Genomic DNA, 54,684 nt, shown 5'->3' on the forward strand with positions numbered 1-54,684 from the left:
AATAAAACGTCATTAGATGACGTGTGCTGGAAGTAACATCTGAGTCGTGTTTGAAGTAACATTGAATAAAGCGTCATTAGATGACGTGTGTTGGAAGTAACATCTGAGTCGTGTTTGAAGGAAGTAACATCTGAGTCTTGTTTGAATAAGTCCTGAAGAATAGGACATTGAGTTTGTTTTGATTTTGTTGAAGTTATTTTCGGAGTCAGTTACGTTTGCTCGTTGTAAGACCTTTGGTCTATTTAAGTTGTTTCTTCTTCAATGAATAAAGTACACTTTTAGATTACACTTGTTCTTGAAGTATCTGATCGTTCTAAAGTTAACAAGTGGCATCAGAGCTTGATACGAGCCTGGTGAGACACAAAACAAAATGAGTGAGAGAGATTCATTGCTGAGTATTCTAAAGTTCGACGGTGATTACGAGTATTGGGCGATGCTGATGGAGAACCTGCTGCGGTCAAGGGAATGGTGGGATCTGATCGAAACAGGGATCACGAGACCAGAACGGAGTGTGATCCTGACCGGAGTACAGAGAACGGAGCTCGCAGAGCTTACTCTCAAGGGTGAAAAATTATCTATTTGCATCGATAGATAAAACGATCCTCAAGACAATCATGAAGAAGGAGACATCTAAGGATCTATGGGAGTCTATGAAGAGCAAATACCAAGGAAACAAGAGGGTTCAAAGCGCTCAACTGCAGCGGTTGAGAAGGAACTTTGAAGTGCTTGAGATTAAGGAAGGAGAAACCATCAGTGAATACTTCTCAAGAGTAATGGTGGTGGTGAACGACATGAGAAATCTTGGAGAAGAGATGAGTGACTCCAAGGTTGTAGAGAAGATCTTGAGGACTCTAGTTGAGAAGTTCACATACGTTGTGTGCGCTATAGAAGAGTCCAACGACATCAAGGATCTCTCGGTGGATGGACTACAGAGCTCTCTGATGGTACATGAGCAGAAACTGATCAGACATGGAGGTGATGAACAGGCTCTGAAGATAGAGGGTCGATGGAGACCAGAAGGAGGAAGAGGCAGAGGAGGATCACCATCCCGTGGAAGAGGTGGATACCAAGGGATAGGAAGAGGAAGCTCTAGTTTCAATAAAGAGAGAGTAGAGTGTTACAAATGCCACAAGATGGGGCAATTCAAGTTTGAATGTCCAGAATGGGAGAAGAGTGCAAACTTTGTGGAGCTAGAGGAGGACATATTACTTATGGCACACGTTGAAGAGATCAAGAAAGAAGATGAAGAAGTTTGGTTTCTTGACTCTGGTTGCAGCAACCACATGTGTGGTGAAAGAGATTGGTTCGTAGATCTTGATAAGTCTTTCAGCCAAAACGTGAAGCTTGGAGATGATAGAAGAATGATGGTCAAAGGAAGGGGAAGCATCAGGTTGCAGATCAATGGGTCAGTTCAGCTGATCACATCGGTGTACTTCGTGCCTGGCTTGAAGAGTAACCTACTGAGCGTTGGTCAGCTACAAGAAAAGGGGCTAAGGCTAGTCATTGATGATGGTTTGTGTGAGATATGGCACAAACAGCAAAAGAGAATGATCATGCAGACAAGAATGAGTAAAAACAGAATGTTTGCGGTTCTTGCGGTTGTCAAGAAGCAGAAGGAAGCCAATGGAGACAGATACCTGCAAGTAACAGACGAAAAAGAAGGTGATCTATGGCACATGAGACTTGGACACTTGAATCACAGAGGTATCAAGGCTCTGGAAGAGAAGAAGATGGTCACGGGGCTTTCAAACCTTGATCATACGGAGGTTGAAATCTGTGAAGTCTGTATGAAAGGGAAACAAATCAAAGAGATCATTCCAAAGAAGGGGATATGGAAGTCAAGTCGAGGTCTTGAGCTAGTTCATAGTGATATCTGCGGTCAAATCACACTGATCTCGACCAGCTAAAAGAGGTACATCATCAACTTTATTGATGACTTTAGTAGAAAGTGCTGGACTTACTTGCTTTCAGAAAAGTCGGAGGCTCTACAAACATTCAAAAAGTTCAAGGTTCTAGTGGAAATGGAGCTTGGTCAGTCACTTGTGTGCCTCAGAACTGACCGTGGAGGAGAGTACAACTCAACTGCCTTCCAAGAGTACTGCAAGAAGAACGGTATAAAGAGACAACTCATGGCTGCCTACACTCCACAACAGAATGGGATAGCAGAGCGCAAGAATCGAACCATCATGAACACATGACAAGATGTATGCTCATGGGAATGTCAGTCCCAAGGAAGTTCTGGCCTGAAGCAGCTCAGTATGCGGTGTACATTCTGAACAGAAGTCCAGCTACAGCACTTGGTGATGTTACTCCAGAAGAAAGGTGGAGCAATCACAAGCCCTCAGTCGCTCACATCAGAACGTTTGGATGCATTGCCTTTGCTCTAGTGTCGTACGAGAAGAGAACCAAGCTTGATGAGAAAAGCGTGAAGTGTGTACTAATGGGAGTGAGCAAAGAATCAAAAGCTTATCGGCTCTACAATCCAGACACTGAGAAGATTGTCATCAGCAAGGATGTGAAGTTTGATGAAACTAAAGGATGGGACTGGGAAGAAAGCAAACAAGACAGTGGACTATTTTGGGAAGAAATAGTAGAAGAGAAGGAAGTAGATGGAACCATGGAGAATGAACACGAAACAGAAGAAGAGAATGGGCCAAGAGATGAAGCTACTGATACATTTCCAGCAGTAGAAGAAGTTGCAGGAAATGGGGAAGGAGTTAATGAAGGAGCACCTACACGTGGACCTGTTGGAAGATCAAAGAGAGCACCAGTATGGATGAAAGACTATGTAGCTGGACACACCAGCTTCTTTATTGAAGAAGAAGACGAGATCATTGTGTTCTTCACTGCATCTCATGATCCAGAGAGCTTTGAAGAAGCTGCAAGAGAAGAAAGATGGAGAGAAGCAATGATAGCCGAGATCAAGTCTATAGAAGAAAATGAGACATGGGAGTTAGTTGAGCTTCCAGCAGGTGCAAAGGTCATAGGTGTGAAATGGGTGTTCAAGACGAAGCTAAATGAAAGTGGAGAGGTTGACAAGTACAAAGCAAGGCTTGTTGCCAAGGGCTATCATCAGAGGCAAGGAGTAGACTTTCAGGAGGTCTTTGCACCAGTTGCAAGATGTGACACCATAAGAGCTATATTAGCTCTAGCGGCGCAAAGAAGCTGGAAGGTGCTTCAACTAGATGTCAAGAGCTCATTCCTCAATGGTGAGCTGAATGAAGATGTCTACATTGCTCAGTCTAAAGGGTTTGAAGAAAGAGAGGCTACTAGGAAGGTTTACAAGCTCAACAAAGCTCTGTATGGACTGAAACAGGCTCCAAGAGCTTGGTATAATCGGATTGAGGGATACTTCATGAGGGAAGGATTTGAGAAGTGTTACTTTGAACACACACTCTTTGTGAAGAAGAAAGAAGGAGGTATTTTGATTATCAGTCTCTATGTTGATGATCTTATATATACAGGCAACTCAGACTCAATGCTGGAGGGTTTCAAGAAGTCTATGATGGAGGAGTTCGCTATGACTGATCTTGGGAGGATGAGGTTCTTCTTAGGAGTGGAAGTTGTTCAAGATAACAGAGGAATCTTCATCAATCAGCACAAGTATGCAGAAGAGATTCTGAAGAGGTTTGGTATGGAGGAATGTAATCCAGTCAGGAACCCAATGGTGCCGGGACAGAAGCTGACAAAAGAAGGAACTGGAGCAGAGGTGAGTTCGACTGGGTTCAAGCAACTGGTGGGAAGTTTGAGGTATCTTACGGTCACAAGACCAGATATCATGTTTCCTGTTAACTTGGGAAATTTAGGGAAGGATATGTTGAATAAAGCGTCATTAGATGACGTGTGCTGGAAGTAACATCTGAGTCGTGTTTGAAGGAAGTAACATTGAATAAAGCTTCATTAGATGACGTGTGCTGGAAGTAACATCTGAGTCGTGTTTGAAGGAAGTAACATCTTAGTCTTGTTTGAATAAGTCCTCCTGAAGAATAGGACATTGAGTTTGTTTTGATTTTGTTGAAGTTATTTTCGGAGTCAGTTACGTTTGCTCGTTGTAAGACCTTTGGTCTATTTAAGTTGTTTCTTATTCAATGAATAAAGTACACTTTTAGATTACACTTGTTCTTGAAGTATCTGATCGTTCTAAAGTTAACAGTGGAGGCTTTAGAGAGTCTCATGCCTCATAAAGACATGGCGGTTTCGTCCGGTCACTGGCCACCATCACCGAGATCTCAAGGCGGAAAAGTCTCGCTGAAGGTTAGAGGGGATAATCGAAGTGGTCGAAAATCAGCTTCGGGCTCACTAAGAACATGAAATAAGGGACTAATGAAATTCAATAAACACGTGATCGTGTCGTTTATGTGTGTGCATATAATATCGAGTATGGTTATACATATCTAAAAGTGATAGTAGTATGAACAAAACGAATTGTAAAACATAAGAGTTTGAGTCGCTATTTCAATTATAGTTAGTCTACAATACACGCGTTAAATGGCAAACACATTTTATTATAAAATTTATCTAGTTTCATTTCCCCAGTTAAAATCCACTTCGAGCACCTCCATTGGAGGAGTTGCCTTATCTAACACATAGAAGATAACAAATAATCATAATTAATTATGTGGATATCAAACATTAGAAAATTCGTTCCAAACATATGTACTTTAAGATAATTTTCGGTAGAGTTCTCAAACATTTATTGCTCCCTATGTATTTAGAGCAACTTTAACGGTAGGTTTTTAGAGAAGTTATAGATATTAAACTCATAAAACAAAGAGAAAAATAAGAAAGAAAATACATTTCCGGAAGAGAGAGAGAGAGAGAAGTGGTCCTTGCAGGAGAAACGATGTTGACAGGTTTATAAACTGACCGGACAAATGTCAATTAGCTAAACACTAAAAAAATTAAAGAAAAATGAAACACATTAATCCAGCTAAAATAATTTTATTTTTATTTTTTTAGAAACCCACACAGTTTATTGCCGATAATGTTGCTCTTGTACACCCAAGCGAGAACTTCTCCAATAAAGTTTCTCTTACATCCTATATGGTTGTGTGTTTAAAGCATTTCCAACACATTTTCTTATATTTTCATTTTCAAAGTTTTTTACACTCCAACAGATTTTCATTTCTTTAAATTCTTAAAAAGTGAACAGTGCACTATAAAATTCACTTCTTCAAAAGATAATTTACTTTTCATTTAATACGTATAATTATATATGTTTCATAATCAAAGAAATAATTGATTTACATTATGTTATAATACTTATCGTATTTTTCCGATCAATATTTAAATAAAAATATTTTATTGACAATTTATGTTATATTTTACTATTTATTATTATAATCATCTCATTTAGTATCTTTCAAACAGTATTTTTATTTACTTATTAAATTTTAGTGATTATAGGTAATTAATTTATAATATTAAAGACTAAAATGCAAATTAGAAAAAGTTTTTGAGAACCACCATCGGAAAAACATTACTTCTAGTCTCTTATTTGAAGAGATTTTTTCCTTTAAAATGAGGGTACTCTAAAAAAAATCTACAAATTATCATGTGTGAATTAATTTGTCTCATTGTGAATGTTCTGGAATGGACATACTAATAGGAAAATGAGTAGAATCTTCAAATAGGTAACTCTTATTTTGTGTGTAGTCTTCTACCTAGCATTTAATCAATAATATATCTTTTCTTTTGTCATCATGCTAAATAGAGTCATGAAAACTCTGCAAACCAAACCGGTACTTCTTTATCCATATGGATGGTAAAAAACGGCTGCTTCTTTGCACTGCGTGCGAGATTATCCGCCCTTGAATTCATCTTTCTTAGTATATGAATGAGCTCGAAGTTGTGAAAACTCCCTTTCAGGATCTTGATATCTTCCAAACAACTTGCAAATGCTGACATTTCTTCTGGTTCTGAAACTATCTTCAATAATTGAAAACAATTCATTGCAAATAAGACTTGAAACTAATGTAAATTCCTCATGCATTTCATTGCCCATATAAGTGCTTCTACTTCTGAGCGAAGGGGTGAAATGCTATCTCCGGTATTTCTTGCTTCCATTTAACCATCAAAACCCTATAAGGTGGTATACCAACCTTGTTTCGAGTGTTTATCCTGGTCTTTACTAGATCCATCCATGAAACACCATTTACCCGTTATCGAGGGTAAGGTTGTAACCTCAACATCCTTGTTTCGAGTGGCCCTTTGTATAATTGTAGTTTGCGCCTCCGCCCAGAGTAGAGATTATGTTTCTGCCAATTTAAGAGTATCCATAGGGTCCATGTCTATATTGGTAAAGACTTTGTTATTTCTTGTCTTCCAAATATAGAATAATATCCATGCAAATTGATGATCTTCCATATGTGGAGAAATCTTCCAGAAGACACCTTTACACTTTGTTTTATAGATATAAAAATAGTAAAATAAAATAATTTTTTTTATAATTTTGAATAATATGTTTTCAAATTCAAATTTTTAATATTTTTTTTAATATTTTTCGTATTTTTATTTTTGAATTTCGAAAATGTTTTTGAAATTATTTTAAAAATTTTACTTTTAAAATTTTAATATTTATTTTAAAAAGATTTTAAATCCCACTTTAAAACCGTACCTTTTAACTCTAAACCCAAAATATAGTGTTAGTTAACCCTATGGGTATAAAGATATATTTACCCTTCAATAAAAAAAAATTTGTCATTTTTATTCAGGGGCTCTTTTGTAAAAACAAAATAAAACACATATATCTTGGGAAATTCCTCTTAGTTCTTTCTGCCTGAGGGTTTTTAGTATTTGGTGAATTTTAATTATTTTCTTTTTCTTGAAGAGGGGAAGAGGAGAAGTTGGGGCTATGTTTATTATCGGAATATCTTGAAAAAGTTAGCATATGATTTTTTTAACGTTTGATTAATTATGCTATTACAACGATGAGAAATATTACATAGACGATTATACAGCCGACAATTCTACCATCATATGAGAATGCACGTCTGACTGCATCACTCCGAGCCGCCCTATGAGATCCATGTTCGATGATACGCCTTGCACCATGCTGAAGACCTCTTGTAACTTTTTTTCACCATAATCTGCATAATTTGCGTTTTCTGGGGTTTGAACCCCAGACCTCCTGGTGTAGAAACATTAATGAACCCTTAGTAAAACCACTAGACTAAGAGGCTTCCACAGTCAGCATATAATTCTAGAATAGCTTTTTCTTTTGTTGATTTAATTTTTTTGGTTCCAGTTCATTCTACAAGGTTTTGTTGGTTTTGGGTTTAAAAGTTAATCAATATGGGTTGGTTCAGTTTTGCCATAGTTAGGTCAATCTGTTAAAGTAAATATGTAATTAAAATAAAACAAATCAGCACATACTAATTAAGTTTATCAAACAAATTTGTGGGAAAAGAAACAAATATGTGAAAAATAAAATATATCAAAATTAATTAAATATAGGGAAATAATGAATTAATATGTAGAAAATATATAAGTATGGTATAATTAAGTAAATTTTATGCTAAAATATGAGAAATTTGCGATAGTTTGTTAAATCTGTCAAATTAAGTAATATATGACTAAAATAAACAAAACTGTTATAATTTAATTTTGTCAGAATTAAATAAATCTGTAACAAAAACAAAAAAAACTTGCGAAAAACTCTTTTCAGAACTTAATTAATAAATTTGTCAAAATCAAATAAATTTTTGGCAGAAAAGAAATAATTCTATCGACAACTGACGTTGAAAAGTTAAATACTGTATTTGTTTTCATGAAATGTATTTTTTTTTATGTTTCCTAAGTTGGAAATCTGAGTAGTAATGAGTTTCTTCTAAAAAGGTTTTTCATAGTAAATGATTTAATGCTACAATATATATCAGAAATGGATCAATAAATAAAATAAAATAAAATAAAATAAAAGATGATCTAGTAGTAAAATAATGCTGTGATGCCAAACAATTTTTTACCCAGCTTTTAATGCAAATTTCTAAACAAACCGCCAGTTATAAACCTATTGCTTTAACGATTAATAGAAAATAAAAATTATGTAATATATTTATAAGAGGTATAGTCGAAATTTTAATATGCTTTTTGATATTTTAAAAAACCTTCAATGAACTTGGGGTTTAAATCTATCAAAAATATCAAAATAATTATTATATAACAAATCATGCCATCCTCAATAGTCAATTACTAAATACTAACTGAAACGGTAAAGTAAGGATTTTCTTAACAAGGCAAGTATTTAATAGTTGAGATATTTCTGTTATACATATTTATTTGTAAATACGTTACAACTGAAATTAATGTATACACGATCCTATAATGGTATACCAAAATAATTCTTAAAGTTATTTCTCTCAAAATAAAACGGCTTATAATAAAATCATGTCATGTATAAATACTACTTACTCCCCATCAATTATTATAACACAAGAAAATAAAAAATACTATGGCTTTCTCAAAGAATCATAGCTTTCTTTTCATGTTATTCCCAATTCTATTGATTCTTGTGACGATGTCATTTGCTTCTGCGGGGCTTTTACCTTTCTCTGCAAAACATGTTGTGATTATAAATAAACTTGTAACACGTGCAACATTAATTGTGCACTGTACAAACAAAGAGGAAGATAAGGGAGTGATTTCACTCGGACCCGGAGATAGCTTTGATTTTAGATTTCGTGTTAATCTTCTTAAAACAACAGTATACACTTGTAGTTTTGCTTGGCCTGGCAACACAGCAACATTTGATATTTTTAGAGCTGATAGAGATGATAATCCGAGAAGCAAAGTTGGAGTTTGCAGCGAATGTATTTGGAGCATCTATGAACCAGCACCATGTAGAGATAGACGTGATGGAGGTCAACCTAACTGTTTCCAATGGGCTTCTTGAATATTTCATCGTATCTTCTTATTTTGTGTTTTGTTGTATGACAAATATTAATAAAATAAATAAAGAAGTCTCGTGTTTTTGAATTCATTTTCCCATATTTATCACGTTGTATTTTTGCGATCAAATACATATATGATATATCTTTTTTTGAACTATTATTGCATTAAATAAAATATGAAAGGGTAGCAAAAGTGGCAATATGTTTAGGGATACCTTTCTTAATCTGGATGAGAGAGTACCATGAGTCCATGACACTAAGATGAAATCTTAGTGAAATAATAGTCTATCAAATACACATATGATATATCTTTTTTTTTTAACTATTCTTGCATTAAATAAAATATGAAAGGGTGGCAAAAGTGGCAATATAGCAACCGGTCTCTACTCTCTAGTCGGACATCTGTTAAGAAGCATTAATCAGGCAAGGGTTTAATGTTTAGGAATAATTTTCTTAATCTAGATGAGAGAGTACCATGGCACTAAAGGAGCTGGTTTCATAAGAGAGGGGTAAATGACAGAGCTAACAAAGGATCTATGGGCACGGCCATTCACAATCCAGTGCGGTGTGCTAGGAGAATTGTTGAGGGTGATTGTGTTAGGTAAATGAGGAGTTCCTCCATCTCAGGAGATCTTGCTGATTGCATTATCCACACTCCATCTCTCCAAACGTCCGCAACTGACGAAGACAGTGGGATGCCAGTTTGGCGAGGCCCATTTTGTCCTATGAAGGATGTCAGTTTTCCAAACCTGGACCAAGTCCAAGGATCATTCCAGAAGCTGACATTGTTTCCATTTCCCGGATCAATTTGAAGCCATTGTATGGCAGTTTGTCTCTCTGCAAGGATTTGTTTAAAGATCCAGGTATGGTTTTGACGGGGTTTAAGAGACCAAAAGCTTTCATCTTTGATAACATTGTCTTGAATCCAAGAAACCCAAACTGACTCTTGTGTAAACATGAGGAGCTAAAGTGGCTTATTCGTACAAGTCATGTTCCATAGCACAAGGTTTCTGAGGCCTAGACCACCATTCTACTTCGGTTGCGTGACCTTTTCCCATGCTACTCTCTCGCTTCATATTTCCCTTCTAACGTCCCTTTCCAAAGAAAAGCATTGTACATCTTGTCAATTGGATGAATGCGTTCTTTCAGTAAGACAAAAGCCGTACACCAAAAGTTTGTTATTCCTGCTATGACTGAGAGATGAGGACATGTGTTCTTAGGGGATTTTAGAATCAGATATAACCTGATCCGAACCCAAAAGATACCAAACTGACTCTGGTCCAAAAAATAAAAATATCTGAATAAAACTTATGAATATGATACTGAAAATGAAAAATCCAAAATCCCAAGCCAAATTCTAACAGGTACCTGAATGTCACGCCTACTTTAGTTCTTTGTTTTTTTTTTTCCAAACTTCAGTTCTATATACTGGTATGTAAAAGATTGAGAAAAGTCTTGTAAGCCATGTTAACACACAATAAACTTGAAAAGGATATAAAGCTTAGTCTCGCGAAGATGTCGTCAGCGATGGACAAGGCCCTCATGGCCATGCGCTTGAAGATGATGAAGATACCCCTTTTGTTATGCCGGATCTGCCGGAGTACAGATCAACGGAAAGAAACAGTAGAAGCTTAATTGGTCGGCTACTCAATCCAGATTGTCAGAAGATGGCAAGACTCATCTTAGAGATGCCTCACAAATGGCAAAAGTATGGAAGAGTCAGAGGAATAGCTCTGTCGAAGGAAAGATTTCAGTTCATCTTTGATCATGAACATGATCTAATAGATGTCTTAGAAAAAGGGGTTCATACTCACAATGAATGGCCCATAGCGATTGATAGATGGTCTGAAAATCCCTCTCCTGATTCTCTACAATACGTTCCAATTTGGGTTCGTATCCGTAATATCCCGGTGATCTACTACAATGAGCTTGCGATTGAAGCCTTAGGAGATATAGTAGAAGTTGCGTTTGATTCTTCCAAAGCGCAATGCCAGGATTATGTGAGGGTCAAGGTGATATTTGATGTATCAAGACCTCTTAGAAGGGCAAAGGAATTGTGTTTGATTACACATCGAATAAGTCTGCTTCTCAGTTGGAAACTAAAAGACCAAAAGAACAAAAGTTGATGGCGGCAGCGATTAGAGCTAACTCCGGTACAGTTTGGAGGGCTGAGTCCACAGCTCTAATTGAAGGGTACTCTTCAGAAACGAAATCTACAAATTGTTACGCTTGGATTCTGTGGTTCCTTTGGAAGAATAGAAACAAATTACTGTTTGAAGGCTCTGAGTTTAGGGCTGTGGAGATTGTTGACAAAGCTTATGTTGAACCTGCGGTTTGGTTTGAAGCGCAAAAATTAGACAGAGAAGGAGAAAATTGTAACATGGAGCCAGAACTATCTCATAGAAGAACCTGGAGCAAACCCGCTAGAAACTGAAAGAAATGTAACTATGGATTCTCGTGGTCCAAGCGGAAGAAATTGTTGGGAGCGGCTTGGATTGTTAGAGGTTACAGGGGTAAACCTCTTCTGCATAGTACAAGATCTTTTGCGAATGTGTTGGATTTACAAGAGGCAAAGATGATTGCTCTATGCTGGACCCTTGAATCCCTTGCTGCTCATCGATTAGATAATGTCATAATAGCTGGGGAAGATGCTACGTTACTCAAAGTGATTGAACGGCCAAGAGCTTGGCCATCCTTCACTTCGGAGTTTCACACTCTTAATATGATTTTGAATAGATTCAGTGGTTGGAAAAGCAAAGTGGAGTCACGAAGCTCTAACAGATGTGCCTTTTCCATAGCCAAAAGTGCCCAGCAAGTTCAGTGGGGTCAATCCTATGTAGCCATAGGTGCTCCTAGATGGTTAGCTGATGTTCTTTTGGATGACAAAGGTTAAATCTGATATGAGTATGTACCCTGTTCCTTTTACTGGTTGCGATTTTTTGGTTAGTACTTGTTGGTGGTCCTTGTTTAGTTTTTTGGATACTACTTGTCCTTAGTAACATGTTGTAGTGTGGGTAATGCTTGTATGCACTTGGTTATATTGGCTAGTATGCCTTAATAGAATGATCTTTTGAGGAAAAAAAAAGAAATCACAATTTCTAAAAGACAGTTTAATATTAAAAAATCCTAAAGCTTCAATACAAAAATCTCTTGCAAATTAACAACATATATACAGTATAAAGTCTATAAACCATAACTTAGTAAATATGATAAACTAATAAATTTTATCAATCTTGATTTAGACCAAAATAAAATATTATATAATTAAATAGAATAATAAAATAATATATTTTTTAAACTGTATGTAAATATATAATTTCAATACAAACATAAATTAATGTATATAATCATTTTTATTAACTCTAAATTTCATTTCATTCATTTGAAAAGTACAAAGTGAAATACATAAACCGGAAGGAACATGAAGAAATCCCTGGAGACAATAGCCCAAAAAGAGAGACTTGGTAGTAACCAAACCAACCAAGAAATTTTAAAACACTAGACTGATATGTAGAAAGACAATAGAACTAGAGCTTGGAGCAATGAACCGATAATTACTCACCACCTTCCCATAGAATATGGTAGCACTGAAGCCGAATTAAGAAAAAACTGCCGAGCGGTCCCAATCCCGAAAGGAACATCACCAAGCCAAACTAGAAACATCAACAGCAAGAGACAAAAGCAAGGTCAAATCTACATCAACTCCAGCAGCTACTATCCAACCGAACCTTGCAGGAACAAGGCCATCACTAAACCTAAGGTACTAGGACCAAAGAACTTGAAAATTCACTAGGGAAAAATGTCAAGGAAGACCACCAGCTCTTACACGCTAACATTCATGAACATAGCCAAGTGACCTACAGAACAAAACCTGCTCACCTCCTCGCAAGAGAAGAACTGAAGAACAAGCCAGCTGCTTCGTTTAGAAACCATATCGCTCATATCCACAGAGAATCAAGGAGAGGCCCTCCACAGCGAACACCAATCCCCTAAACTAACCAAAATAGGGAGCATACACTACAAAAAAAACTAAGTGAATTCCTACGGAAGTTTCGATGAAAAATATTTTCGTCGGATTATTCTGAGGGATTTCCTACAAAAATCCGATGAGTTGCCTAGTTTGATATTTGTCGGAATTTCATCGGAATATTCCTACGAAATTTTGATGTAACTATTTTTGTCGGAAAGCCCGATGAAAAACCGACGGAATAACGAGGGAAATATATAGCTGTTATGCGACCATTTTAATCAGGTCACATTTTTGACATTTTTTGGTAATTCGTTGGAAATTATCGATGAATTTCTGACGAAAATTTTTGACCGTTGCTAATATTTTGAATTATTGGAATTCCGACAAATTTTCGATGGACACTCCAAAAAATTTCGACGAAACTTTTTGACCGTTTTATAGCCGTTTTATTTGCCAAATTTTCCGACGGATTTCCGACGACATTTAATATAACCGTCGGGAAGTCGTAAAATATCCGTCGGAAGTGTCGGCAGCTTTCTTTTATAAATACGAGCTCCTCTCATTCTCCTCATTCACTCTTCATTCTCTCTTCATTCACTACAAAACTGAAAAAAAGAAATCATGTCTTCTCCAAATTATTTTTGTTCGTGGATGGATAAACCTCATATGGATCCAAACATCAACTTACTTACGGAAGAATACGCAAAAGGTATTAGCGAATTCATAACATTAGTTAAGATGTCACTGCTCTTCCTGTAAAAAATAATAGGAGTTTAAAGGAATGTGATGTTTGGACTAATTTATATTTTAATGGGTTTACACGGAATTACAAGGTTTGGTATCTTAATGGAGAAACTTCTAGTTATGAATATGGTAGTACTAGCGAACCTCAGACTGTGGACAGGTTAGAAGAACCAAGAATGAATGTAGATTATGGTGTAGGTACTGAGCATATTGTAAATGATCATTATACAGGGGAATAACCCAACACATAAGCTAAGGGATTTTTTGATATGTTGGAAGCAGGAAAGCAACCTTTAAATACTTATTTATAGATATCATATCAAAATAAATATGAAATTAAATAGTCGAAGTACATATTTATGTTTCATATATTTATATTGTATACTAATTTTGACATTCGGATCGGTTTCTTCAGATATTATTTCGGGTTTTTCGGGTTACCCATTCGGGTTCGGTTAATAACACTTCGGGTTCGGATATGTTTTGTAACACCCTACAAGATCCATTCGGGTATTTTTACATTTCGGACCGGGTACGGATCGGGTTTTTTGGTTTGTGTTCGGTTCAGATTTTGGGTTACAAATTTTATGCCTATACCTAATTATAACCATTTTATTTCTTGTATTTTCCAAGTAATTCGACATCATTTATTACAGAAGTACAAAAAAGAATTTACCAACTTTTAATTGTCTTATTATATCTGTAAATTCCTTTTTAGCTCTTCTTAACTATTTCATTAAATTTATTTATCATAATAATTTGACATAATTTATTTTACATATTAACCATAATAATTCCACATGTTTGAATGAAATTGTTCTATTCCTTTCTGCTACCAGTTCGAATATGAATCGGTTCTTTTAAATATCGGGGTTTTAGGTCTTGAAATTAAACTCCATTCGGGTATTATAAATTTTGGGCTGGGGTTTGAGTCAGGTCCTCCCAGGTCAGGGTGGATTCGGTTCTGAGGTTTTAAGAACCTAAAAAATATCCAAATAATTTATTATATTTAGAAATGTCATTAAACAATTTATCAAAAATAAAAACTAATATATACGCCTACCAAACTCTAGTAATTATATTATAATAGTTGTAGCTTCCTTCCCTTCTCTTGCCTATAAATAAAACAAAGTGAAACAAGTTTTTTAAAAAACTGGATCTAGAACAAATATGACAACCAAATTCTGCTAAAATATTATTTTCGTTTACCTGGTTAGTCGTCGCTCTCTAAACTATAAATATTAAAATTCAAAAATCCTAATATATTATTAAATTATTTTATGTGATTATTGACGTTCGCTTCTCGCTTTGGAATATTAATCAGAATAGGAAGCTCGTGGAAGTTTTCAAAATCTCGCTTTCAAAACGTTTCTAAAATAAGCTCTTAAAAACACGTTGCAAGCTTACGTTCCTATTTTAGAATCTTATTTCTGTTTAAAATCCAATATCATAAAATACATATTTATGTCTAATTTTACATAATTCTTTTTTAAAATTTGAACTAAAATAGAAAGAATAAAATTAAAAAAAAAAAAATAGAAAACTAATAGTGTAAATTATATTTGCTCACATGAGATCCGGTATATATCAAAAATATAGTTTATACTAGGTGTGGGCTCGCACCTTGTGCGAGCTAATATATATTCTCACGACGAATATGCGGTCTGGTTTTGGAAACGTCAGCTTTGAAAGTCCCGTTCAAATTTTTCCGCTACTATACAAGCTCCGCTTCTCTTGTCAATTGTACAACTAGTATAATTGTACAACTATTATTATTAATATAACTAAAAACTTTGTACAACATGTTCAATTATACAACTAGTACAACTATACAACTATACAGCTAGTACAATTGTACAATTGTACAACTAGTATAACTAATAAGAGTAATTTTAAATATAAAAAGTTAAATGGATCTGAGTTGAGTTTTGGGTATAGCGGTTTGAATCCAAATTTTAGTTGATTGGTTGGTAAATAAGTTGAACTTTATATGTCTTATGAAATTTTTGTCCATTTTTATTTAAATTCAACTCAAAATAAAAAAAAAATATCTTGAGGGTCCTTCTAGAAAATAAACCTTTATTTTTAGACCTTTAGTCTTGAACGGGGATAGCTAATTATATATGCTGTTGCCATATATAGAATGTTTAGATCCCTTAGTTTTAAGAAAACATCAACCAAGTGATCTATATACTAAAACTATTCATTTACTAAAATTACGTGGTTACTAATTAATCATCTTCCTAAAAATAACTATTTGAAACGCATCTATTATCTACTATATAAGCACCAATAACCTCTTCCTCATAAGTCATAACCACACAGAACAAATTCCAAATTCAATTAAATATATAAATACAAAATAATTGATCTCCTAGTCGGGGTTTCTCTTATAAAATATTTATTTATTTAATTTATTTGGAAAATTAAAATAACAAATAATTAATAATAATATGGGGATGTCTAAAAGTATCAAAGTTATTTTCTCTCTTGCTCTTATAGTGTTCTTGGCTCTTGCAGCAACCAAGATAGATGCAAGATACATAGATTATCATTCCCTTAGAGGTGGAGATCACGGTTTCGGTTGTAGTAAATTACACCCTATCTTCTGCAAGAAGGAAGAAGCCAATCCTTACACCAGAGGTTGCGAGCCTGGCCAACATTGCCGTGACGATCTAGGCGAAAAAATCGTAAACCCTAAACCCTAAACTACTCTTGGTTAATTTTTACAAATCACATCCCCATATTAATATCAGATGATTAATTTCATTTTGTTATTTATTTATACTCTGTTATTGGTTAGGTAACTGTTTGTTACCCTATTATTTATGATCAATAAAATAATTATATTTATGTTATTTATTCTGCTATTTTAACAATCTTTTGAGCTATTTTAACAATCTTTTTGAGCTATGGTTCTGCAATAAAGTAATTTACTACTACTCCTTCCACCTCTGTTTCCGAGGAAACCTAGTTACCTTCTTCATTGTATACACCAATTATCTTGTTTTGAATGCGTTTTTGTTTCATCAAAACATTGATAAAATTTTGTGTTTCTATCTCTCGTGTATGCCACATGTTCCAACTTCCTTTTTCCCAATATAGTTCCTCATCTCGATAGGCTTCTATTAATTTTTGTGTAACCTCCAACACCTCGTCATATGATTTTTTTCATATCATTTTGCACTTCCTCCAAAGTCTTTTGTAAAATTCTTTATATTTTATTTTCCCATAAGGTTGGTTTGCCTTTCTCCAGACTGAAATCTCATGCCGATAGTTTTGAAATTTGTCTACTATTGCATCTGCGGCTCCTCCACCCTGTATTGTCCAACCTCTTGCATTGTATCCATTAGTCCCTTTACACAATCTATCTTTTATCATACTGAAATTGTCTTATATTCGTTATTACCCTATCCTCCAAAGTTGCTATAATTGAACTATGAAACAAACCGCCATCCCAAAATATTCGATGTAAGAGCAAGGAAATAAATTATGCCATTCACCTTTTCCTAAACCCCTATCCAATCAATAGTTATGATTTGGCCTCCTCTTGCTCCATGATAGTGTATTTTTCAGGCTAGGGAATTCCAACAAGCCACAATTCTCTACCTTATTGTTTAGATGAATAAAGGTGGACGCATGACGCAGGGGCCCTTTCTATTTCTCATGATTACATGTAGTCTCATTTAGATCTCCATTTACGAACCATGGTTCATTCTTGATTATACCTATCTGTGTCAACCTTTCTCAGACTTATTCTATTAGTTTTTATACTAGATCTCCTTACACAAATGATATATATATATATATATATACATATATATTTTCTTTCCATTGTTTTCCGTTTCAATGTCAATTATCCGGTAACTCGAAAAATGATATTAACTTGATAACTTGAATCATAAAATAAAGGCAAGCCTCCGCTTGTATCCTTTGGGTTTACCGTTTGAAAATGGGTGTAACCAAAATAAAACTGAAACCCTGAGAATAAAATTAAAATTCTGTTTAGTTTCCGAAAAAAAAGTTGGTTTGTGTTTAAACCAAATTTCTTTCAGAGTACTTATAGTTCAGCTGCTCTCTAAGCAAATTTCAACTTAATATTTTCATATATTAACTTTGGTGGATATTAATATTTCTGCCAAAAATTCCCGATGAAAGTATATAATCCTTTAGTCTAACCATTTTTTCTTGTGGAAAAAAAAAAATGGTTAGACTAAAGACCTTTATATAAATTTGGAGCAATGGTTAGACTAAAGTATATAATCCTTTAGTCTAACCATTTTTTCAAGGCCTTCACCGATAACCTAACGCTCGTCAGAGCAATCAACAGCAACCTCCAGAGAAAAGAAATCGTCGGCATCATCCACGATATACGCATGATTTCCTCTGAATTTGCATCTATCTCTATCTCTCATATTCCTAGATCCGAAAACTTTCGTTCGGATTCTTTAGCTAAGGCGACCCTTCGATCGTCTCTTTGTTTCAACTCAGCTTTAGTGTTGTAATTGGGCCAGACCCAGACTTCTAGTTTTCTAATGAAAGTATTAAGTGAATTAACAAAAAAAAAAAAAACCATTTTTTCGCACTATACTCAAAATTTGCAATAATCTATTCAATTTTGGATATACAATCCCATACCATGATCCACCCCACATATAATAGAAGACCGACATTCATAACAACCTTTATATAAATTTGGACACAAGGCCGGTCTAACTTTTAAAAAAGCTTGTAATGCCATATACTCAAATAAAAATTTATGCTCATATTTTTCATATAAATATTTTTATAGTACCCTAAATACAACTAAAACTATTGTATAAAATCAGAATGCCCTAAGCGGTCGGTTCCTTTGCCTATGCCTCGGGCCTGCTCGGACTTCATCCAGATTCTGGAACCATATAATTTTTACAACCATTTGTTACTTGCTGGCATCTAATAGTACTTACATCATTGTCCTCCAATTGATCACCTAAATTTGGACACTTATTCACAAAACATGAACCATAAATTTGTTTATCCCGATTCCAGAGTAAACCAAAAATCTTGAAAGTTCTGTAGTCCTTCATGCTCTAATCGACATGGCCAAAATCTCAGGGCAGTGCCCTCCTTAAATCCCCAGTTATAATCGTTAGGATTCCACTCTAGTTTGACCTTAGCACCATTAAACTTCTTCCGCGTACATGTCCCCTGTATTACCTCAAAGTAGAAACCATTATCAGTAACAAATACCATACATACATGCTTATCTGATTCGATGACCATCCTCCCAATAAGAATAACAAAAACAAACAAGAAATGTATATACTATATAGACACCAAGACCATTCCTTAATATAACCATTCTCCATAGACCTACCGAGCCAACTTTTAAAACCCCTTCGACGCTGGATATAGCCACATTACTGCAGCAGTTATCCACAAAACAATAAGAATCTTTGAAATTCCTCCTCGTGTATGTCCCTCTTTGCCCAGACTTCCTCTATGTAAAACCAGACTTCCTCTATGTAAAACCACGCACCATACCAATATTTAAAGAAGGGACTAATATAGACTGTTTCACTCTGTCCATCAAAACAATCCTCAAATTAAATACCCACATCACTACCAACCTATATGACCTATCCCGCTAGAACCATCCCTCTGCGTACTCAGAACCCACCCCCATCAGAATTATAACTTACCCAAGTCTCAATCCCAACTCTTTCCAGCATCCTGCAAGAACAACGTAGAGACCTCCACACCACAGTGGACTAACCTATCACATACTATAGTATTTTCTTCTGAAGAACCATAACATATATAACATAGGCTTAAATCCTTTTCTTCTAAATAATCGTCATATTTCTAACTTAGCCACATTTTCCAGCATCTCATATATACTTTTACTACCATCCGATCAAACTAGGCATCTGTCGCTAAAGATCACTATATGAACCCCTGCACCCCTGCACATAAACCATAACCATCATGTAAAGATGTAAAGGACAAGAAATATATATATCAATACCCCATAAAGTGGACATCACAGTCCCTATATCCAGCTTAAGCTACGTAATCTAGGTGTGTCAGCTTCTGCCAAGGTTAATAACTATTACTCTTTTCTAATGGCCATTTAACTCCTATGACAGTGTACCTACGTCTGTATTTCTTGATAAATTTTATCAGAATACATCAATATATATGTATGTGTGTAACAGTTCTCTCTCTTTATATCTCTGCAAAAAATATATAGTAATTGGCAAAAACAAAGTTCTATGTTTCTCTTTCTTCTCATTCGGAAAACAAAATCGTAAAAGCCGTTCAGAGCTCTAGGAGCTTCTTCAACCCTTCTCCAAGGAACAGTTCCTCGATCTCATCCGTTTCGCTTCGCAGATCGGATCCTCCATCTACTCCGCCGTGGTTGAATGGGTTCTCTCTTCTCTATCTTGTAAAGATCTGCTCTTTTTTCTGGGTTCTAATCTATGATTCTTGTTAGATCCAAAAGGCTTACTTTATCTGTGCAATCTACTAAGGAGATCTGTGTAACCCCAGAGAAAAAAACTTCATCTTTTGCATTAAAAAAAGTTTTGATTCTATTTATGTTGATTCTGTTTCAATTGATTGTGACTTAGATTTTCTGTTCAATTCCATAGCAGCCCATATTCCTTCTATGTACATTCTTCTAACTCTTTTTGATGGAAAATATGGTTTTTGTGCTTATTGGTGCATATTTAGTAAGAAACGTCATGATTTTTGAGAAACAAGCTAGCTTAAATTTATGCTATTGTTTTGTTTGATGAGTACATAATGGCTGCTGGATATCAATCTTTGGAACCATCAATCAACTGCCCAGCCCCCAAACCTCCACAAAAGCACCACCGCAAAGTATGTGTATGCTGGAATCAGAGGAGCAGCATGTGTGAACTTCTTCGGACAGTGACTAGGAGCAGCATGTGTGAACTTCTTGGTGATTCTTGACGATCAAACGCTATCAGCATAGTTATGCTTAAAGTGGTAGACTGTTAACATATTAAATAGCCTAAAAATTCAATGTTACTATTAACAATTATATAACATAAGCTATAAAGTATATATAAAAAGAGATTTTAACCTATTTTTCTCTCCATTTTTTATTGTTTTTTCTTTTTGCAAATTACCAACCTAGTTAGTATTTTATGTGCAAATCGATCCTAAATCTATCTATATAAAGTAGAAGTTTCCCTAAATATGGTGACCTCTCATGTCATGGTTTCTGATTTAAACACGTCTATGTGTGAATCTTCATATCTTACTCCTAGATTTGGATGGATTTTGTGTTGCGCGGGGTGGGGAGGGGGGAGTGGTTAATCCCCATTTAAAATTTTCCTATTAGTTTCAGAATTATCTTCAGCTGCAATCCGTTTTATTTATTCTTTTAGAACACCATCGACATCACCTGAGCTGTGGAGAGAACGCCTGGGCAAGCGACCAGCACTAACCTTCTTAACACACCGTCAAACCCACCGATTTGGACACCACAACCAAGACGGAGCACCGAGCGACCCCACTCCGCAAGATCTCGAAACCAAAACTCCTCCACACCTTCCCCGCCATCCTCGAATGGGATCCTCACCTGGAAGGAGAAATGCGGTCTCCCGCTTCTGTGTGATAACCGTCGCTCGTCGCTCCCCTGTAGCTCGCCGGATCCTCCCGTGGTTTTTGCTTTAGTTTTTTGTTTTTGTTTTCGTGGAAACCATTTTTTATCCAATCAATCAAGTTTTAGGTTTTTGTTTTTGTTTTTGTAAAAACTATTTGAATTGCAAATCAAGATTTTCAATAAATAGATTTCTTAAAATCTATGGAAATTAGTTTTTGAAAAGTTTAGAGGTCGATTGTTTGTGGTTTTTGAATTGATTTTTGGTTTTAGTTTTTCCAAAAACTAGTTTCAAGCCATTCAAGATTTTGCCAAAATAGTTTCCCTGTAAAATAGGGAATCTGATTTTTGAGTCTCCTATGCAATTAAAAGGAAAACCAGAATCTGTGTTTTTGGAGTTTTCTCTATCAAACCTACGGCAACTGTTTTAAAAGTAACTAGATTTTGATCAGCGTTTTCAAAGCGCTGGTTTATTATTATTTTTTTTTCAATTGACAAATATTTAGTAAATATCATATTTTTATATATATTTGTGTTTTATTTTATAAAATACTCGCGGGTTTATTTTCCTTTTTTTTTTCAATTGACAAATATTTAGTAAATGTCATATTTTCATATATTTGTGTTTTATTTTATAAAAGACTTATACTTTTTATCTTTATTTATCGTATTTCATTTTAAATGACTATTTATGTTTAAAAAATTAAACTTTATTTCTTTAATGAATTAAGTTGGTATAACTCTGATAAATTAATTTTATTATGTGGTTAATATTTTAATAAAAAAAATTATATGCTTTTCAATGAAAAAAATCAATTTTTTATGAATGCTTAAATTATATTAAGAAAAGAAAAAAATAATAATTAAGAATGGTTGAAAAAAAATTATTTGAACTTGGACTCAACGGTCCAAAGGAAAAAAAAAATGTGAGAATTGGATCTGATTTCTTACTCGGCCCAAATGGCCCAAGAGAGATCTGATGTGGGCTGGATCCGAAAAAATGACCCAATATAGATGTGTTATTAATATTACTTGATTGCCCTTAATGAAACATGCAATGTTAGTATAGAAAAGGGCAGACTAAGGTAAAAAGGACAATATGATCATGCTTTAATAGTATAGATTTATTTATGTTTTTGTTTTTTGTTTTGTTAATAATTCAGGTACAATATATCTATATTTATTCAACACATTATTTTATGTTTTTTTTTGTTAATAATTCAGGTACAATATATCTATATTTATTCAACACATTATTAATACTGATATTTCTTACGTGAAGATATGCTTCCTTGATAAACAAATATTTCTTTTTATTTGTAAGAGCCACATTTATTTAAAAAAGACATGAAAACAAATCTTATAAATAATAATATTCTTTAAAACTAATTTATTCAATTATAATAAAATTAATAATTATAACTAATAAATTTGGTTAAATTTATATAAAGTTTTTAATACAAAATATTAATTAAGACATTATAGTGTACATCAAAGGTTATGAGAAGTATTTATTTATTTACTAAATAAATATTTATAATTGACTGATTATCTAGTTTAGTTGAATAATTAATGTATGCTATTAATATTAAAGAGAAAAATACGATGGAACGATAGTAGGTTCATATATGTCTTGAAATATATTAAAATGAAATGCAAAAGTTAAATTGGTTTATTGGTCCTTTGGAAAATAAGAATTAGAAATGAAAATATAAACACATTTTATTTAGTTTTTTTGAGTTAAAATATATTATGTAAATATAAACTTAAATATATTTAAAATACAGCCATTAATTTTTATAATATTTTGGTTTCTTGTTTTTATTTTTATTTTAAACTAAATTTTTATTAGTTTACTTTTAGTGATACTTATGATATTTTTATTTTATTTTTTTCCTGGAAAATATTTTATTATTAATTATTTATTTTAATCTAAGAACAAAAACCAAAATCTAGTCACCAATCAAGTTTTTCAAAAAAACCAAAATCTACAGCAAAATCAAAAACCAAACACTAAAACCAAAATCTAAAAACTAAAATAAAAAAACTAAAAACCAAAAACTACAATCTAAAAACCAAATAAACAATCATCACCTTAACCAATTTATAAAGAAAAACCAAAAACCAATTTTTGAGAGCTTTTATGAAGAAAAACGAATTTTGTTTTTTTCTTGAAGAAACTACTATTTTAATTAATAAATAATATTTCATAAAATAAAATTATCATAAAATATTTTGTACATTATATATCATTTAAATAATAGTGTGAAATATTTTAATTTGTGTTTCATATCTGTAAATAAATTTATATATTTATAAATAATATTATTTAATTTTAAAAATTAGCTATTAGTTTCTATAAATAAAACAATTGAATTATTTTAATAATTATTAGTCACATTAAAAATAAAGAATATTATAAAACATAATATGTTCTATTAATACAATATTTTGTATAATCCTGAAATATAAAAATTGCCATTCAACTTTAAGAAAATATAAATAATTTATATAAAAAAAATTATAATTAGTTTCAAAATTTCATGTATTTTTATTTTTGTATAATTTATAATATTTATATAAGGAAAACTATTGCTATTCAAGTTTTAAAAATTAAAAATAATTTATATAAGAAAAATTTCTAAGTAGTTTCAAAATTTAGTATTTTTATTTTTGTGAAATTTATATATATTTTATGATTTATATTTATATAATATTTTTTCATAAGAATATAATAATTAAAATATGTTATTTTATTTTATTTTAAAATAATAATCACGGTATTTTGATAAATTTTAATTGTAAAATCTAAATATTTATTGCCATTTTGTTGTATTATTTTAAAGTAATATATTAATTAATTTTTGAAAAAAAAAAATACAGGAAAACCAAAACCAAAAACCAAAATCAAAATCTAAAAACCAAAAACCAAAATCAAAATCTAAAAACCAAAAACCAAAAACCAAAAGCCGAAAACTAAAAACCAAAATCTAAAAACTAAAAACTAAAATCTAAAAACCAAAAACTAAAACAAAAACTACCGAACAATCATCACCTTAAAGAGACATGCACCTCACTAACACGTGACGTTGCGAAGTAAACAAGAAAATCGAAGAAACCTCTCTCACAAGTCACAATTCAAAATCCAGTTCTAATATGAACGGATTAGGAGCATCTCCCATAGGTCTGGAACTTCCTCTCAACCTATTCTACACATAATCACTCTTGATTTCAGTTCAGAAAATATTGATGTATATGTTTTAGTTTGTCCTAAATTTCTTTTGTCCATGGAGTAAATTACTTTGGATATATATATATATAAAGGCCACACCTTTAGATCTCTAGCTTACGATGACTTCGACCTTTTCTAATTTCCCAACATTTGTTGATAATTGACCTATTTATATTGTGTTGCAGAGAATTTCATGGTAACATGAATTTGTTGCACAAGATCAAAGTGATTCTCTTCAGACTAATCATAAGTACATCCCTCATTCGACAAGTGATATTACTTTTGGTTGGCCTTGCAATTTTCAGTATCTCTTTTTCCTCTCAGTTTTCTTGAATGCTTAAACCTCAAAGAAAAGGTTGATATATACACCATAACCAAGAGAAGGTGCAAATCAAAGCATGGAGTGACTGGACTCTAGGGGATCGGACAGTAATGTGCTATGTAGAGCTGTTCTATCGACAAGAGACAGTGAACATCAGTGAAATCAAACTAAGTAGTCAGTTTTGGATTATTGGAAGGGTAAGTGGTCTTTTATGTTTAGTAAAGTGACCACCTGAATCTAGAGATAGAGATGATTGAACATTGATGAATATGATTCATGCAACTCTCTATTCTGTTATAGTTTCTCTTATTTACTGCTCCAAGTCCCACATTATACATGAGTTTAATAGCAAAGCTCTGCATTCATGGAGAATGTTATAATATGAAACAATATATTTTGCTGATTATCCAAATTTCTTAAAATTGATTTAACAAAGGAATGGAGAGACTGGGATGAAGAGGTGATACAGCAGATTCAACAGCGTGCAACATTTTTCAATAACAGGTTAGATTACATCGTAGCTCTACTTTGTTCTCAATACTAAATGAAAGGTTTTCAACAGCGCAGTAGCTAATGCGTGGAAAACTGGTTTGGCTACAACGGTTTTAAGCAGTTGACTTTCGTTTTTTTTTTGTGTTCTTCGGTTAGAGAAAATTATCAGCTTGGGGATCTCCTAAAGAATTACAATTTTGACAGCCATTGCAAATTAGTAGACATTAACTGACTACCAAAAATCAGATGTATTTGAGAACAGGCACTACTGACGGAGGCTCTAAGTAAACATTTAATTGAGTTTCTGCAAGATGCTTTATGAGAGGAGCTCATGTTTGAAAGAGATGAAGGGAGAGCAACGTTTGTGACTTGATGGAAAATGTGTGCTTGATGGCAAGGCATTGTTTTTAGTTAAATTATAATTATTTGTTCATTGTCAGTGTGTGCGGATTACTAATAATGTTTATAATGAACACTGAAGGTTAGGAGGAGCACAACACAAACCATAAACATTCTAGGAAACTACGACGATACTTTAAATGAGTTTCACTTATGTTAATGTACAAGACGCTCAAAATATTTTCATTTCATAAAAAGAGAGACTTATAATTCATACAAGCACCAAACAAAAAATCTAAAGGTTAAGAGCATAACACAACAAAAACATTCATCAGGCTTCGAAAACCTAGTATGACAACCTACTGCTAATGTGTTTGAGCTAAGTTGACCGACTGGAAATTCCAACATAGATATGATAATGCTCAAATTAAACCTAGAGCTACTTTTACTCTCTCAAATAAGAAGTTATGTTGTATTGCTTAGGGATCGAATCCACAAAAACTCTAATATTACACAAAAGATTTATTATTTTCGAAGTAAATCTAGACAGAAATTAAATGATGTTAAACAGTAAATGAATGAAGGTTGTTTGTAGGTTATCCAGATGAGGGAAATAGCTAGATTCAGGTAAATTCTCAGGTATGATAGATATGCAAACTTATTGAGTTATTAGGGATTTATTAAAAGACTTGTTCTTGAACTCAAACTTAGGTTATAATCTATCAACTTTCGTATGTAGAGATTATCTAATGTCTAGACCTAGGACTTCAACTGTCGTAATTTAATCCTAAGGGAGTATTGATCGATGACTCTACTGGAACGTCGATCGATACTACTTCTAGCAAGCTTTAGCGAAACGGGTTTGATGTGTTCTCTAATCACCTAGACCAACTTTCGTATGCACCTAGCTTGTTAGATCATTCTAGTTTTATTCAGGCAAAAGACCAAGCTTTTGCTTGTGCCAATCAATCGTAAGATCTAAGTTTAGGGTGATCAATCATATACTTAGCAGTAAGAACAACTAGATGAAGAATTAGTTAAATCACTCTAACAACAATTCACATTAGCAAACCATAAATCAACATTTGAAGAACCCCGAATCTAACAATAAGACTACTCAGACATATTTGTAAGAAACATTATGATGGTCTGGATAATACTGCAATAGAATAAATGAAAAACAAAGTAGAGTAGAGAAACAAATGGAGTTCAACATCTTCTCTCAAATGATGTTCAGATCTCTCTCTCCAATCCTAAGATCTCTCTCTCTCTCTCTAGATATGAGGTGTGCCTCCCCAAACAAGCGTAAAATAAGTCTCTCTCTAAAAACAATAGAAAACCCTAATAAATAGCCTAACAGGCGGTCATGGACTTATGGTGTAATTCTTGGAACTTCTGGGTAAAACTTGTAATTTGCTTAAATCATCATTAAACTCGTGGATTGTTGTAGTGTTGATCGACACTTCTAGTGCTTCATAGATCGATGCTTCTTGTGATAATCGACTCCGACTTCAAGTTTTCAGCGGAGCTTTCCTCAAAGCTCCAAAATGATCCAAAAGATCCAATTGTTTCCAATAAGTACCTGAACCTGTAAAGACTCTAAAAATACTCTAAATGCATATAAAAGACTCTCAAAACATACTTATATCATGTGTGAAACCAGGTAAAATCCATGACATATCATAATACATACAAGAAGCCAAAAAAAAAGAGATTATAACACCATTAAGAATGATCACTGTGGGTTAAAATCAGACACAAAACAGAAACATTCAAGATTCAAAGAAAGTCACAATCTGTACGAAACTCTCACCAAAGTTGATCTACAAGAGACTCCAACATACACCAATTTCATAAAATAAAAGACTTTATAATATGTACAAGCACCAAACTAAAGATATTAGAGTTGTCAAACACTATAAACACAAAATGTAATGTTACAATATTAAACAATTACTCTACCCGTTCATCAATTAATATGTTAGCAATCAGTTCATAGAATCTCACCAGATTTGAAGCCAATAAGAGAAATGTTGTTTTAATTATAAAATGGAGCTAAAATCCTTATTTCCATTTTATTGACCTATACGTATATTTCACTTAACTTAGTTTGTAAGTTTTCATCTGTAACCAAGTCAATTTATGGGGAAAAAAGGTCAAGAGAAGCATATATTTACAAATGATGGGAGTTTAGAGCAACATGACATATCACTGCTACAAATATAGAAACAACGGTGTGACACATGCTACTACTACAATCAAACGATGAAACTTTTTGACATAATTGCAATTTTATTTTCTCCATTTATTTTCTCCATTAACTATTTCAAATTTCATAATGAAGCAAACAAGTGAATTTTAACTTTAGTGTCTATTTTAAGTAAGCATGCGGATTACAAGTTTGAAATTACAGGTTAATAGTGATGAACCTTGGACAAATGCAAAAACTCACAACACCATTATACATATAAACAATGTATTTAAACATGCTGACAACCTTCACAACACATTTTAAAACTAAATCAAAGCAACATCATCATGTCTAAAACAGATGAGTTTAATATTACTTCACTTCGTAAGTTTTGATGATCTACCATATACTTTTAATGTTTCTTCACTTGTTTATCCACACTATTTTAGAAAAAAACATACACCAAACATATTTTTACAAAATTTATGATTCCAAATATGTTTATCCATAGTATAGACACGTAAATAAGTGGTACAACTGATACAATTACATTTTTTGTATGGTACAATTACATTTTTCAATTTCACAGTCAAAATAAACTCTGTTTAACTTGGTACAACTCAAAAATGGTACAACTACGTATTATTAAATGAACTTAGTTGTACCAGTTATACCTATTTTTCTCTTCGTTGTACTAGTTGTACCAATTAGACCGGTCATCATGATCCATTTCTTCTAATTTTGGACCTTATAGGCTTTCATTCTCTTGATGAAAGTATATTTATTGATAACCTTATTGAAAATCTTGATACCATATGATCCTTAACTTGTATTTTGTACTGATAAAAACACAAGCATCAACAAAACAATAAACAAGGTCTACCCATTAGTATACTCACTACAAGAAAACGTGCCCATAACAACGAAAATTTACGACGAAAATATTTCGTCGTAAATTTACATGGTGTTTACAACGAAGTTACGAGGAATCCAACTTTCGTCGTAAACGCCATGTAAATTTACGACGAACAGTTTTCGTCGTAAAATCCATGTAAGTTTACGACGAATGTACGTGGAATGAGAAATACGTCGTAATCATTACATCGACATTACAACGAAACATGTTACCGTTATATTTAGGTGAAAACGTGTATTCAATGCGCTTTAACTTACCTAATTTCGTCGTAAAGTCGTTGTAAATATTATGTTAAAACCATGTAAAATCCATGTAAAATATTCCTTGTAAAATCGTTGTTATATTTCAACTACCCAACTCGAAAATTTCTCTATATATATGTCATTTCTCACAACTCTCTTCCTCACAACACACAAACGGAAAAAAAATCAGAAAAAAAAAATTTCAAAAAAAAATTTAAGAAAAAAATGGCCGGTGGCGGTAGTATTTACGAGTTACGGAGTTGGATGTATTTGCACAAAGATTCCGACGGGAGGGTGACGAACGCATTTCTGAGCGGGCTAGAGACATTCATGCACCAGGCGGGCTGTACACCGATCACACAGGAAAGCGGTAAGATGTTCTGCCCCTGTCGAAAATGCAAGAATTCAAAATTTGCACGTAGTGAAACTGTATGGAAGCATTTAGTAAACAGAGGATTTACACCACAGTACTACATTTGGTATCAACATGGAGATGGTTATGGGGGAAATGAAGCTAGTAGTAGTAATAATAATTTTGAGGATGGTCATCATAGTGAAGAACCGAATCATTTGCATAATGAATATAATTATCATCAAGATCAGGAGCAGATGGTAGATCATGATAGGGTTCAAGATATGATTAGTGATGCATTTTTAGAAACAACTACAACAATAGCTGATGGAACTGGAAATGTAGAAGAACCTAATTTGGATGCAAAAAGGTTTTATGAAATGCTAGATGCTGCAAATCAACCAATCTACACTGGTTGTAGAGAAGGTCTCTCTAAATTGTCTCTAGCAGCTAGGATGATGAATATTAAAACGGATCATAATTTACCTGAGAATTGCATGGATGCATGGGCGGAGTTGTTTAAAGAGTATTTGCCAGAAGACAACGTGTCTGCTGAATCTTATTATGAGATTCAGAAATTGGTTTATAGTCTTGGGTTGCCTTCGGAGATGATTGATGTTTGCATCGACAACTGCATGATCTACTGGAAAGAAGATGACAAGTTAGAAGAGTGTCGATTCTGCAAAAAACCACGATTCAAACCGCAAGGCCGTGGGAGGAATAGGGTACCGTACCAAAGGATGTGGTACCTACCAATTACAGACAGATTGAAAAGATTATATCAATCTGAGAGGACTGCTGCGTCGATGAGGTGGCATGCGGAACATGTCCAGAGAGATGGTGAGGTTGCACATCCATCAGACGCAAGAGCGTGGAAACATTTCAACAAGGTACACGCAGATTTTGCTACAAATATTCGGAATGTCTATCTTGGGTTATGCACCGATGGATTTAGTCCATTTGGAATGTCTGGTAGACAATATTCTTTGTGGCCAGTCATTCTTACGCCGTACAATTTACCGCCGGATATGTGCATGGAACAAGAATTTCTATTTTTGACCATATTAATCCCTGGGCCGAAGCATCCAAAACGGTCTCTTGATGTTTTTCTTCAACCGTTGATAGAAGAGCTAAAGCAATTGTGGTCAGAAGGGGTGAGGACGTACGATTGTTCCTTGAAAAACAATTTTACGATGCGAGCAGTTCTGCTGTGGACGATAAGTGATTTCCCTGCTTATGGGATGTTGTCTGGCTGGACAACACATGGAAGATTATCTTGTCCATATTGTCTTGGATCGACGGATGCTTTTCAACTGAAGAATGGTAGGAAGAGTTGTTGGTTTGATTGTCATCGTCGCTTTCTTCCACTTGCCCATCCGTACAGAAGAAATAAGACATTGTTTCGGCACAAAAAAATTGTCAGAGACGGTCCTCCTCCATATCTCACCGGCCAGCAGATCGAAGCAGACATTGATTATTACGGAGCTCAGGAAACAGTTAAAGTTGGAGGAAATTGGCATGTTCCTGGAAATATGCCTGATGGGTATGGTGTGTCTCACAATTGGCATAAGAAGAGTATATTTTGGGAGCTACCCTATTGGAAGGATCTTCTCTTACGCCACAATCTGGATGTCATGCATATTGAGAAGAACTTTTTTGAGAACATCATGAATACATTACTTAACGTCCCTGGGAAGACAAAAGATAACAAAAAGTCAAGGATGGACTTACCTGATATTTGCTCAAGAAGTGAGTTACATATCAAGAGCAATGGAAACGTTCCTGTTCCCATCTTCCGGTTGTCATCAGAAGCCAAAACAACCTTGTTTGACTGGGTTGCATCAGAAGTTAAGTTTCCTGATGGTTATGTTTCAAATCTGTCAAGATGTGTTGAACGAGGTCAAAAGTTCTCCGGAATGAAGAGTCATGATTGTCATGTGTTTATGCAACGACTACTTCCATTTGATTTTGCCGAGCTCCTTCCAGCAAATGTCCATGAAGCACTTACAGGTAATTATAATTTTATAATATATATACATATGTTATGAAATGTTATTAATTTGATTACTTTTGCAATATACAGCCATCAGCGTTTTTTTTAGAGATCTTAGCACACGTACGTTCAAGGAAGAAGTCATCGAACAACTTCATCATAACATTCCGATCATATTGTGCAACCTGGAGAAGATATTTCCTCCTTCATTTTTTGACGTCATGGAGCATCTAGTTGTCCACCTACCGTATGAAGCATTGCTTCGTGGACCTGTTCACAACGGATGGATGTATCCGTATGAGCGACAGATGAAACATTTGAAGGGGAAAGCAAGAAATCTTGCAAAGGTGGAAGGTTCTAGTTGCGGGGAGTTTGACAGCCGAAACATCTAACTTCACATCATACTACTTTGCTCCAACAGTTCGTACGAGGAAAAGAGTTCCTAGAAGATATGATGATGGTGGAGTACCGACATCATATCCAATTGATGGTGTTCCTGACATTTTCTGCGAAATTGCACGGTTTGGTGGTAAAACGAAAGAAGTATGGTGGTCATGTGAAGAGGATAAACATAGTGCCCACACTTATATTCTGCTCAACTGCGAGGATGCAGTGACCCGTTACTTTGAAAGGTAAATATTTTTGTGAATGTTAATTATATGAATTGAAGTTAATTATGTATGACTTGATTATTTGTTTAATTTGCAGCATGTTTGTATCTCAAGTTGAAGAAGCAATACCAGGAATATCTGCAACTGATGTGGACACACGTAAAGATAAGCACTTTGTCAAGTGGTTAAAATCACAGGTACGTAATATATCTCATACATTGATTAATTAAGTAAGTGTTTTGATACTTCAATATTAATTAAGAATAACTGCTTTGTGCAGGTTGATTATGACGATCCTTATTATCCCGTATGGTTTCACGAATTGGTTCAAGGTCCAGTTGCAAAGGTCACCACATCACCTATGTATTTCACACGAGGATTTACCTTTCACACATACGAGTATGGGAGACATCGGGCAACGAGTAACTACGGAATATGTGTGAAAGGTGAAACGGACTTTTACGGGATCTTGCAGGAGATTATTGAAGTGGAATTTCCGGGGTTATTGAAGCTAAAATGCGTCCTCTTCAAATGTGAATGGTTCGATCCTGTTGTGAACCGAGGGATTCGGTATAACAAATTTGGTGTTGTGGATGTCAATTTTGGGAGAAGATACAACAAATTTGAGCCTTTCATTTTAGCTTCACAAGCCGAGCAAGTTAGCTTCCTTCCTTATCCTCGGCTTCGAACTTCCGGGATAAACTGGTTAGCTGCTATCAAAATTACACCTCGTGGACGCATTGTCGCTGGAGAAGAACCGCCCTTGCAAGAAGAAGACGCTATCAATGAAGTTGAGGTACCAGAACAACCAACTGATGAAATCCTTTTGATCGACCCGCAAAACTTTCAATATGAAGATATTCCCGAAGATGCGACAGATGAAGCACGTGAAGACGAGTTCGAGAGAAGCGACGATGATGATTGTAATGATAGTGATGAGAACGAAAACGATTTAGAGTGATGTAATATTGATGAGAACGAAAACGATTTAGAGTGATGTAATATATGTAACAAATGTTGTATTTCTCTATTGTAACGTATGTTTAAAGAAATATTGTTTTTTTACCATCCTAATGTATGTGTAACAAATGTTGTTTTATATAATATGTATTTCTTTAGTTTTTAAAAAATTATTTGGAGTTTTAGGGTTTTAGAGTTTAAGTTGGAGAAAGAGCACAAAGTAGTAGAGAAGAGATATGATGTTAGATGATATGTGACTTTGGGGTTTAGGGATTTCATTCTCGGTGTTTAGGGTTAAGCGTTGTAAAATCGTTGTAAAAATAACACGGGCATGGTAACTTCGTCGTAAATGGTTAAATCGATTCCACGTAATTTCGTCGTAAATGGAAAAACGCGGGCCTGGTAAGTTCGTCGTAAACGCGGGGCTGGTAAATTCGTCGTATACCGACGTTTCGACGTAATTTCGTCGTAAATTGAAAAACGCGGGCCTGGTAACTTCGTCGTAAATGAAAACGCGGGCCTGGTAACTTCGTCGTAATATTACGTCGCGTTTACGACGAATCCTTTTCTATATATTGAGACGCCGAGACGAGGCAGCCTCGTTCATTCCTCCCAAATTCCTCTCCTCTCCCTCTAAGGTACATTCTCTTTCCTCTTTTTTTTTTTTTTAAAGTTAGTTTAGGTTATTAATTAGTTAGGTAATTAGTTTAGGTGATTAGTTAGATAATTAGTTTAGGTGATTAGTTAGATGACGGAATACTATAGTTTAGGTGATTAGTTAGGTAACGGAATAATTTTTTAATTATGTCGTCATAATTGATTAAATTTATTTAAATTTTTTTTAGATGGCTCCTAGAAGGAAACCAGCAGCACCTACTTATGCCCAGTTGTTTGGCGATGGTTCCGGTACCTCTTCTTCCGGTCCATCGTCTTCCGATGCAGTTCCAGACTCTCAGACTTCTCAGAGAGTTTTTTCGAGTCCTCCTCTTCCACCGCAGATGCCTCCACCTCCTCCTCCAGCGGCTGCACCTGAGCCTGTCCCAGAAGGTGCAGTTCATCCGGATTTGCGTGTGCCTTCATATGCTCCCTTCGCGAGATATACGGTGGAGGATTTGCTTGCCCAGCCTGGACGGGAGGGTTTGGATGTTCTAGACCCCGATAGACCCCGAGGAACTTATTGGTAAGTTATTAATTTTTATTACATTAAAATTTAATTAATTTTTATTTTCTAACGGTTAAATTGTTTTTTTTCAGGTTTGGGGCTAACAACCGTGTTAGCCGGAGCGTTTCGGCGACGATTAAGGGTTACTACGACGGGGCTAACCCGAACTGGAGCAAGACACCAAATCACGTTAAGATCACGTGGTTTAAATGTTTTGCGGTAAGATTTTTAAATTTAATTAAATTTTCACTTTTAAATATATATATATATATATATATATATATATTTTTAATATTTATTATTAATTGTAATTTTTTTAAAATTTTTATGTTTCAGCAAAAGTGGCATTGGTCTTTGGGAATCACCGAGAGGGTGAAGGCGGAATTCGTTGCAAAGGCAAAGATACGCCTCTGCAACACAGTCTCTGATTGGAAGGACAAGTGGGAGATCTACGGATATGAGGGAAAGCCCACTGAGCTCACGACGGATGTGTGGGATGGCCTCATCGCCTATTGGGAGCACCCCTCTTCGATCAAAAAGGCCAATTCGTGCTCGGCTTCTCGAAGGACGAAGGATAAAGATGGTCATTTGCCCATGCTTCACAGAACCTGACAAAAACCTCATGCGGGAGTCCGTCTAGAAGCTGTAAGTTTTGTTTTAAATATATATTTTAAAATATTCAATTAATATAATTTATAATATTTAATTTAATTTTTTTTTTGTAGTTCGAGAAGACGGGAGTCTTACCTTCTCTGTCTGACCTATTCAAGATGACTCACGCCACATCCGACGGAGTTTTTGTGGATCCTGCATCTGAGAAACTCTTCCAAACAGTGGCTGGTCGGATTGAAGAACGGGAGACGCAACTAACCCAGGAGTCTCCCGATGGATTACCAGTCACATTGTCCACCGAAGAGGTCGACAAAATATTCGAAGAGGTACAACTTAAAATTTTTGTTTACATTATTTTAAATATTTTAACATAATTAACTATATTAATATATGTTTTGATTTTATAGGTGGCTCCTAAAAAGAAGGGACGGATAGTCGGTATAGGCTCTGTTAACGAAGTTGCCAGTTGCAAGGGCAACTTCGTCATACACTTCGAGACGGGATGAAAAAGACTGCTCAGATGAAGGCTCGAATGGATAGCCAGGAGGTTCGTTTAGACTCTCTTGAGGATTTGCTAGACGTGATGGCCGTGGGAAACCCGGTTATGCAGAGAATGTTGAGTGAGAGACGAGCCGCTCTTGGAATGCCACCACGAGATCCCCAAGAGTCCGATCCAACCCGTCAACAGCCGAGCAACCTCCCCAACTACTTCGAGAATATGTAGTTAATTTTTATTTTTTCTGTTTGTATTATGAATTTAAATATTATTGTATGACTTTTTAAAATATGTTTTCCAATTTCATATTTCGTTTTAAAATTTAAATTATTTTAAATTCTGAATATTAAATATAAATTAAAATTTATTATATACTAATTAATAATAATATAATAAGAAACGATGTAAATTCCTCGTAAACATTACATGGAGTTTACATCGAATGTTTACGAGTGATTAACATCGAAATATTTACGAGGGTTTTACATCGAAATGTTTACGAGTGATTTACAACGAATGTATTTACGTGTGCTTTACATCGTTTTAATTACGTGGGCTTTACGACGAAAGCTTACGTGTCGTTTACGACGAATCCTTTCCCTGCGCTTTACGAGGAATATATTTCGTCGTAAACGTAACGAGTCGTTTACGACGAAACCTCCGTTACGACGGACGTTTAACAACGAAACGTCTTTCGACGTTAATTTGTCGTAACACACCGTTTACGACGAATTTACAATGAATACTGCCCTAGTAAAAAATATGTTTTCTTGTGGTGACTGGCACAACTTTTTCATTATATAAATTTAAGAAATATATTTTTTTTTACATGAAAAAATAATCAACTGGCCAAATTGGTAGGTGTTTAAAATGATTTCTCCTAACTATTTTAATTATTTTATAAATGTTTGGCAATTATTACACAATCACATAAGTCTTTATATTTTACCTTATATTTTAAAGGTTTCTTTACTTGTTTGTCCATTATCTTTTGGAAAAACATATACTTGATGTATTTTAACAAAATGAATGATTTCATAATATGTGATACTAATTAAGTAAACATATATCAGTGGTATATCTCATATATATTGATTTATTATGTGGTACAACTAATTTTTTCAATTTCAATGCCAGGATACTATTATATACAAACTTATACAACCCAAAAACTAGTACAACTTTGTACACAAATTGTACAACTCAAAAATTGGTACGTCTATGAGTTATTACGCTTGATTTTTTTATCACGTTTTAAACATGATAGTAAAAATGTAGAATTAGTATAACCAATAACATTGTACAACTAATATAACTAATAATATTGTACAACATGTTCAACTATAAAATTAGTACAACTGTACAATTAGTGTAATTGTACAACTAGTATAACTAATAAAATTAATAAAATTAGTACAACTGTACAATTAGTGTAATTGTACAACTATCCCATTGTCGTCCACGAATCAAGCCAGATTGAGACATTCCTTCCATCTCCAACTTTCATCCTGTGAAACTAGTTTTTCATATCTCGGAACTTCAATAGTTTTTGCCACATCCAAGATCCCACAGTTGTTGTTTCTCAAACAGACCATAGATAACCACGTTTTAGCAGGTATACTTTAATACATTGAAACCAAAGAGACGATGTCGAAGCAACAATACGCCAAACCAACTATAAACAACATAGCTTGTTTATTTCTTTTAAAGAACGTAGACCTACACCAAGCTCCACTAAGTTTTTAAAAAATATTTATCCACAAGCTTAAACCAGATGCGTAATTGAAATCTCCCGTTTGACGAAAGGAGAGACATCGATTGCGAACAAGTTTATTCAAAGATTTGGCAAGAGATGTCGCTGTCATAGGAGCTGCTCCATGTTTTCTATCATTATGTTCTTTCCAGAGCACATGAACTGAAACTTGTAATACATACCGAGTGAGAAAACGTTGGGGAAAACTGTGTCTGCTATCCATGAAACATAATGCTCCTGTTTTCTGATAATATCCCATGTTCTTTTAGTTCTGAATACTGTTTTGTATTTGTCCCCCTTGTATTTCCAGTGAGATTGATCCTCCACAACTGAAATTTATCCCTTTGAGCATCTATAAGTGTTTTCACCTCATTAAAACGATCCACATGATGCCTTCGTCTTCTTCGATTAGCAACAGCCTTTGCGACAGTGAATTTTAAAGGAATTCCTATACAAAGCTATTCCCGCGCCAGTGGAATTTAAAGGATTTTGATATAGTTTAATTGTTGATTTTAAATGATATCTCAATTATTTGGGCGATTGTAACTATTTATTGTTGTTTTGAATATTTTTATATATAGTAATTAATAAAAATATTATTTATTTATTTTAAAATTAGTTAAATAAAATCATATACCCCCAGTTAAATAAAAAACTGGCTCCACCACTGATTGAACCTTGCTACCCAAATATGTGTTGGATCCTTTTCCGGATATAGCTTCGATCCGAACATCAGTCATGTCATCCTCCTCCTCGCTAGGGGCGTATTTGGAAAGAGAAAAATGAAATATAGGGTTTGAGCCCCATTTTTAAAGGTCTGCTTTTAAAAGGTTATGTAGTTAACTTTTTTTAAAAACATTTTACCATTTTATGCAAAGGAAAGAAGTGTGATCCAAGAATGAGAAAATGATAATAATAATAATAAAACATAATTAAAGTAGGACCTACAATTAACATAAAAAAAGAAAAAAATATTATATTTACATAGACTTTTTAACTTTGTCTTTTCCTCTTTCTCCATGACTCTTAAGCTTTTTCTGGTCTATAATATTTGGGTAGGCTCCCATTTTTTTCTTGCTTATGGCCTCACTTTTTGCAGAGATCCCCCTACTCACCGCCTTCCGGAACGCCTTTAAAAGTTGTTTTTCGACCTTTAATCTTGAACAAGGAAAGCTAATTATATCTGTCATTGCTAAAGATCCCTTAATTTTAAGAAAACATCAACCAGCTGATCTATATACTAAAAGTATCTGTTTACTAAAAATTACATGTTTACTAATTTATCACCATCCCAAAAATAACTATTTGAAGCACATCCACTATCTTCTATATAAGTACCAATAACCTCTTCTTCAAAACCAAACAGAGCAGATACCAAATACAATTAAATATATAAACACAAAAATAATTGAGCTCCTAGTCGGGGTTTCTCTTATAAACTATTTATTTATTTAATTTGTTTGGAAAATAAAAATAACAATTAATTAATAATAATATGGGGATGTCTGAAAGTATCAAGGTTATTGTCTCTCTCTTTCTTGTGGTGTTATTGGCTCTTGCAGCAACTCAGACAGAGTCAAGATACATAAATTATCATGCCCTTCATGGAGATCACAGTTTGATTTGTGATAAAGCGAACCCAAGCACCTGCAAGAAGGAAGAAGCCAATCCTTATACCAGAGGATGCGAGATAATCGATCGTTGTCGTGGTCAATCTCTAGGCCCAAAAATGTGAATCGACCAAGTAGAGTACCACCCTTGGTTAATTTTACAAATGATATCTCCATTTAATATTAGATGATTAATTTCATTCATTATTTATTTATACTCTGTATTGGTTTGTAACTGATTGTTACCCTATCATTTATGATCATATAAAACAAATATATTTATGTTATCGTTTTATGTTAGAATAAATGTTTAATTTATTCAAAAGAAAACAAACTTTTTTACCCAAGTGCCACTAAGTTTTCTAAAAAATTATCCACAAGCTTAAACCAGCTGCGTTCTTGAAATCTCTCGTTTGATAAAAGGAGACACCGATTGCGAACAAGTTTCTCCAAACATTTGGCAAGAGATTTCACTGACGTAAGAGCTGCTACTTGTCTTCTATCGTTACGTTCTTTCCATAGTACATGAACTGAAGCTTGTAATACATACCGAGTGAGAAAACGTTGGAGAAAACTGTGTCTTTTATCTAAGGAACATAATCCTCTTGTTTTCTGATATTCTCCCATGTTCTTTTAGTACTGAAAACTGGTTTGTATTTTTCCTCCTTGTAATTCCATAGAGATTGATCCTCCACAACTGAAATTTATCCCTTTGGTCATCTATAAGTGTTTCCATCTCATTAAAACGATCCACTCGATGCCTTCGTCTTCTTTGATTAGGAACAGCCATTGCAACAGTGGATTTTAAGGAATTACCATGTCAATACATTCCCACGCCCCGAACAGATCATACAGCCTTCCCATTGTCGTCCACGAATCAAGCCAGATTGAGACATTCCTTCCATCTCCAACTTTCATCCTGTGAAACTAGTTTTTCATATCTCGGAATTTCAATAGTTTTTGCCACATCCAAGATCCCACAGTTGTTGTTTCTCAAACAGACCATAGATAGCCACGTTTTAGCAGGTATACTTTAATACATTGAAACCAAAGGGACGATGTCGGAGCAACAATACGCCAAACCAACTATAAACAACATAGCTTGTTTATTTCTTTTAAAGAACGTAGACCTACACCAAGCTCCACTAAGTTTTTTTTAAAAAAATTATCCACAAGCTTAAACCAGATACGTAATTGAAATCCCCCGTTTGACGAAAGGAGAGACACCGATTGCGAACAAGTTTATTCAAAGATTTGGCAAGAGATGTCGCTGTCATAGGAGCTGCTCCATGTTTTCTATCATTATGTTCTTTCCAGAGCACATGAACTGAAACTTGTAATACATACCGAGTGAGAAAACGTTGGGGAAAACTGTGTCTGCTATCCATGAAACATAATGCTCCTGTTTTCTGATAATATCCCATGTTCTTTTAGTTCTGAATACTGTTTTGTATTTGTCCCCCTTGTATTTCCAGTGAGATTGATCCTCCACAACTGAAATTTATCCCTTTGGCATCTATAAGTGTTTACACCTCATTAAAACGATCCACATGATGCCTTCGTCTTCTTCGATTAGTAACAGCCTTTGCGACAGTGAATTTTAAGGGAATTCCTATACAAAGCTATTCCCGCGCCAGTGGAATTTAAAGGATTTTGATATAGTTTAATTGTTGATTTTAAATGATATCTCAATTATTTGGGCGATTGTAACTATTTATTGTTGTTTTGAATATTTTTATATATAGTAATTAATAAAAATATTATTTATTTATTTTAAAATTAGTTAAATAAAAACATATACCCCCAGCTAAATAAAAAACTGGCTCCACCACTGATTGAACCTTGCTACCCAAATATGTGTTGGATCCTTTTCCGGATATAGCTTCGATCCGAACATCAGTCATGTCATCCTCCTCCTCGCTAGGGGCGTATTTGGAAAGAGAAAAATGAAATATAGGGTTTGAGCCTCATTTTTAAAGGTCTGCTTTTAAAAGGTTACGTAGTTAACTTTTTTTAAAAACATTTTACCATTTCATGCAAAGGAAAGAAGTGTGATCCAAGAATGAGAAAATGATAATAATAATAATAAAACATAATTAAAGTAGGACCTACAATTAACATAAAAAAAGAAAAAAATATTATATTTACATAGACTTTTTAACTTTGTCTTTTCCTCTTTCTCCATGACTCTTAAACTTTTTCTGGTCTATAATATTTGGGTAGGCTCCCATTTTTTTCTTGCTTATGGCCTCACTTTTTGCAGAGATCCCCCTACTCACCGCCTTCCGGAACGCCTTTAAAAGTTGTTTTTCGACCTTTAATCTTGAACAAGGAAAGCTAATTATATGTGTCATTGCTAAAGATCCCTTAATTTTAAGAAAACATCAACCAGCTGATCTATATACTAAAAGTATCCGTTTACTAAAAATTACATGTTTACTAATTTATCACCATCCCAAAAATAACTATTTGAAGCACATCCACTATCTTCTATATAAGTACCAATAACCTCTTCTTCAAAACCAAACAGAGCAGATACCAAATACAATTAAATATATAAACACAAAATAATTGAGCTCCTAGTCGGGGTTTCTCTTATAAACTATTTATTTATTTATTTAATTTGTTTGGAAAATAAAAATAACAAATAATTAATAATAATATGGGGATGTCTGAAAGTATCAAGGTTATTGTCTCTCTCTTTCTTGTGGTGTTATTGGCTCTTGCAGCAACTCAGACAGAGTCAAGATACATAAATTATCATGCCCTTCATGGAGATCACAGTTTGATTTGTGATAAAGCGAACCCAAGCACCTGCAAGAAGGAAGAAGCCAATCCTTATACCAGAGGATGCGAGATAATCGATCGTTGTCGTGGTCAATCTCTAGGCCCAAAAATGTGAATCGACCAAGTAGAGTACCACCCTTGGTTAATTTTACAAATGATATCTCCATTTAATATTAGATGATTAATTTCATTCATTATTTATTTATACTCTGTATTGGTTTGTAACTGATTGTTACCCTATCATTTATGATCATATAAAACAAATATATTTATGTTATCGTTTTATGTTAGAATAAATGTTTAATTTATTCAAAAGAAAACAAACTTTTTTACCCAAGTGCCACTAAGTTTTCTAAAAAATTATCCACAAGCTTAAACCAGCTGCGTTCTTGAAATCTCTCGTTTGATAAAAGGAGAGACACCGATTGCGAACAAGTTTCTCCAAACATTTGGCAAGAGATGTCACTGACGTAAGAGCTGCTACTTGTCTTCTATCGTTACGTTCTTTCCATAGTACATGAACTGAAGCTTGTAATACATACCGAGTGAGAAAACGTTGGAGAAAACTGTGTCTTTTATCTAAGGAACATAATCCTCTTGTTTTCTGATATTCTCCCATGTTCTTTTAGTACTGAAAACTGGTTTGTATTTTTCCTCCTTGTAATTCCAGAGAGATTGATCCTCCACAACTGAAATTTATCCCTTTGGTCATCTATAAGTGTTTCCATCTCATTAAAACGATCCACTCGATGCCTTCGTCTTCTTTGATTAGGAACAGCCATTGCAACAGTGGATTTTAAGGAATTACCATGTCAATACATTCCCACGCCCCGAACAGATCATACAGCCTTCCCATTGTCGTCCACGAATCAAGCCAGATTGAGACATTCCTTCCATCTCCAACTTTCATCCTGTGAAACTAGTTTTTCATATCTCGGAACTTCAATAGTTTTTGCCACATCCAAGATCCCACAGTTGTTGTTTCTCAAACAGACCATAGATAGCCACGTTTTAGCAGGTATACTTTAATACATTGAAACCAAAGGGACGATGTCGGAGCAACAATACGCCAAACCAACTATAAACAACATAGCTTGTTTATTTCTTTTAAAGAACGTAGACCTACACCAAGCTCCACTAAGTTTTTTTTTTTAAAATTATCCACAAGCTTAAACCAGATACGTAATTGAAATCCCCCGTTTGACGAAAGGAGAGACACCGATTGCGAACAAGTTTATTCAAAGATTTGGCAAGAGATGTCGCTGTCATAGGAGCTTCTCCATGTTTTCTATCATTATGTTCTTTCCAGAGCACATGAACTGAAACTTGTAATACATACCGAGTGAGAAAACGTTGGGGAAAACTGTGTCTGCTATCCATGAAACATAATGCTCCTGTTTTCTGATAATATCCCATGTTCTTTTAGTTCTGAATACTGTTTTGTATTTGTCCCCCTTGTATTTCCAGTGAGATTGATCCTCCACAACTGAAATTTATCCCTTTGGGCATCTATAAGTGTTTACACCTCATTAAAACGATCCACATGATGCCTTCGTCTTCTTCGATTAGCAACAGCCTTTATGACAGTGAATTTTAAGGGAATTCCTATATAAAGCTATTCCCGCGCCAGTGGAATTTAAAGGATTTTGATATAGTTTAATTGTTGATTTTAAATGATATCTCAATTATTTGGGCGATTGTAACTATTTATTGTTGTTTTGAATATTTTTATATATAGTAATTAATAAAAATATTATTTATTTATTTTAAAATTAGTTAAATAAAAACATATACCCCCAGTTAAATAAAAAACTGGCTCCACCACTGATTGAACCTTGCTACCCAAATATGTGTTGGATCCTTTTCCGGATATAGCTTCGATCCGAACATCAGTCATGTCATCCTCCTCATCGCTAGGGGCGTATTTGGAAAGAGAAAAATGAAATATAGGGTTTGAGCCCCATTTTTAAAGGTCTGCTTTTAAAAGGTTATGTAGTTAACTTTTTTAAAAAACATTTTACCATTTCATGCAAAGGAAAGAAGTGTGATCCAAGAATGAGAAAATGATAATAATAATAATAAAACATAATTAAAGTAGGACCTACAATTAACATAAAAAAAGAAAAAAATATTATATTTACATAGACTTTTTAACTTTGTCTTTTCCTATTTCTCCATGACTCTTAAGCTTTTTCTGGTCTATAATATTTGGGTAGACTCCCATTTTTTTCTTGCTTATGGCCTCACTTTTTGCAGAGATCCCCCTACTCACCGCCTTCCGGAACGCCTTTAAAAGTTGTTTTTCGACCTTTAATCTTGAACAAGGAAAGCTAATTATATCTGTCATTGCTAAAGATCCCTTAATTTTAAGAAAACATCAACCAGCTGATCTATATACTAAAAGTATCCGTTTACTAAAAATTACATGTTTACTAATTTATCACCATCCCAAAAATAACTATTTGAAGCACATCCACTATCTTCTATATAAGTACCAATGACCTCTTCTTCAAAACCAAACAGAGCAGATACCAAATACAATTAAATATATAAACACAAAATAATTGAGCTCCTAGTCGGGGTTTCTCTTATAAACTATTTATTTATTTAATTTGTTTGGAAAATAAAAATAACAATTAATTAATAATAATATGGGGATGTCTGAAAGTATCAAGGTTATTGTCTCTCTCTTTCTTGTGGTGTTATTGGCTCTTGCAGCAACTCAGACAGAGTCAAGATACATAAATTATCATGCCCTTCATGGAGATCACAGTTTGATTTGTGATAAAGCGAACCCAAGCACCTGCAAGAAGGAAGAAGCCAATCCTTATACCAGAGGATGCGAGATAATCGATCGTTGTCGTGGTCAATCTCTAGGCCCAAAAATGTGAATCGACCAAGTAGAGTACCACCCTTGGTTAATTTTACAAATGATATCTCCATATTAATATTAGATGATTAATTTCATTCATTATTTATTTATACTCTGTATTGGTTTGTAACTGATTGTTACCCTATCATTTATGATCATATAAAACAAATATATTTATGTTATCGTTTTATGTTAGAATAAATGTTTAATTTATTCAAAAGAAAACAAACTTTTTTACCCAAGTGCCACTAAGTTTTCTAAAAAATTATCCACAAGCTTAAACCAGCTGCGTTCTTGAAATCTCTCGTTTGATAAAAGGAGAGACACCGATTGCGAACAAGTTTCTCCAAAGATTTGGCAAGAGATGTCACTGACGTAAGAGCTGCTCCTTGTCTTCTATCGTTACGTTCTTTCCATAGTACATGAACTGAAGCTTGTAATACATACCGAGTGAGAAAACGTTGGAGAAAACTGTGTCTTTTATCTAAGGAACATAATCCTCTTGTTTTCTGATATTCTCCCATGTTCTTTTAGTACTGAAAACTGGTTTGTATTTTTCCTCCTTGTAATTTCAGAGAGATTGATCCTTCACAACTGAAATTTATCCCTTTGGTCATCTATAAGTGTTTCCATCTCATTAAAACGATCCACTCGATGCCTTCGTCTTCTTTGATTAGGAACAGCCATTGCAACAGTGGATTTTAAAGGAATTACCATGTCAATACATTCCCACGGCCCGAACAGATCATACAGCCTTCCCTTTGTCGTCCACGAATCAAGCCAGATTGAGACATTCCTTCCATCTCCAACTTTCATCCTGTGAAACTAGTTTTTCATATCTCGGAACTTCAATAGTTTTTGCCACATCCAAGATCCCACAGTTGTTGTTTCTCAAACAGACCATAGATAGCCACGTTTTAGCAGGTATACTTTAATACATTGAAACCAAAGGGACGATGTCGGAGCAACATTACGCCAAACCAACTATAAACAACATAGCTTGTTTATTTCTTTTAAAGAACGTAGACCTACACCAAGCTCCACTAAGTTTTTTTTAAAAAATTATCCACAAGCTTAAACCAGATACGTAATTGAAATCCCCCGTTTGACGAAAGGAGAGACACCGATTGCGAACAAGTTTATTCAAAGATTTGGCAAGAGATGTCGCTGTCATAGGAGCTGCTCCATGTTTTCTATCATTATGTTCTTTCCAGAGCACATGAACTGAAACTTCTAATACATACCGAGTGAGAAAACGTTGGGGAAAACTGTGTCTGCTATCCAAAAAACATAATGCTCCAGTTTTCTGATAATATCCCATGTTCTTTTAGTTCTGAATACTGTTTTGTATTTGTCCCCCTTGTATTTCCAGTGAGATTGATCCTCCACAACTGAAATTTATCCCTTTGGGCATCTATAAGTGTTTACACCTCATTAAAACGATCCACATGATGCCTTCGTCTTCTTCGATTAGCAACAGCCTTAGCGACAGTGAATTTTAAGGGAATTCCTATATAAAGCTATTCCCGCGCCAGTGGAATTTAAAGGATTTTGATATAGTTTAATTGTTGATTTTAAATGATATCTCAATTATTTGGGCGATTGTAACTATTTATTGTTGTTTTGAATATTTTTATATATAGTAATTAATAAAAATATTATTTATTTATTTTAAAATTAGTTAAATAAAAACTTATACCCCCAGTTAAATAAAAAACTGGCTCCACCACTGATTGAACCTTCCTAACCAAATATGTGTTGGATCCTTTTCCGGATATAGCTTCGATCCGAACATCAGTCATGTCATCCTCCTCATCGCTAGGGGCGTATTTGGAAAGAGAAAAATGAAATATAGGGTTTGAGCCCCATTTTTAAAGGTCTGCTTTTAAAAGGTTATGTAGTTAAATATTTTTAAAAACATTTTACCATTTCATGCAAAGGAAAGAAGTGTGATCCAAGAATGAGAAAATGATAATAATAATAATAAAACATAATTAAAGTAGGACCTACAATTAACATAAAAAAAGAAAAAAATATTATATTTACATAGACTTTTTAACTTTGTCTTTTCCTCTTTCTCCCTGACTCTTAAGCTTTTTCTTGTCTATAATATTTGGGTAGGCTCCCATTTTTTTCTTGCTTATGGCCTCACTTTTTGCAGAGATCTCCCTACTCACCGCCTTCCGGAACGCCTTTAAAAGTTGTTTTTCGACCTTTAATCTTGAACAAGGAAAGCTAATTATATCTGTCATTGCTAAAGATCCCTTAATTTTAAGAAAACATCAACCAGCTGATCTATATACTAAAAGTATCCGTTTACTAAAAATTACATGTTTACTAATTTATCACCATCCCAAAAATAACTATTTGAAGCACATCCACTATCTTCTATATAAGTACCAATAACCTCTTCTTCAAAACCAAACAGAGCAGATACCAAATACAATTAAATATATAAACACAAAATAATTGAGCTCCTAGTCGGGGTTTCTCTTATAAATTATTTATTTATTTAATTTGTTTGGAAAATAAAAATAACAAATAATTAATAATAATATGGGGATGTCTGAAAGTATCAAGGTTATTGTCTCTCTCTTTCTTGTGGTGTTATTGGCTCTTGCAGCAACTCAGACAGAGTCAAGATACATAAATTATCATGCCCTTCATGGAGATCACAGTTTGATTTGTGATAAAGCGAACCCAAGCACCTGCAAGAAGGAAGAAGCCAATCCTTATACCAGAGGATGCGAGATAATCGATCGTTGTCGTGGTCAATCTCTAGGCCCAAAAATGTGAATCGACCAAGTAGAGTACCACCCTTGGTTAATTTTACAAATGATATCTCCATTTAATATTAGATGATTAATTTCATTCATTATTTATTTATACTCTGTATTGGTTTGTAACTGATTGTTACCCTATCATTTATGATCATATAAAACAAATATATTTATGTTATCGTTTTATGTTAGAATAAATGTTTAATTTATTCAAAAGAAAACAAACTTTTTTACCCAAGTGCCACTAAGTTTTCTAAAAAATTATCCACAAGCTTAAACCAGCTGCGTTCTTGAAATCTCTCATTTGATAAAAGGAGAGACACCGATTGCGAACAAGTTTCTCCAAAGATTTGGCAAGAGATGTCACTGTCGTAAGAGCTGCTCCTTGTCTTCTATCATTACGTTCTTTCCATAGTACATGAACTGAAGCTTGTAATACATACCGAGTGAGAAAACGTTGAAGAAAACTGTGTCATTTATCTAAGGAACATAATCCTCATGTTTTCTGATATTCTCCCATGTTCTTTTAGTACTGAAAACTGGTTTGTATTTTTCCTCCTTGTAATTCCAGAGATTGATCCTCCACAACTGAAATTTATCCCTTTGGTCATCTATAAGTGTTTCCATCTCATTAAACGATCCACTCGATGCCTTCGTTTTTTTTTATTAGGAACAGCCATTGCAACAGTGGATTTTAAAGGAATTACCAAGTCAATACATTCCCACGCCCCGAACAGATCGTACAGCCTTCCCATTGTCGTCCACGAATCAAGCCAGATTGAGTCATTCCTTCCATCTCCAACTTTCATCCTGTGAAACTAGTTTTTCATATCTCGGAACTTCAATAATTTTTGCCACATCCAAGATCCCACAGTTGTTGTTTCTCAAACAGACCATAGGTAACCACGTTTTAGCAGGTATACTTTAATACATTGAAACCAAAGGGACGATGTCGGAGCAACAATACGCCAAACCAACTATAAACAACATAGCTTGTTTATTTCTTTTAAAGAACGTAGACCTACACCAAGCTCCACTAAGTTTTTTTTTTAAAATTATCCACAAGCTTAAACCAGATACGTAATTGAAATCTCCCGTTTGACGAAAGGAGAGACACCGATTGCGAACAAGTTTATTCAAAGATTTGGCAAGAGATGTCGCTGTCATAGGAGCTGCTCCATGTTTTCTATCATTATGTTCTTTCCAGAGCACATAAACTGAAACTTGTAATACATACCGAGTGAGAAAACGTTGGGGAAAACTGTGTCTGCTATCCATGAAACATAATGCTCCTGTTTTCTGATAATATCCCATGTTCTTTTAGTTCTGAATACTGTTTTGTATTTGTCCCCCTTGTATTTCCAGTGAGATTGATCCTCCACAACTGAAATTTATCCCTTTGGCATCTATAAGTGTTTACACCTCATTAAAACGATCCACATGATGCCTTCGTCTTCTTCGATTAGTAACAGCCTTTGCGACAGTGAATTTTAAGGGAATTCCTATACAAAGCTATTCCCGCGCCAGTGGAATTTAAAGGATTTTGATATAGTTTAATTGTTGATTTTAAATGATATCTCAATTATTTGGGCGATTGTAACTATTTATTGTTGTTTTGAATATTTTTATATATAGTAATTAATAAAAATATTATTTATTTATTTTAAAATTAGTTAAATAAAAACATATACCCCCAGCTAAATAAAAAACTGGCTCCACCACTGATTGAACCTTGCTACCCAAATATGTGTTGGATCCTTTTCCGGATATAGCTTCGATCCGAACATCAGTCATGTCATCCTCCTCCTCGCTAGGGGCGTATTTGGAAAGAGAAAAATGAAATATAGGGTTTGAGCCTCATTTTTAAAGGTCTGCTTTTAAAAGGTTACGTAGTTAACTTTTTTTAAAAACATTTTACCATTTCATGCAAAGGAAAGAAGTGTGATCCAAGAATGAGAAAATGATAATAATAATAATAAAACATAATTAAAGTAGGACCTACAATTAACATAAAAAAAGAAAAAAATATTATATTTACATAGACTTTTTAACTTTGTCTTTTCCTCTTTCTCCATGACTCTTAAACTTTTTCTGGTCTATAATATTTGGGTAGGCTCCCATTTTTTTCTTGCTTATGGCCTCACTTTTTGCAGAGATCCCCCTACTCACCGCCTTCCGGAACGCCTTTAAAAGTTGTTTTTCGACCTTTAATCTTGAACAAGGAAAGCTAATTATATGTGTCATTGCTAAAGATCCCTTAATTTTAAGAAAACATCAACCAGCTGATCTATATACTAAAAGTATCCGTTTACTAAAAATTACATGTTTACTAATTTATCACCATCCCAAAAATAACTATTTGAAGCACATCCACTATCTTCTATATAAGTACCAATAACCTCTTCTTCAAAACCAAACAGAGCAGATACCAAATACAATTAAATATATAAACACAAAATAATTGAGCTCCTAGTCGGGGTTTCTCTTATAAACTATTTATTTATTTATTTAATTTGTTTGGAAAATAAAAATAACAAATAATTAATAATAATATGGGGATGTCTGAAAGTATCAAGGTTATTGTCTCTCTCTTTCTTGTGGTGTTATTGGCTCTTGCAGCAACTCAGACAGAGTCAAGATACATAAATTATCATGCCCTTCATGGAGATCACAGTTTGATTTGTGATAAAGCGAACCCAAGCACCTGCAAGAAGGAAGAAGCCAATCCTTATACCAGAGGATGCGAGAAAATCGATCGTTGTCGTGGTCAATCTCTAGGCCCAAAAATGTGAATCGACCAAGTAGAGTACCACCCTTGGTTAATTTTACAAATGATATCTCCATATTAATATTAGATGATTAATTTCATTCATTATTTATTTGTACTCTTTATTGGTTTGTAACTGATTGTTACCCTATCATTTATGATCGTATAAAACAAATATATTTATGTTATCTTTTTATGTTAGAATAAATGTTTAATTTATTCAAAAGAAAACAAACTTTTTTACCCAAGTGCCACTAAGTTTTCTAAAAAATTATCCACAAGCTTAAACCAGCTGCGTTCTTGAAATCTCTCGTTTGATAAAAGGAGAGACACCGATTGCGAACAAGTTTCTCCAAAGATTTGGCAAGAGATGTCACTGTCGTAAGAGCTGCTCCTTGTCGTCTATCGTTACGTTCTTTCCATAGTACATGAACTGAAGCTTGTAATACATACCGAGTGAGAAAACGTTGGAGAAAACTGTGTCTTTTATCTAAGGAACATAATCCTCCTGTTTTCTGATATTCTCCCATGTTCTTTTAGTACTGAAAACTGGTTTGTATTTTTCCTCCTTGTAATTCCAGAGAGATTGATCCTCCACAACTGAAATTTATCCCTTTGGTCATCTATAAGTGTTTCCATCTCATTAAAACGATCCACTCGATGCCTTCGTCTTCTTTGATTAGGAACAGCCATTGCAACAGTGGATTTTGAAGGAATTACCATGTCAATACATTCCCACGCCCCGAACAGATCATACAGCATTCCCATTGTCGTCCACGAATCAAGCCAGATTGAGACATTCCTTCCATCTCCAACTTTCATCCTGTGAAACTAGTTTTTCATATCTCGGAACTTCAATAGTTTTTGCCACATCCAAGATCCCACAGTTGTTGTTTCTCAAACAGACCATAGATAGCCACGTTTTAGCAGGTATACTTTAATACATTGAAACCAAAGGGACGATGTAGGAGTAACAATACGCCAAACCAACTATAAACAACATAGCTTGTTTATTTCTTTTAAAGAACGTAGACCTACACCAAGCTCCACTAAGTTTAAAAAAAAAAATTATCCACAAGCTTAAACCAGATGCGTAATTGAAATCTCCCGTTTGAAGAAAGGAGAAAGACCGATTGCGAACAAGTTTATCCAATGATTTGGCAAGAGATGTCACTGTCATAGGAGCTGCTCCATGTTTTCTATCATTATGTTCTTTCCAGAGCACATGAACTGAAACTTGTAATACATACCGAGTGAGAAAACGTTGGGGAAAACTGTGTCTGCTATCCATGAAACATAATGCTCCTGTTTTCTGATAATATCCCATGTTCTTTTAGTTCTGAATACTGTTTTGTATTTGTCCCCCTTGTATTTCCAGTGAGATTGATCCTCCACAACTGGAATTTATCCCTTTGGGCATCTATAAGTGTGTCCACCTCATTAAAACGATCCACATGATGCCTTTATCTTCTTCGATTAGTAACAACCTTTGCGACAGTGAATTTTAAAGGAATTCATATGTAAAGCTATTTCCGCGCCAGTGGAATTTAAAGGATTTTGATATAGTTTAATTGTTGATTTTAAATGATATCTCAATTATTTGGGCGATTGTAACTATTTATTGTTGTTTTGAATATTTTTATATATAGTAATTAATAAAAATATTATTTATTTATTTTAAAATTAGTTAAATAAAAACTTATACCCCCAGTTAAATAAAAAGCTGGTTCCACCACTTGTTTAACCTTGCAACCCAGATATATGTTGGATCCTTTTCCGGATATAGCTTCGATCCGAACATCAGTCATGTCATCCTCCTCATCGCTAGGAGCGTATTTGGAAAGAGAAAAATGAAATATAGGATTTGAGTCCTCATTTTTAAAGGCATGCTTTTAAAAGGTTATGTAGTTAATTTTTGAGAAAAAGACAAAAATAGCACTAAATCAAGTTTTTGTTCACAAACTAACACTCAAGGTCAAAAGTCACAAAAATAACACTTAATGTTTTATCAAAAGTCACAAACTTAGGGTTTAGAGTTAAAGGGTAGGGTTTAGGATTTAGGGTTTAGGGTTTAGGGTTTAGAGTTTAGGGTTTAGGGTTTAGAGTTTAGGGTTTAGGGTTTAGAGTTTAGAATTTAGGGTTTAGGGTTTAGAGTTTAGGGTTTAGGGTTTAGGGTTTAGGGTTTAAGGTTTAGGGTTTAGAGTTTAGGGTTTAGGGTTTAGAGTTGAGAAATGAGGTTTTGGGGATAAAATTTCAAATTTTGAAAAATAAAAAAATTAAAATTTTCTAAGGATAAACTTAGAAAGGTGTTATTTTGGTCATTTTAGTTTTTGAGTGCTATTTTTGTGATATAAAATTAGAAAGTTGTTTGCCTAAAAATTTTTTAAAAACATTTTACCATTTCATGTAAAAAAAAACAAGTGCCAACCAAAAATGAGAAAATGATAATCAACACGATAATAGAGCAAGCTTCTCTCCTGCAATTGACACATAAGTATTTTAGATTCGGAGTGACATGTCTTTAACTGAAAAAATGGATTGATCAATGAAAACATTTGGTTTCTCCACATCATTGGAATTGTGTTTGCACATTCTTCTTCGTTCATTCACCCTTACAATCTTTGAGTTCTCTGAAGTTTGCAAAAGAAAAGTGAAAATCAGATGAATTACTGCAATCAGATCAGTTTTCATTGCAGATCTGCTCTCTCATGCCCTAACCGCCGCGTTTCTCTCTGTCAAGCAGATCGACTCGAGCCTAGAGCCGAATTGAGAGATGGGTACCACCGCCTTTCTCACCATGAATAAAGATCGAGTGGAGCCAAGAGTTGAATTGCGAGCTGGGTTTTAGTTTGGTTGTGTCTCTGAGATTTTATTAGAATTGTTATCAGACTAAGAGGGAAATCTAGATCATGAAATTGGTTCGTCATGTTGTTCGTTTTAAGTCTTATTCTTTCCTCTACTTTATACTGAGAAGTTTATATCTATCTTCATATGCAAGTTGATTCTTTGTTGTTTAGGTTCTAGCATGCCGTACAAATATTTAAATCATCTTGGAGTATATTTCAGGTGGTGAACTGTTTAATAAAATTGTGAATTATCTTAGTTCTCGACTCAACTACTTCAGGTGATGATGATCTTTGGAAGACAATGTTTATCAGTTGTTACATGTTATAGGTTCGTAATGAAAGTCTTAGTGAATCAGAAGCTAGGAAGTACTTTCACTAGCTTACCGATGGAGTTGATAGTAAATGGGGTTTACCACAGAGATCTAAAGGTAGTTTCTTTTGCTGACAATCAACAATCTTTTCAAACGAAATCTGATTTTGATTGTTTCTACTGTCAATTGCAGCCTAAAAATCTTCTGCTACACTCTCAAGGAAATCTCAAAATATCTGATTTTGGGCTCAGTGCATTACCAGAACAAGTAATGGTGGTTCTCAGTTTATTGTTTTGCTTTTTCAGATTGAATTTTTATCAACTAATTATCTTACTTGTATCTCAAGGGAGTTACCATTCTAAAGACAACTTGTGGAACTCCAAATTACGATGCTCGTTAGGTAAGTCAAATATCACAATGTTTTGAAATATAGTGATGCTTATTTGTTGTAGCTCATATGATCTTCTCTGTTTTGGTTTAGATTTTGAGTCATATGGGTTACAAATGTGTTGTGTCAGATGTATGGTCCTATGGGGTAATCATGTTCTGAGTCATAAGGGTTACAAATGAGCCTTATGATGAGAGAACGCCTCATGTTCCAGATCCTATATCGCAGGTTTGTATGTTGTGTTTTAACTCAAGGAAGGATACATATATATATTCCTAAACACTGTTTTTTTTTTGTTTTTTCCTTGGATTGTTTCACTGATACTTACGTACCTGTTAGGACCAATAATAGCTTGAAGATGGGGCTGATGGTTACCTTCAGTCCAAATTTTATAAGTGAAGGTAAGATGAGAAATGAAGCTGTTGCAGACCAAATCTAGAGGGAGTATGTGCATTTAAATAGCAAATGGTTACTGTTTTTTACCGCATTGAACAGATCAAGCAAGTTGCATGGGCTATATCCCAATTTAGAGGGAAGAGTAACACACACGTGCATAACGTGTTATTGGGGAGTTATTGGGGAAAGCCAGCTGATTCTAGAATATTGAGTGCCAAGCAACTGTTGGAGCTGTGTGAGACGAATAAGATTCCATGCATTCTGCTACCGAGAGAGGTAGATATGTCTTCCACTACAGCTGAAAAACACGTTTGTACCTTTGTACTTCTTAATGTCATGTGTTCCTCTTGGTTAAAATAACTTTTTGGCTTTCTTATAGAAGCATGATGATTGGTGATTTGGGTTTTGGGTTTCTTAAATTTTTCTTTTTTTTCTTTTTGTCTGATTAAAAAAAAAAAAAATTAAAACGAATCAATCGCAGGCCGCCACGTGTCAGTGGGGTCCGCAAACAGTACAATAACCCAAGTAAAGTCGACTATTGTTTGGTGACTTCTCTCACCGGTTTTTGTGTGTTTTGTGGGTCCCCTTCCTGTAAGAAACTCCTAAACCCCCCCCCCCTCCCGATAAACATGGTCTAACTTTGTTAGTTTGGGAAATTGTAAAAAACAAATTAAATTTTGATATATATCAAATATTCAAATAGGCAAATTTGTGTTCAAAAAAATATGTAATCTTTTTAAACAAGAGGATCTCATTTTTATCCCTTTTGTATTATTTTAAAAAAAAATTATTCAAGATATCCAACAATGTTATATTATTGTTTTCAATCAAAAGTACCAAATACTAAGTTAATATTTTACAACTCTTTCTTACTTATCAAAAATACTAAAAACTATTTATATTTGAAAACTACTAAAATGTTAACATTTTAAAAATAGTTTGTAATTTTTTTTTATTTATCAAAACTCAAAAATTTCTTTTGAAATATTTATGTGTTGTAAATTTCTCTGTGAGTTCACGATCCTCCTCCATCTTCT

General features: G+C 34.2%; 5 protein-coding genes and 1 non-coding gene across 6 annotated transcripts; all 6 read left to right on the forward strand.

Annotated features, from left to right (window-relative positions):
- The first annotated feature begins 6,489 nt into the window (after positions 1 to 6,489).
- On the forward strand, positions 6,490 to 9,155 carry LOC106395990 (S-protein homolog 5-like). Its single transcript, XM_048770075.1, has one exon. It carries the CDS (start codon positions 8,450 to 8,452, stop codon positions 8,888 to 8,890), a length of 441 nt encoding a protein of 146 aa, XP_048626032.1. The 5' UTR covers positions 6,490 to 8,449; the 3' UTR covers positions 8,891 to 9,155.
- A 6,755-nt stretch (positions 9,156 to 15,910) lies between these two features.
- Positions 15,911 to 21,422, forward strand: LOC106392544. The gene is made up of 3 exons (XR_007329347.1): positions 15,911 to 16,292; positions 20,386 to 20,598; positions 21,003 to 21,422. It is a non-coding gene; the product is annotated as an uncharacterized LOC106392544 (transcript).
- Positions 21,423 to 38,242: 16,820 nt separating this feature from the next.
- On the forward strand, positions 38,243 to 38,787 carry LOC111203856 (protein RALF-like 9). Its single transcript, XM_048770077.1, has one exon. It carries the CDS (start codon positions 38,386 to 38,388, stop codon positions 38,623 to 38,625), a length of 240 nt encoding a protein of 79 aa, XP_048626034.1. The 5' UTR covers positions 38,243 to 38,385; the 3' UTR covers positions 38,626 to 38,787.
- A 2,233-nt stretch (positions 38,788 to 41,020) lies between these two features.
- Positions 41,021 to 47,117, forward strand: LOC106394853 (protein RALF-like 9). Its single transcript, XM_013835410.3, has one exon. The coding sequence runs from the start codon at positions 41,163 to 41,165 to the stop codon at positions 41,400 to 41,402; it is 240 nt and encodes a 79-aa protein (XP_013690864.1). The 5' UTR covers positions 41,021 to 41,162; the 3' UTR covers positions 41,403 to 47,117.
- On the forward strand, positions 43,939 to 47,117 carry LOC125575727 (protein RALF-like 9). Its single transcript, XM_048770076.1, has one exon. The coding sequence runs from the start codon at positions 43,939 to 43,941 to the stop codon at positions 44,176 to 44,178; it is 240 nt and encodes a 79-aa protein (XP_048626033.1). The 3' UTR covers positions 44,179 to 47,117.
- A 2,230-nt stretch (positions 47,118 to 49,347) lies between these two features.
- LOC106373079 (protein RALF-like 9) lies at positions 49,348 to 49,894 on the forward strand. Its single transcript, XM_013813309.3, has one exon. The coding sequence runs from the start codon at positions 49,492 to 49,494 to the stop codon at positions 49,729 to 49,731; it is 240 nt and encodes a 79-aa protein (XP_013668763.2). The 5' UTR covers positions 49,348 to 49,491; the 3' UTR covers positions 49,732 to 49,894.
- Positions 49,895 to 54,684: the final 4,790 nt, after the last annotated feature.

This window comes from Brassica napus, chromosome C9 (assembly GCF_020379485.1).
Source record: "Brassica napus cultivar Da-Ae chromosome C9, Da-Ae, whole genome shotgun sequence".
Lineage (NCBI taxonomy): Eukaryota > Viridiplantae > Streptophyta > Magnoliopsida > Brassicales > Brassicaceae > Brassica > Brassica napus.

Coding starts and splice junctions, on each gene's coding strand:
- LOC125575727 (XM_048770076.1), top strand. CDS start 43,939: ATGGGGATGTCTGAAAGTATCAAGGTTATTGTCTCTCTCTTTCTTGTG.
- LOC106373079 (XM_013813309.3), top strand. CDS start 49,492: ATGGGGATGTCTGAAAGTATCAAGGTTATTGTCTCTCTCTTTCTTGTG.
- LOC106395990 (XM_048770075.1), top strand. CDS start 8,450: ATGGCTTTCTCAAAGAATCATAGCTTTCTTTTCATGTTATTCCCAATT.
- LOC111203856 (XM_048770077.1), top strand. CDS start 38,386: ATGGGGATGTCTGAAAGTATCAAGGTTATTGTCTCTCTCTTTCTTGTG.
- LOC106394853 (XM_013835410.3), top strand. CDS start 41,163: ATGGGGATGTCTGAAAGTATCAAGGTTATTGTCTCTCTCTTTCTTGTG.